Here is a 60,948-nt window from a genome sequence, read left to right on the forward strand (position 1 = left end):
CGGAGTATCGTGACATCATGGCTCTGCCCCGTGTGACATCACGCTCCGCCCCCTTAATGCAAGCCTATGGGAGGGGGTGTGACAGCTCCATTCATAGCGGGGTGCTGAATGAAAAATTGCGGAGGTCCCCGGCGGCGGGACCCCCTGCGATCAGGCATCTTATCCCCTATGCTTTGGATACTTTGTACACGGGGCCCATAGAAGTACATTTTTTAACATGAAACATGGTTAACATGGCAGGATATGCAGGAAATGTATAAATGTAACCAAATGCATACAAAACAATTATCAGAGGAATGGGAGTTTTGGTTGTCAGGGTCTTGCATTGTTCACAGTCAGGTGTTATTTTATGTACTTTTGGGGTAATACTGTTAGTTTCAGCATACCATAGCTTAGTGTCACACCCCACGGGTGTAGACCCACTGTGCCACAAGTGGCTGCTGGCCTAACTTGCAGAGTGGGGCAAACAGATGCAACAGAAGGCATCAGACGCAGCAGAGCAGAATTAGATGACTTTAGTAGGCAGGTGCTGTAACAACAGCAGAGCAGGAAAGCTCATGTGCAGCAGACTGGAACACAGCAGACGGCAGCCAGGCAGAAATTGGTTAGGAATCCAATAGGGAGTGCACACTGGCCCTATAAGTCTCAGCCAGTGCTCTCGCGCAGCTCCTAGAGGACAGAGGAGAAACTACAGCTATGGCAGAATCAGGACATGGTACATAGCAGGCCGCCTGATGCACCTAAGAGATAAGACACTCAGTATGCCGGTGGTTTTCAACCTGCGGCATTACACTTAGCTTTTGATAACGCGTCTAGAGACCAACAATATTACCCCTGAGACAGCTCCTATAGAACAATGAGACACTGGACAACAATATCTCCTACTACAATTATTCGGTGACACAAGAGATCCCAGCCAGCTAAGAAAGCCATCTCTGTGCAGTCACAGCCCTGGTAAGAGAAACCATTTCTTTTACCTTTTAGCTGAATAGCCAAGCGCCTGATATACAAACCGCCATAGGGATGATGCTACACTGGGAACTAAAGAATATAGGGGGACATTTATTATTGTATTTTTTGTTCATAATCATCTGTCGCATGTGCGTCAAGGCATTTTTGTTTTCAGCAAGCTAAATAACTATCAACAGTTTTCTACTTGCAGTAGTAACACAGATTTAAGTGTAAATGTCGCAAAAATGGTTTCAAACCCCTCCAAAACACTGTAAATCTACACCAGCCAAGAACTGGCTTACAAAACTGCCAATGGAGAGCACTTTAAAAAAAAAAAAAGTGGCAATTGTTTGTACAACTGCAACTTTTTACGCAGACCCCTCTATATTTATATTAATTTAGACTGAATTTTATTAAAAGATGTTTTCAAATTTTATTCAAATTAAAGACATAAACAATGAAGTATCTGTAAAGTTTTTTAATTGTTTTTATTTGTACCCTTTGTCTAGCATGGGTTAGAGGGACTGTCCAGTGGAAAAAGTTAATTGTTCCCAGGCTGCCTACAAAAATAATAAACACTTGCACTTACCTACCTTCCCTCACTCATAGCTCAGGGATCCGGGCACATCATCTCTGGCCGATCTCCGCTGACAGTCTTTTGGTGGCCCAGTACAGGAGGTGTTACCCCGTGCTCCTGATGTCCTGTCAGGCAGCCTCCTTCAGTGTCCCCAAGGTCCCCTGCACTTGTTTCCCCATTGTAAATATGTTTTACCATGTTATATAAGTGTTATAAAATGTAATGTTGCTTTAAGAGTTATACCATGCGATATGTCATGTGATTGTTACCCAGGAGGTACCAGTGACCAGGTGATCCCAAGAGTGACCTATGGACTTCCTGCTAGTCTCCTCCATAGAAGCCCTGGGTGGAGCTAGCTTCTTGCTCTTTGAGCTCTGCTCTTCTGCTAAGCTGAGGTCCAGTGTAGATGTGCCTAGTGTGTGTTTCCAGAGTGTTGGAGACCTCAAAGTCAAGTCATGCAGCCACCATCAAGTCAAGTAAGCTAAAGTCACAGCTTTATGAGTCAAGTCAGTCCCTGTCATCTGTCAAGTCAGCGTCGCCTGCATGAGGAGAGCACACTAATAGGTAGGGGAAGACAGACAACGTATGGCAGGTCCTAACTTGTAAGCCCTTCGGCGGCTCTGGAGTACCAGGGAGTTCAAAGTGAAGCCGATCTGCGGGGTGCAGAAAACTGGCGACAGAATCATAAGGTAAACAACAGAAGGAGAGAACATCTGCACTCACCGCTCAGTATCGGCCGTTGTGTCCGGGAGTCCGGGATCACAGGTGCTGCATGTAGCAGGAAGCGCTCAGAGACTATACCGGTATTTCACACAACACTGTTGTGCGAAATACCGGTATAGTCTCTGAGCGCTTCCTGCCACATGCAGCGCCTGTGATCCCGGACTCCCGGACGCAACAACCGATACTGAGCGGTGAGTGCCGATGTTCTCTCCTTCTGTTGTTTACCAGATTGTCCAGTCCTACTATAAGTCCAAGCAAGCCCTTAAGGTCTCTGTGTCACTGGCACCTCCTTGGGCCCTGGCTGAACTGTATAGACTTTACCAACTGTCTACCCTCAGTAAAGCTACCATTGTCCGTAACTTGGTGTTGGAGTCTTTATTGCCCCCGTGCCTAGCCCAGGAACCAGCAGTATACCTTCGGGTGGCTATAGGCTAAACCATGCCGCCCTGGCATCACGAATACAAGTGGTTAATGTCATCCGCTCCTAGGGAACAACACCACACACCCCGCCACCACAACTTTTGGCATTACGAAAAGGATACGGGTGTGCGCCTTATGCTACAAGTCCTTCCCCCCTAGTCTGAACTGTTTCCAATATTGTCTGCAAAAACCGCATGCCGATGCGATTTAAGCCTGCGCCAAAAAGTGTATGGGACATTGCAAGTGAAAAGTGTTTTACTCGTGGCGCTTGTGAAACAGAGGGGGAGGTGAAGAAAATACTTTTTTGCCATTGTGGATTGTAGAGAGTCGGTACCTGAAAGGGTTAATTGGGTTCGGTGCTTCCCGCGCGAGCGGTCAAGGCTCCTTCCCGTCAGTCCCCAGCGTTGACGCCTCTCCAGTACAGTGAGGAGGAACCAAAGAGCCGCCCTGTGTTACACAGGGGAAGACTTTGCCGAAGGGGCCAAAATAGGAAATTCCCTAGGTGTAGCAATATTGGAGGTTTCCGGCGGCTGCGTCCAGCTCCACTGTCTTCTATCAAGCAGCTGCTGCAGCGCAGACTTTGCAAACGCTAACGATTACCAGTATCAAGTCTCCGATGCCAGTAACAATCAGCATTAATCCACTAGTGTCCGCAAGTCTGGTCGCAAGACAAATTACTACCAGGTACCTGCAAAATAGAGAGGGAGCATTCATTATAGTACTTGCAGCTAATGTGACAGATGAGGGGTCTGCTGAATTTATGCTGGAGATGAACATTATGGAAAACTGTTTTGTTGAAATAGTAGATGCCTTGCATGTCTCTCTTCCCCATATGTCCCCTTCAGGCTAGCGGGCAGCACAGCACCACTTGAAAGTTCTACAAGCGGAGCGGAAGTTTGCCAACAAGCAAGGTGAAATCTGCAGAGTTCGAGTACAAGACATCCGGTTGGTGACCTTGCAACCCAACACAGAGACTATCATCTGGTGCATTATCGTGCATGTCCCGGTGTCAAGAATAGAGACTATCAAGCCGTGCTGGAGCTTCTGCAACTAGAAGACCACCCTCTTGTTCGAGCTGCGAGATAGCCTTGTCACCATTAACAACGGGAGAGTTCTAGTCCTGTTAGTCAACCTGTGTGATGCTGCTTCTGTGTTACCCAAATACAACCCAGTAGCCTAATTGTATCTCATAGAGTCAAAGGACATCTTAACAGAGCGTATGGTGGCCCGACAGCGTGCAGCCCAACTGGCTGAAGGTTCCTCCCGAGCCCTGGTTGGCACAACTCCAAGTTTGAGGTGACACTTCCCCAAGGGACAAACTCAAGGGAGTCATCAATGTCGCCAAAAGGTACCATGAAGCTTTTAGCAAACACCCCACAGATTTTGGGCATACGACCATGATCCAACACTGAATCCTCACAGGCGAGAGCCCACCTATCAAGGAAAAACACCGCTCGGTCATGCCAGGCACGTATCAGACTGTCAAGAAGCTGCTGGCCGACATGAAAGAGGAAGACGTCATTCAAGAAAGTCAGAAAGTGCAACTTCTCCTGGTCAAGAAAAAAGATGGAACCATCCACTTCTGTGTTGACTACAGGAAACTGAACAATGTCACACATATTGACGTTTATCCTGTGCCAAGGATCGAGGAGTCACTCACAGCCCTTGGGTCTGCTGCTTACTTTTCCACCCTGGACTTAACCAGTGGATATTGGCAAGTGCCCATGGCCGTGGAAGACCGGGAGAAGACCGCCTCTGTGACACCCATGGGACTGTTCGAGTGTGAAAGTATGCTGTTTGGGCTATGTAATGCCCCTGCTACGTTTCAGCGTTTGATGGAAAGGTGCCTGGGCCATCTATATTTTCAATGTGTCCTATTGTACCTGGGTGATGTCATTGTGTATTCCAAGTCCTACCAGGAAAACCTTAGCCACCTGTCAGACATCTTCCAAGTCCTGCTCAAGCATGGGCTGAAGATCAAACCGTTAAAGTGTCACTTGCTCAAACCTCAGGTACCCTACCTGGGTCATGTTGTCAGTGCCGAGGGAGTCCAGCCCATTCCTGAAAAGGTGGAAGTTGCCAAGAACTGGCTTACTCTGTGCACAGTGAAAGATGTCAGGAGCTTCCTGGGATTTGCTGGCTACTAAACGCCTCTTCATTCCCCACTTTGCCCAGATTTCAGAACCTCTCACAGCTCTCTTACAGGGTACGACAAAGGAGAACTACAATGGGAAACTACCTGTTGAATGGGCTGAAGAGACAGTGTTCCGAGCTCTTAAACATCTGCTGACAAAACCCCCCATCCTGGCGTACCTAGACTACAGTCAGCCATTCCGGTTATATACCGATGCCAGTTTCGAAGGTCTGGGAGCTGTCCTGTCCCAAGTCCAGGAAGGGCAAGAGCGAGTAGTTGCCTTTGCCAGTCATAACCTGCGAGGAGCAGAGAAGAACAATGTAAACCACAGCTCATTCAAGTTAGAACTTCTTGCCCTGGTATGGGCCGTGAGCAAAAATTTCAAAGACTACTTGGCTGCCATGCCATTTACTGTCTACACGCATAATAACCCGTTGGCCCACCTGAACACTGCCAAGTTGGTTGCCATCAAACAACGTTGGGCTTCAAGATTAGCCAATTCAATTACAGTTTCACCTTCAAGTACAGAAGCGGCATGTCGAATGTCAATGCCGATGTACTGTCTCAGATGTCCCCCCCCGCGAAGAACCACCTGTTGAAGACGTGTGGGAGGACGTGGAGATGCCTCCTTTTTATCAATGGTTTGTAAACCAGAATGTTGTGACTGCCCTGATGGACGGTGGACCCAGGTCCGAAAATGTTAAAGAAGACCTGTACACCTGGAAGACTCTTGAAGATAAAAATGTCAAGTAATGGGGGGATCTGTTGGACTACCTTCTGGCGAACAAGGTACTAATCCGTCTACACTGGGCCCAGTGTGATTATGAGCTGAAACGTCTGTGGTGACAGAGGAAGCGACTGTTTGTGCACAAAGGGCTGTTGTCCCAAAATTCTTTGGATCCGGTTTCTGGTGATCAACTTCATCAGATTCTGGTTCCCCAAAGAGATGCAGTGAGGGTCCTCAATGCATACCATGATCAGTCGGGACACTTTGGAGTCCACAAGACTGAAGTTACTGTCAGGCGAGGATTCTATTGGATTGGATTGCGGAGCAACATTGAGAAGTGGTGCAGTGAATGTGCTGTCTATAATGTCACCAAGAACGTGCGCAAGGACGCAAGAGCACCCCTCCATTCCATCCAGAGTGAAAGGCCTAACCAGTTGGTCCCGCTAGACCATGTCAAGTTGTCTCCTACCGGGTCAGAGTACAGTTATGCTCTCACCATGGTTGATCACTACTCTAAATGGGTTGTCGTTGTCTCCGTCAAAAATCTCACAGCCAAGACAGTGGCCCAGATGTTCTACTTCAATTGGGTGACAACCCTTGGGTTTCCGGAGTCTGTCCTAACAGACCAGGGAATGGTCTTCGAAGCCCAACTCTTCCAAGAGCTGAATCAATTCCATGCCTGCAAGAAACCTTGGACTACTGCTTATCACTCGCAGGGGAACGGGCTCTGTGAGCGCATCAACCAAGTCTATATCCACATGTTAGAAGCCGCCTCTGACAAGTGTCAAGACATGAAGAGTGGCTCCAACTGCTGCCCAAACTATTGGAGATCTATAATAACACAGTCCACTGTTCTACGGGGTACACCGCTTTCTACTTCATGATGAGGCGCCGTGGACAGCTGCCTAAAGACCGAACATTTGGGCTCCAAGCCCCGTTCAACAACTCTCCAGAAGCCTCCCTGGAGTGGGTCTCTGACCACCAGAGAAGAATCCAAGAGCCCAAAGAAATTCTCAGCAAGAAGATGGGCGAGGCCCAGCAAAGACAACAGGAGGATTAGAACTGTCATGCTTCTGCCAAACCACTTCAGTATGGTGATAAAGTCTGGCTGCAGAAGTTTCCAAAGACCCACAAGTTAGACTCTATCTGGGAGACAAAACCGTACATGGTGACGGCCATACCCTATCCGGACTCTGATGTATACGAAGTACAAAAGTCTGGGTATGAGCCACAAGTTGTTCACGAAACCGAATCAAGTTGTGTCTGAAAGAAGATCTGCCAGTGCTCCCAGCACCATCTCCTCCAGCTGTCAGACCTGTGAGAGAATATGTCTCAGGCGAGGGAATTCACCCATCCATGGATTTCCCAATGTTTTCTCCAACTCAGCCTGCAATGTTCTGTGTCTCACCAACCTCGGGGCGGGTTCAACCAACACTAGTCTCCACAACAGTCCCAGTATTGTCACCATTGGCTCCGACCTATACGCCAGTCTCTAGAGTACCAACTCAATTTCCAGCCTCCCCAGTGCAGATGCCAGCAACTCTGGGTTCTGCCAGCCCTGGACCAATACCCACTCTTGAATTCGTCAAGGAAGAGTTAGCTGCAGCTTCAGAGGCTCCAAGGGCTCCCGAAGACGCAAGAGTTCCCGATTCCCCCGAAGTGGTGTTGCATAGGTCCCAACGGTTGACACAATGACATATTCCCGCCAGGTACAAAGATTAACTCATAATGTAGAGTTATGTACCACACATAGTCAGTTCACATATGGTAAAAGTAGTCCACACATATGCAAATAGTTAAGTTAGGACTGTAACATTATTTGTCGTCCCAGTCCACAAGTTCTAAATATATACAGTTATGTGTCTAATTTTTTCTCTCCTGTCCATGTGTACAGGGTACTCTACTGGCCAGAGGGTTCACCTGATATCTAGATAATGCACATAGAGCTACAGAATTGATAAATGTAAAGGTAACACTGTTGTATAGTGTAACAACGTATATTGAGTTCTGGGAGAAGAGCTAGGAACCGAGGGGCCCCAGCAGCCAAGGCATTAGGTAGATAGCCTCCAGCAGCCCAATCCGTGAATCTATGTCTATTGATATGTATATTGTTGTCTTGAGTGTCTTCAGAAAGCAGTTAAAAAGTCAAATTAACCCCATATGTTTAAAGAGCATGTATGGACATTTACCATGCCACATGGACTCATCTTTATCTTGTTTCGTAATACAGACCCGAGAAGGACAATGTGCATAAATGCCCCAGGAACTGTCACTATGCCTCTGTGGCCACTTCAGTTTTCTGCATTCCAGGACTGGGCATTGAGGACGACTTTAATTAAGAGGGGGAGTTTGTGGAGGCCCAGTAGAGGAGGTGTTACCCCGTGCTCCTGCTGTCCGGTCAGGCAGCATCCTTCAGTGTCCCCAAGGCCCCCTGCATTTGTTTATGCATTGTAAATATGTTTTACCCTGTAAAGTGTTATGAAATGTAATGTTGCTTTAAGAGTTATACCATGTGATATCTCAAGTGATTGTTATCCAGGAGGTACCAGTGACCAAGTGATCCCAAGAGTAACCTATGGGCTCCCTCATAGTCTCCCCCATATAAGCCCTGGGTGGAGCTAGCTAATTGCTCTTTGAGCTCTGCTCTTCTGCTCTTCTTCAGTGCAGTCGTGCCTAATGTGTGTGTCTAGAATGTTGGAGACCTAAAAGTCAAGTCCTGCAGCCACTATCAATTCAAGTAAGCTAAAGTCACAGCTTTATGAGTCAAGTCAAGTCAGTCCCTGTCATCTGTCAAGTCAGCATGGTCTGCATTCAATTGTCCAGTCCTACTACAAGTCCCAACAAGCCCTTAAGGTCTCTGCACCACTGGTATCCTCCTTGGACCATGGCTGAACTGTATAGACTTTACCAACTGTCTATCCTCAGTAAAGCTACCCTTGTCCGTAACTTGGCATCAGAGTCTTTATTGCCCCCATGCCTAGCCCAGGATCCACCGGTATACCTTCGGGTGGCTATAGGCTAAACCTCACCCTGGCATCATGAATACAAGGGGTTAATGCCATCCTCCCCTAGGGTAACAACATCTGCCTTGCACCACACACCCCGCCAGTCTGCTTTAGTGTAGCCGGCCAGAGCTGTAGACGTGACGTCACAGTGTCGCTCCACCAATCACCTACAAAAGCAGTGTCCCACCTAAGCCAGTGATTGGCGAGCAGAACTTTCAGTTCCCCTGGCTGTAGGGGGAAAGCTGTGTCACCGGCCATGGACAGGGCGCCGCGACACCAGAGCTACGAGGGAGCAGCGGAAGGTGAGTTAAAGTGTTTATTATTTTTTTAGACAGCCTAGTAAATTAAAGGAAAACAGTCATCATGTTCACCCACATCAAACCCAATACACTGGGTTATAGTGTAGGTGAACAGCAGACCGATGAGGGGTCACTGACTCCTTTACATACCTGCACTCCAGAGATCTGTCCCTCTGAAGATCAGCCTCTATCTTGCATGAAATGCGCTCAGAGGTAGGCCCGCCAGCTCAATTTGAATATTCATTGTCGGGGGTCATGTGAGTGCTGCGTCAACTGAGTGCTCACGTGATCCGCAACAATGAATATTGAAATTGAGCTGGCAAGCCCGCCTCCAACGCGCAATTCACAGTATATGAAAGCCGATCTCCGGAGGGACAGATCTCCGGATGGCAAAGTACGTATAGGAGTCAATGACCCCTCATCGGTCTGCAGGATTATAGTTTTCCTTTAACTGTTTCAACTGGACAACCCCTTAAACCTATACTTTTCTTTTATGTTATTTTATTAATTATTATTATTATTAATTAATAAAATAACATAAAAGAAAAGTATTACCTTAATTACTATATACAAACTATCTCTACTATCTCTACAAATAAACTATATATTTTTATATGAATACGTTTATACTTAGTTTGTTCATCTATTACACTAACTGGGGGATGGTGTAGCTTTTTCTATTTCTTAAAAAAAAATTTGGTCAGTACATCGAAAAGAGCTATTATAAATCTGCAGAAATATAAATATTTTTTCTATAGCATTTCTGACATTATACATTTACAGTATGTTAGTGCTTGCCTTGTGCAGCTATAATATTTGTGTTGCGCTGGCATTTTAATAACAGGTTTTTTGGATGTGCTGACAAGTTTTTTGCATAAGAAAGACAAAAGACTGAGTGTAGCTATGGATAATGGCATCTCCTTGTTACTGATATGAATTCATGCCAAGTGCAAGTTAAAGAGAGGGAATTTCCCTTCTTTTTCCCCTCGCTAATCTCTTAATAAATGTAGACCTGCCCAGAGAGCCATTGACATCAAAGCGTTTTTGTGCCAGAAGTACTGTCTATGGAGATCAGTAAGAGGAAAAATAGGAGGAGGTGGTAAATGTTGAGAAACACCTTTAGGTAAACATTGCAGAAACCAAATCTGTCCAGTCAGCTCCCCTGTGCTTGTATAAAAAGGCGAAGATTCATCCTGACGTCTCTCCACAAACTGAGAGAAGGGGACACTGTGGTGACAATGGCATCTGCGTTCCTACTGACCTTGTGCCTTGGCATGCTGGGTAAGTGACACATAATTCCTGTGATTTATAAACAATTACAATACAATCATGCACAGACAGTGAATAGTATATAAAAGAGTCATATGTAGATCATTACCTTACACTAGAAAGCTGTCTGCTGCCGAAACCCTCCAATACATAATGGTCTTGACTAATTCACACGCTTGATAAAGACCCCTGCATGGTTTAAAATGTGGCGCGTATGTGCTCGGGGGGGGGGGGGGGGGACTCAAAAAATGTTTCACCTTTATGAATGCTGTCACCAACATTTTTCGTTGTTGTAGATCCTTTCTTGTTGTATAGAAAGAAATTCATTCTGTATAAAGTTATTAGTTAACAAATAGTAACAGTAACACTGATCATTATGATGACACTAGTTTTATCATTGTTGCAGCTAATAGTCATACATTATATTGGCTGCGTAATGCAGATGAGACCTTATGGAAGCACTTTTTGGATTCAGAAACTTATCTGCTGATTTGAACTAAAGGCAAAGTGCTGCAGTGATCTGACTATATCTATCTATCTATTTATCTATTTATTTATATCTATCTGTTTATATCTATCTATGTATCTATAATCTATTCTATCTATCTCGGTGTTTCCCAAACGCGGTCCTCAAGCACCCCCAACAGGTCATGTTTTCTGGATTTCCTTAGTCTTTCACAGGTAATAGAATTCTGGTCAGTGAATCAGGCATCACCAGAATCACCGTATTTTTTGCCCTATAGGACGCACCGGCATATAAGACGCACCCAATTTTAAAGGTGCAAAATCTTGAAAAAAAAGATTCATAACCCAACAGTGATCTTCAACCTGCGGACCTCCAGATGTTGCAAAACTACAACTCTCAGCATGCCCGGACAGCCGTTGGCTGTCCGGGCATGCTGGGAGTTGTAGTTTTGCAACATCTGGAGGTCCGCAGGTTGAAGACCACTGGTATAGGAGGTAATACTCACATGTCCCCGCCGCTCCGATCCCGTCACCACTCGTCACCGCTGCCCTGGATGTCGCTCCCTCGCTGTTGCCCCGTGGTGTCCCCGAGGCTCCGGACGTCTTCTTCCCCGGGATCCACGCTCTCTGTCGCCATCATCACGTCGCTACCCACGCCGCTCCTATTGGATGACGGGGCGGCGTGCACGACGACGTGATGACGTCGAAGGAGAGCGCCGGCCATGCAGGGGATCCCAGCACAGAGCAGATACTGAGGAGGCAGGTAAGGTCCCTCCCAGTGTCCTGTAAGCTGTTCGGGACGCCGCGATTTCACCGCGGCGGTCCCGAACAGCCTGACTGAACAGCCTGGTTAGTGTCACTTTCGCTTCAGACGCGGCGGTCAGCTTTGATCGCCGCGTCTGAAGGGTTAATACAGGGCATCACCGCGATCGTTGATGGCCGCAGGGACCACCGCAATGTGCCGACTTCCCCCCCAGTTTTGGGGAAGAAAAAGTGCATCTTATACGGCGAAAAATACGGTATAACACCTGTGAAAGACTAAGGAAATCCAGAAAACATGACCTGTTGGGGGTGGTTGAGGACCGCGTTTGGGAAACACTGATCTATCTCATATATATCCATCCATCTCATATCTCTCTATCTATTTACAGTATATCTATCTATCTTTTTATCTATTTACAGTATATCTATCTATCTATCTTTTTATCTATTTACAGTATATCTATCTTTTTTATCTGTTTACAGTATATCTATCTTTTTTATCTATTTACAGTATATCTATCTATCTTTTTATCTATTTACAGTATATCTATCTTTTTTATCTATTTACAGTATATCTATCTTTTTTTATCTATTTACAGTATATCTATCTAGCTAGCTAGCTATTACCTATCTCTCTATTCTATTATTATAACCTTTTTAGCTATTAATGACAAACCGATAGCAGCATCACATACAAACCTATTGGCACTGCCCAATGATGCTTCCAGGAACCTTGATTCAGGGGCTATCATCTATCTATGCTATCTGTTTTTAACTTTTTTGTGTCCTTGTTTTTGTAATATAAAAATTCGATTTATTAGCTGGGACTACAGAGTGCGCACCAAATACTAACAATATCATATAGTGATTGAAAGGTTATTACCTATAGCGCTGTACCTGTACCTATAGTACATTTACGTCCTAAGCATAACCGCGAGCATCGGAGCGATGCTCGCGTCATGTATGGCAGGTCCCGGCTGCTGTTAGCAGCCAGGGACCTGCCCGTAATGGCGAGCATCCGTGATCACGCCGATGTCCGCCATTAACCCCTCAGATGCCATGATCAATACAGATCACGGCATCTGCAGCATTGCGGACACTAAAATGGTTGATCGGATCGCCCGCAGCGCTGCCTCGGCGATCATCCAGAACGGCAGACGGAGGTCCCCTCACCTGGCTCCGCTGCCTTCTACGGGTCTACTGCTCTGGTCTGTGATCGAGCAGACCAAAGCAGAAGATGACCGATAATACTGATCAGTGCTATGTCCTATGCATAGCACTGAACAGTTTTAGCAATCGAATGATTGCTATAAATAGTCCCCTATGGGGACTATTAAAGTGTAAAAATAAAAGTAAAAATAAAGTGAAAAACCCCCTCCCCAATAAAAACTTAAATTGTCCCATTTTCCTATTTCACCCCCAAAAAAGTGTAAAAATAATATTTTATATACATATTTGGTATCACCATGTGCGTAAATATCCCAAATATTAAAATTAAATGTTAATGATACCATACAGTGAACGGTGTGAACGTAAAAAAAAAAGTCCAAAATAGCTGCTTTTTTTATAACATTTTATTCCAAAATAAATTAATAAAAAAAGTATTAAAAGTTTTATATAAGCAAATATGGTATGAATAAAAAGTACAGATCACGGCACAAAAAATCAGCCCTCATACCACCGCTTATATGGAAAAATGAAAAAGTTATAGGTCTTCAAAATAGGGGGATTTTAAACGTACTAATTTGGTTAAACAGTTTGCGATTTTTTTAAAGAACAACAGTAATAGAAAAGTATGTCATCATGGGTATCATTTTAATTGTATTGACCCAAAGAATAAAGAACAAACGTCATTTTTACCGTAAATTGTACGGCGTGAAAACGAAACCTTCCAAAATTAGCAAAATTGCGATTTTCTTTTTAATTTCCCCACACAAATAGTATTTTTTTTGTTGCGCCATACATTTTATGGTAAAGCAAGTGATGTCATTACAACGGACAATTGGTTGTGCAAAAAACAAGCCATACTAGTCTGTGGATGAAAATATAAAAGAGTTATTATTTTTTGAAGGCAAGGAGGAAAAAACGAAAACATAAAAATAAAATTGTCCTTAAGGACCAAATGGGCTGAGTCCTTAACTCCTTAACGACGAAGGACGTCATATCGCGGTGGCCATCAATGGGCGGGACCCGCGGCTAATACAGGATATCACAGATCGCGGTGATGCCCTGTATTAACCCTTCAGACGTGGCGATCAAAGCTGACCGCCGCGTCTGAAGCGAAAGTGAAATTATCCCGGCTGCTCAGTCAGGCGGTTCGGGACCGCCGCGGTGAAATCGCGGCGTCCCGAATAGCTTACAGGACACCAGGAGGGACCCTACCTGCCTCCTCGGTGTCCGATCGGCGATTGACTGCTCCGTGCCTGAGATCCAGGCAGGAGCAGTCAAGCGCCTATAACACTTATCACAGGCGTGTTAATACACGCCAGTGAGCTGTGTAAAAGATCAGTGTGTGCAGTGTTATAGGTCCCTATGGGGGCTATAACACTGCAAAAAAAAGTTTTAAAAAAGTGTAAATAAAGATCATTTAACCCCTTCCCTAATAAAAGTTTGAATCACCCCCCTTTTCCCATTAAAAAAATTAAACAGTGTAAATAAAAATAAACATATGTGGTATCGCAGCGTGTGTAAATGTCCGAACTATAAAAATATATCATTAATTAAACCGCATGGTCAATGGCGCTCACGTAAAAAAATTCAAAAGTCCAAAAAAGCGTATTTTTGGTCCCTTTTTAAACAATTAAATAATTAATAAAAAGTGATCAAACAGTCAAATCAAAACAAAAATAATACCAATAAAAACTTCAGATCACGGCGCAAAACATGAGCCCTCATACCACCCTGTACGTGGAAAAATAAAAAAGTTATAGGGGTCAGAACAGGACATTTTTAAACGTATAAATTTTCCTGCATGTAGTTATGATTTTTTCCAGAAGTACGACAAAATTAAACCTATATAAGTAGGGTACCATTTTAACCGTATAGACCTACAGAATAATTATAAGGTGTCATTTTTACCGAAATATGCACTGGGTAGAAACGGAAGCCCCCAAAACTTACAAAATGGCATTTTTTCTTCAATTTTGTCACACAATTATTATTTTTTTTCATTTTGTCGTGGATTTTTGGGTAAAATGACTAATTTCACTGCAAAGTAGAATTGGTGATGCAAAAAATAAGCCATAATATGGATTTTTAGGTGGAAAATTGAAAGGGTTATGATTTTTAAAAGGTAAGAAGGAAAAAACAAAAATGCTAAAACTGAAAAACCCTGTGTCCTTAAAGGGTTACTCCGCCCCTAGACATCTTATCCCCTATCCAAAGGATAGGGAATAAGATGTCAGATCGCTGGGGTCACACTGAAGGATCTCCGCTGCAGCACCCCGCTATCATTACTGCACAAAGGGAGTTCGCTATGTGCGTAATGACGGGCAATACAGGGGCCGGAGCATCGTGACATCATGACTCCGCCCCTTTTGACATCACGGCCCTCCCCTTAATGCAAGTCTATGGCAGGGGGCGTGATGGCCGCCACGCCCCCTCCCATAGACTTGTATTGAGGGGGTGGGGCCGTGACGTCACGAGGGGCGGGCCCGTGACATCACGATGCTCCAGCCCCTGTATTGCCCGTCATTACACACAGAGCGAACTCGCTCTGTCCAGTAATGATAGCGGGGTGCCGCAGCGGAGATCCAGGGGGTTCCCAGCAGCGGGACCCCTATGATCAGACATCTTATCCCCTATCTTTTGGATAGGGGATAAAATGTCTAGGGGCGGAGTACCCCTTTAAGGGTTTAAGTGTACTCTATTGGTACTCCGTTGCAGTAAAAGTGTTTGATCATAGAGGGTCCTACAGTGGGAACTCCCCAGCCCCCGCCCACCCCCGATCTCCTCTCCAGCACCCTGTCTCTGTATCTCCAGCTCTCCCATAGAGCTACGTGAAGGGACGTGTTGGCCACCTCTTCATGCAATCGTCAACAGTAATTCATGCACAGAGCAGAGATTGTTTTGTGCACAGAGAGAGACGGGGCAGGAAATCGCGGCAGGTTCCGGCAGTCGGACTCTCCGCGATTAGACAATAATCCCCTATCCTATGGATAAGGGATAAGATGTTCTGCAACAGAGTACCCCTTTAAACCCCAAACCCTAAACTAATTCAGAAGCTGAACTATAGCTCTAAATTCATTTAGAACACCAGTACCAGAAAATATGTATTTTTAGCCAAAACCAGAGAGGGTCCAAAACATAGAGGAGGAGCAAAACTTTCCATTATAACTTTTCCCGGTGTTGGTTCCTCTCCTGGTTTTAGCTAAAAATACTGACCCAAATACTATGTGTGAACCAAGCTTAAAGAGTAGCTCCCAACATCGTTTTTTTGTTTTCTTCTGTCCCTACCTATTGTAAATCTATCCGTAACCCCCACCCTGCCTTTAAAAAAAACTCAACTTACCAAGTCGTCATCTTCTTTCTTGCAGCGCTGTCCTCTCTCGGAAGCCGGCTTCCCCAGCAGGCACAACGTCATTGACGCCTGCTGGGTGCCGACTTCCGCCCTCACTTCATCTATACTGCGCTCCTGTCGGGAGCACGCATAGATCAGAGATCACTGCGCTCGCTCCCGTCTGTCTGATTGACAGGCAAGGAGCGAGCGTAGCCTGCATCAATTAGGACTGATTGCCTAGTGGCCGATTTTCAAATGTAAAATACACCATCATAATAAAAAAAAAAATAATGAAACTATATTAGAGATATGTTGTAGTACATAAGTACTACAACATATAAAAAAAAAAAGTTGGTGACAGTGCCCATTTAAAGCTGAAGGTAGCAAAATTATTTTCCAATGTATTTTTGCTGAAAAACAGAAACTGGATCAACTTTTTACACTTTGTTTCTCTATAGCTGTGAGCCTTGCTGCCCCGACAAATGACATCCGCTGGTGTGTGAAGTCTGAGCAAGAACTGAAAAAATGCAAAGATTTAAGCCAAACCTGTACTAGTGACAAGACTCTGACCTGTGTCCATAAAGCCACCACCGATGACTGCTTCAAGGCCATTGCTGTAAGATTACAGAAAGTAACTGTATCATTGGGACTTTTGCTCTTATATTAATATACAGCACTTACTGGATAACCATAGTAGAAAAAAAAAAGTTAAAGAGTACCTGTCATGAACTAATCTATCCCTAAATCACTCTTACATCTCTCCCGAATTTATTCTGAGCGACATTCTGCCCTTTTTTTTAGATGACCCCCCACCCCATGTACCTTTTTGCAGGCCAGTATGCCTGCTCACTCTCCGGGACATCTGTGAGCGAGGAAGGAGGTGCAACATCATCTGAAGCCTGCCGGGGCTCAATTCCGCCCTTCCTCATCTCATCTATGCTGTACATTAGTAATACATTTATAACATAATCACAACACTCAGATGAGATTCTTCACCGGTCCTGCGATGTGCTGCAATGCCTCCTCTCTCTATCCTGCATGCGCTGCACTGAGAATCACGCACGCTGCAAGCTCGGTGTGTTGGGATGCAGAGGCAGGGGGAGCAGGGATTTGCAAATTGGGCCGGCTGCGGGCGCCTGTGCATGGAGCTCGTTCTCTGCCTGTTTCGTATACAGGCAGAGAGCGAGCCATGGGGAGAATATGTCAAAACTGCATTTCCTGAGTTTGGGCTTCTTAGGAACCTTTGAGTGGAATTCTTGATCCGAATTCCGCGGTCCGAGATTCCGTAGTGTGAACATACCCTAAGGGAGTTCTATCTTCCCTAGTCATGTTTCAAGGTTGCGTGTTGACTTACTTAGAAGCTACAGTATTTCCATTAGGTAAGATTAGAAAACTGATTCTTTTCCTTCAGGAGGAGAAGTACTTTTTATGTTTATTTTATATTCCATGAAATATAATAGGTGTTTTGTTTCCTTGTCAGGACGGATTAGCAGATGCAATCACCTTGGATAGTGGAGATATTTACAGGGCTGCTCGGAATCCATATAACCTGAAGCCGATCCTGTCAGAAGACTATGGCACTGAGAAAGGTACTTGAATTAGTTATGTGTACAGTAATAATATAACTAAATTGTTTACTTTGACCTAAATAAATTGCCCACCAGAATATGCTTACAAAATAATCGGCCCAGTAAAAGAGATTCCCATTTAGAGCAGAATTTTGAGGAAATTCTGGTTGACTTGCAAAAATAACCTAATAGATCCTTAATGTTGTGTCCTGTGTTTCATAGATAGCAACAACATTTGTTAGTTATACAATTAAAAGTGAATACATGTCCCATGCAGATAAAAGTTTGGGCCCTAAAAATGTATTTATCTTGTAGGCCTAAGAAGCCATAGTCCAAGATGGACTGTAGTTGCTATGTAGAGTAGTGAAAGGTTTAACAGTTTGATGATTACTGACCAAAATTTGTCCTACAAATGGTCAAAGCTTTGTAAAACAATGTCTACACCTCCATGTCAGATGTCACCTGTGTAGTTAAAGGCAACTTGACACATTGAAATTGCAATCCAATCTACAGGAATCATATTATAGAGCTGCATGAGCTGAGCAGATTAACAGATGGGTTTGTGGGAAAAGTTTCAGGATATCTTGTCATTGACTTATGTAAATCTCTGCTCATTCAAGGCTCAGTAGTCACGTGGGCGGTCCTACTCTGGTAGTCCCTGAGTAGGTCCGTACCCATGGCTATTTTGCCTAGAAAGAGTAGAGATTTATATATATAAATATCAAGTTATCCTGAAACAGTTCCCAAAAAACGATATATCAATCTACTTAGCTCCATAACATCATAAAAAAGACATTTTGAACGTGATGGGTTTTAATAACGAGTGGAGCCTAATTTAACAAAATTCGAACAAATGTGTTAGAAAATACAAAGTGCCCAAAGCTTTTATAATGTAGAAAACACATATAATTATGGTGTTATTAACTAGCATTGTGATGTGCGGTATGATAATCCTGCGTACCTTTTACAGACCCGGATACATGCTATTATGCAGTGGCTCTTGTGAAGGAATCAAGTACTTTTATGTTTGATGATCTGAAGGGTAAGAAATCTTGCCACACTGGTGTTGGAAGAACAGCAGGCTGGTACATTCCAGTTGGAGTTCTGATTAAGAAAGGAAAAATTACGCGGGAAGAAGATCAACCTATCGAGAAAGGTAAAAATGATTTCATTGCCCACATCCACTGGTTTGAGAAAAGGAAACTCATAATAAACAGCACAACATTACGACTGGAAGCCAATGGTTGAAAACCCCTGCTATACAAGCAGAGTCCATCATATGTGATTTACAAGTTGGTTGCTATAAACTTAACTCACTACTGCAATTCTAAGCCCATGTTCTTTTTATGTTATTTGTTTTTTTAGTTTGTTTTTAAAGCTCTTAAAAGGAGGCCAACCCCACACATTTAGCAATGAAAGGTCTGCTTTGAATGAAACGTGGTGTTAAATGCCTGTTTACATGAATGGGATAACCCCATTAGTCATGTTCAATAGGTTTACAGAGAGTTTTATGCAAAACCACAGACAATACATCATGGAACTGCATTTGGGTCTGCCACCCTCCCCCCTTGTTTTATTGGACAGGTAGTCTGGTTCACACTAACTGCTCTTTTTGACTTCCCTGGGAAATAAGAGTTGCAGGTTCTTCAATGCACTTGTGGGGGCTCCCTATAATAATTGGCAGTCCATCGATTGGGCCTTCATGGCTTTACCATCTGTCTTTCTTTCCACCATAAGATGGGGACATGACTGAGTTCGTATGTGTTTAGTCGGGGAAAAAGCAGATTCCTCAGGATGGGATAGGGCTTGCTACCTGTTTCTTGTTCTTCTCTATTACTTCTGGGTCATGCTGGTCATTCTTAGTCAGTGGGTGTAGGCCTCTGTTGGTTATTCTATGTGCCCACCTGTTGCGGAGCACCCCACCATGGTTTTCTACACACTCGAAGTTACTCAGGAAAAGTTTTTACTTTTCCTGACCAGATTGTCAAAAGTCTATGACCTACTCCTGACAGAGGAGAGGGATTATGTTCTCAGCGTGTCCTTTTCTTATTTCCCCACTATTTGCATTTGTGATCTTTCTCTTTCTTCGCCAACCCCTACCCCCCACCCCCCATACACACATACACTCCTTTCCCTTCTTTAAAAAAAGAATAAAAAGAGAACATATCTTGATATCACAATGACTGGTCACTCAGCTTACATAATTGTATATGTTCTTTTTTCTTATCTTCTACACAGCTGTTGCAAACTTCTTCACAGCCAGTTGCGCCCCAGGTGCCAAAGAAGAAAAACTGTGCAAGCAGTGTGCAGGAAAGGGAAAGGATAAGAAGTGTAAGCAATCTGAAATTGAGTTATATTTTGGATATGATGGTGCCCGCAGGTGAGTAGTCTCTTCCTTTACAGATCATTTTGCTCTGAGTTGCTGTCACGATGCCGGCTGGCAGGTAGTGGACCCTCTGTGCCAGAGAGGGATTGGCGTGGACCGTGCTAGTGGACCGGTTCTAAGCCACTACTGGTTTTCACCAGAGCCCGCAGCAAAGCGGGATGGTCTTGCTGCGGCGGTAGTGACCAGGTCGTATCCACTAGCAACGGCTCACCTCTCTGGCTGCTGAAGATAGGCGCGGTACAAGGGAGTAGGCAGAAGCAAGGTCGGACGTAGCAGAAGGTCGGGGCAGGCAGCAAGGATCGTAGTCAGGGGCAACGGCAGAAGGTCTGGAAACACTGGCAAGGGACACACAAGGAACGCTTTCACTGGCACTAAGGCAACAAGATCCGGCAAGGGAGTGCAAGGGAAGTGAGGTAATATAGGGAGTGCACAGGTGATAACTCTAATTGGAACCACTGCGCCAATCAGCGGCGCAGTGGCCCTTTAAATCGCAGAGACCCGGCGCGCGCGCGCCCTAGGGAGCGGGGCCGCGCGCGCCGGGACAGAACAGACGGGGAGCGAGTCAGGTAGGAGAGCCGGGGTGCGCATCGCGAGCGGGCGCTACCCGCATCGCGAATCGCATCCCGGCTAGCAGCAGGATCGCAGCGCCCCGGGTCAGAGGACGTGACCGGGGCGCTGCAGCGGAGGAGGTGAAGCGAGCGCTCCGGGGAGGAGCGGGAACCCGGAGCGCTCGGCGTAACAGTACCCCCCCCCTTGGGTCTCCCCCTCTTCTTGGAGCCTGAGAACCTGAGGAGCAGACTTTTGTCAAGGATGTTGTCCTCAGGTTCCCAGGATCTCTCTTCAGGACCACAACCCTCCCAGTCTACTAAAAAAAAATTTTTTCCTCTGACCTTTTTGGCAGCCAAAATCTCCTTGACCGAGAAGACGTCCGAGGAGCCGGAAACAGGAGTGAGAGGAACAGATTTGGGAGAAAAACGGTTGAGGATGAGTGGTTTGAGAAGAGAGACGTGAAAGGCATTAGGGATACGAAGAGAAGGAGGAAGAAGAAGTTTATAAGAGACAGGATTAATTTGACACAGAATTTTGAAAGGACCAAGATAGCGTGGTCCCAACTTGTAGCTAGGGACACGGAAGCGGACATATTTAGCGGAGAGCCATACCTTGTCTCCAGGGGAAAAAACGGGGGGAGCTCTTCTTTTCTTATCCGCGAACCTCTTCATGCGTGAAGAAGCCTGTAAGAGAGAATTTTGGGTCTCTCTCCATATAATGGAAAGGTCACGAGAAATTTCATCCACAGCGGGCAGACCAGAGGGCAAGGGGGTAGGGAGGGGGGGAAGAGGGTGACGGCCGTACACCACGAAAAATGGGGATTTGGAGGAAGATTCAGAGACCCTGAAGTTATACGAGAATTCGGCCCATGGAAGGAGATCTGCCCAGTCATCCTGGCGGGAGGAAACAAAATGTCGCAAATAATCACCCAGGATCTGGTTAATTCTTTCTACTTGTCCATTGGACTGGGGATGATATGCAGAGGAAAAATTTAATTTAATCTTGAGTTGTTTACAGAGAGCTCTCCAGAATTTAGACACGAATTGGACCCCTCTATCCGAGACAATCTGCGTAGGCAACCCGTGAAGACGAAAAATGTGTACAAAAAATTGTTTAGCCAACTGAGGCGCAGAAGGAAGACCAGGAAGAGGAATGAAATGTGCCATTTTGGAGAATCGATCAACGACCACCCAAATAACGGTGTTGCCACGGGAAGGGGGTAAATCAGTAATAAAATCCATACCAATCAGAGACCAAGGCTGTTCGGGGACAGGCAGAGGATGAAGAAACCCAGCGGGCTTCTGGCGAGGAGTCTTATCCCGGGCACAGATAGTGCAGGCTCGCACAAAGTCCCCAACATCCGTCTCCAGAGTCGGCCACCAATAGAAGCGGGAGATGAGTTGCACAGATTTCTTGATGCCCGCATGACCTGCGAGATGGGAGGAGTGACCCCATTTGAGGATTCCGAGGCGTTGGCGTGGGGAAACAAAGGTCTTTCCTGGAGGAGTCTGTCTGATGGAGGCAGGAGAAGTGGAGATCAGGCAGTCGGGTGGAATGATGTGTTGCGGAGGGAGATCAACTTCTGAGGCATCCGAGGAACGAGAGAGAGCATCGGCTCTAATGTTCTTATCGGCAGGACGAAAGTGAATCTCAAAATTAAATCGGGCAAAGAACAGAGACCACCGGGCCTGGCGAGGATTCAGCCGTTGGGCCGACTGGAGGTAGGAGAGGTTCTTGTGGTCGGTGTAGATAATAACAGGAAATCTTGATCCCTCCAGCAGATGCCTCCATTCCTCAAGTGCTAATTTAATGGCTAGAAGCTCTCGATCCCCGATGGAGTAGTTCCTCTCCGCTGGAGAGAAGGTCCTAGAGAAAAAACCACAAGTGACAGCATGCCCGGAAGGATTTTTTTGTAGAAGAACAGCTCCAGCTCCTACTGAGGAGGCATCAACCTCCAATAGGAAGGGTTTGGAAGGGTCAGGTCTGGAGAGCACGGGAGCCGAAGAAAAGGCAGACTAGAGTTGTTTAAAGGAGTCTTCTGCTTGAGGAGGCCAGGACTTGGGATCAGCATTTTTCTTGGTTAAAGCCACGATAGGAGCCACAATGGTAGAAAAATGTGGAATAAATTGCCTGTAATAATTGGCGAACCCCAAAAAGCGTTGGATAGCACGGAGTCCGGAGGGGCGTGGCCAATTTAAGACGGCAGAGAGTTTGTCTGGATCCATCTGTAGTCCCTGGCCAGAGACCAAATATCCTAGAAAAGGAAGAGATTGGCATTCAAACAGACATTTCTCAATTTTGGCATAGAGTTGGTTGTCACGAAGTCTCTGAAGAACCATACGGACATGCCGGCGGTGTTCCTCTAGATTGGCAGAAAAAATTAGGATATCGTCCAGATATACCACAACACAGGAGTATAATAGATCACGAAAAATTTCATTGACAAAGTCTTGGAAGACGGCAGGGGCATTGCACAGTCCAAAGGGCATGACCAGATACTCAAAGTGTCCATCTCTGGTGTTAAATGCCGTTTTCCACTCGTCCCCCTCTCTGATGCGGATGAGGTTATAGGCGCCTCTTAAGTCCAATTTAGTGAAGATGTGGGCACCTTGGAGGCGATCAAAGAGTTCAGAGATGAGGGGTAAGGGGTAGCGGTTCTTAACCGTGATTTTATTAAGACCGCGGTAGTCAATGCAAGGACGTAGGGAGCCATCTTTTTTGGAGACAAAGAAAAATCCGGCTCCGGCAGGAGAGGAGGATTTACGGATAAAGCCCCTTTTTAGATTCTCCTGGACGTATTCGGACATGGCAAGAGTCTCTGGGGCAGAGAGAGGATAAATTCTGCCCCGGGGTGGAGTAGTACCCGGGAGGAGGTCGATAGGGCAATCATAAGGCCTGTGAGGAGGTAGAGTCTCAGCTTGTTTTTTGCAGAACACATCCGCGAAGTCCATATAGGCCTTGGGGAGACCGGTTACTGGAGGAACCACAGAGTTACGGCAAGGGTTACTGGGAACCGGTTTTAGACAGTTCTTAGAACAAGAGGACCCCCAACTCTTGATCTCCCCAGTGGACCAATCCAGGGTTGGGGAATGAAGTTGAAGCCAGGGAAGTCCAAGGAGAATCTCCGAGGTGCAATTGGGGAGGACCAAAAGTTCAATCCTCTCATGATGAGATCCGATGCTCATAAGAAGGGGCTCCGTGCGGAAACGTATGGTACAGTCCAATCTTTCATTATTTACACAATTGATGTAGAGGGGTCTGGCGAGACTGGTCACTGGGATGTTGAACCTGTTGACGAGAGAGGCCAAAATAAAATTTCCTGCAGAACCAGAGTCCAAGAAGGCCACTGTAGAGAAGGAGAAGGCAGAAGCAGACATCCGCACAGGCACAGTAAGACGTGGAGAAGCAGAGTAGACATCAAGGACTGTCTCACCTTTGTGCGGAGTCAGCGTACGTCTTTCCAGGCGGGGAGGACGGATAGGACAATCCCTCAGGAAGTGTTCGGTACTAGCACAGTACAGGCAGAGGTTCTCCATACGGCGTCGTGTCCTCTCTTGAGGTGTCAGGCGAGACCGGTCGACCTGCATAGCCTCCACGGCGGGAGGCACAGGAACAGATTGCAGGGGACCAGAGGAGAGAGGAGCCGAGGAGACGAAACGCCTCGTGCGAACAGAGTCCATATCTTGGCGGAGTTCCTGACGCCTTTCAGAAAAACGCATGTCAATGCGAGTGGCTAGGTGAATAAGTTCATGTAGATTAGCAGGAATTTCTCGTGCGGCCAGAACATCTTTAATGTTGCTGGATAGGCCTTTTTTGAAGGTCGCGCAGAGGGCCTCATTATTCCAGGACAATTCTGAAGCAAGTGTACGGAATTGTACGGCATACTCGCCAACGGAAGAATTACCCTGGACCAGGTTCAACAGGGCAGTCTCAGCAGAAGAGGCTCGGGCAGGTTCCTCAAAGACACTTCGGATTTCCGAGAAGAAGGAGTGTACTGAGGCAGTGACGGGGTCATTGCGGTCCCAGAGCGGTGTGGCCCATGACAGGGCTTTTCCGGACAGAAGACTGACTACGAAAGCCACCTTAGACCTTTCAGTGGGAAACAGGTCCGACATCATCTCCAGATGCAGGGAACATTGGGAAAGGAAGCCACGGCAAAACTTAGAGTCCCCATCAAACTTATCCGGCAAGGATAAGCGTATCCCAGGAGCGGCCACTCGCTGCGGAGGAGGTGCAGGAGCTGGCGGAGGAGATGACTGCTGAAGCTGTGGTAGCAACTGTTGTAGCATAACGGTCAGTTGAGACAGCTGTTGGCCTTGTTGCGCAATCTGTTGTGACTGCTGGGCGACCACCGTGGTGAGGTCAGCGACAACTGGCAGAGGAACTTCAGCGGGATCCATGGCCGGATCTACTGTCACGATGCCGGCTGGCAGGTAGTGGACCCTCTGTGCCAGAGAGGGATTGGCGTGGACCGTGCTAGTGGACCGGTTCTAAGCCACTACTGGTTTTCACCAGAGCCCGCCGCAAAGCGGGATGGTCTTGCTGCGGCGGTAGTGACCAGGTCGTATCCACTAGCAACGGCTCACCTCTCTGGCTGCTGAAGATAGGCGCGGTACAAGGGAGTAGGCAGAAGCAAGGTCGGACGTAGCAGAAGGTCGGGGCAGGCAGCAAGGATCGTAGTCAGGGGCAACGGCAGAAGGTCTGGAAACACTGGCAAGGGACACACAAGGAACGCTTTCACTGGCACTAAGGCAACAAGATCCGGCAAGGGAGTGCAAGGGAAGTGAGGTAATATAGGGAGTGCACAGGTGATAACTCTAATTGGAACCACTGCGCCAATCAGCGGCGCAGTGGCCCTTTAAATCGCAGAGACCCGGCGCGCGCGCGCCCTAGGGAGCGGGGCCGCGCGCGCCGGGACAGAACAGACGGGGAGCGAGTCAGGTAGGAGAGCCGGGGTGCGCATCGCGAGCGGGCGCTACCCGCATCGCGAATCGCATCCCGGCTAGCAGCAGGATCGCAGCGCCCCGGGTCAGAGGACGTGACCGGGGCGCTGCAGCGGAGGAGGTGAAGCGAGCGCTCCGGGGAGGAGCGGGAACCCGGAGCGCTCGGCGTAACAGTTGCTTTATAGCAGTGGTTTGTTTTTCCCTATATGATACTTTTATCAACTCTCATAACGTACTTTTTTAGTATGCTTGACCGTAAACTGTTATTTAAAAAAACCTTTGACATGTCAGGCAGATTGGTCACATTTGATCGGTCAGTAGCACTAGTCCTGAATCCTCCAACAATTGTTAGATTTAGCCTGGTGAAGCATGCAGTAGGGCACTTCACTCCCCAGCTTCACGCTCAGTCCGTCTTATCGCAGGTGACAGGCGCACTACAGTGCATTACGTGGCTGTATCTAAGAAAGGTGGGGGTCTCAGCACTAATACACTGACCGATCAAAACATGTGACATGTCTGCGTGGCATGTTTTTCATATTCATCCATAACAAATAAAACCATTTTTATTGCTTTCTACAAAGTCCATGTGATGGTCTTTTCTTCATGCACTGTATGCATGCTGCCTGATTTTGCTGAATCCTCGCCACTGGACAAAACTGTCTTATGCCCACTGAATATATATAAAAAAAATTAAAAAAAAGGATTACTTAATAATAGAGCAAAAATAGAACTCCCACTAATATCCATGTAGGTTAAATGGCAATTACTGTGACTGATTTAGTAACGGAATACCACTACACCCCTACGTGTGTTTGTGCAGACCACCAACTTATATTTGGGAGACCATAGTGGGGCCATAGGGGTAATGTTTCTCCTTAAGGAGAGCACTATAAAGATGTGTAGTGACCTATAGGCCCCTCATGCTCCACTGGGAATTCTAGCAAGATGGATATCCAAAGCAGCTCTTTGATGGGTAACTTCCCCTTCTGGTGAGTTTCTTTCTTGGCTTAGTCAAATTGTGTTCTAAGGATTCTTTAAGGAGATGGACGCTGACTTAAAGGGAAGATTATCTCCAAAAGGTGGCATGAGAGCACTGTTTTGCAAATTCTTCTTTTCATGTGACCAAACTGAAAGCATTGGTATGTTTAATGATCCTAGTAGGTTGTAAGGTTATTACTAAGATTTCACACCTGGGTTCACACATACAGTATGGTGGAGGCTCTGTTGGGTTCCCCGCTGCAGGTTCTGTAAAAAAAATATCAGTCAAAATAGATAGAACAGCATGATGCTATTTTATCCGGTTAAATGCCAGACACCAAATGGACCATATTAGAGTCATTGGGATCTGTCAAGCACTGTTAGTTTCCATCGTTTAACAGTTCCCCAAGAACCGTTTTTTGTTTTTTTTCTGTCATGCTCCAATGACAACTTACAGGGGTATTCTGGGCAAAAACATTTTATCCCCTATCCAAAGGATAGGGGATAAGATGTCTGATCACGGGGGCCCGTCGCTGGGACCCCCCGCGATCTCCCTGCAGCACCCGCATTCTCTGCGGGAGCTGCAACTCCAGTTTCGGAAACCTTCGGGACTGGGGAAGTGACATCACGCCCCCTCCCATAGACATGAATGGAGGGGGCGTGGCGTGACATCATGTTCCCAGTCCCGGAAACTCGGAGATTTCCGAAACTGGAGATGCATAGAATGTGGGTGCTCCAGGGTGATCGTGGGGGGGGTCCCAGCGGTGGGCCCCCGTGATCAGACATCTTATCCCCTATCCTTTGGATAGGGGATAAAATGTTTTTGCCCAGAATACCCCTTTAAAACAACAAGAAATATAACTGGTATGAATCCAACCAAAACAGATAATTATAGCTTCTACCCCTATTATGGTACATTACAAAACCAATCGACATAGAATTTATTATAATTTTTTTTAACCCTTGAACATTTAGTTCCAAATGCTGGTGTGGGCTTCGTGGGTCAACAAGCCCCCTCATGACATCACGCTCGGCCCCTCATGATGTCACGTCCCGCCCCCTCAATGTAAGTCTATGGGAGGGGACGTGACGGCCATCACACGCTCTCCCATAGACTTGCATTGAGGGGGTGGGGCGTGATGTCACGAGGGGCAGAGCGTGATGTCACGAGGGGGTGTGGCGACCCCCGAAGCCCACACTAGCGTTATGAATTAAATGTTCCGAATGCTGGGGAGTGTAGTACCCCTTTAAGGACGCAGCCTATTTTGCCCTAAGGACACAATTAGATTTTCATTTTCCCTCCCCGCCTTCCTTGTTTTTTTGCATGATGTATTGTGCTCTGTAATGACATCACTCATTTTACGGTAACTTAAAATGTCTGGCAAAGCCAATGAAATATTTGTGTGAGGTAATTGAAAATAAAAACACAATTTTGCAAGTTTTGAAGGGTTTTGTTTTCACGCTGGGCACTTTATGGTAAAATCACATGATTTCTTTATTCTGTGAGTCAATATGATTAAAATGATACCCATGTTTACATTCTTTCTCTATTATTGTACTATTTTTTAAAAAAACTCAAACTGATAAAAATTTTCCTAATTTGACCACCTGTAGTGTTTAGATTTTTCCATATATGGGGCTGTATGAGGGCTTTTTAGTTGCACCGCGATCTTTAGTTTTTTGGTACCAGGTATAGGTGATTTTTTTTTTATCACTTTTTATTATTTATTTTTTCCAAATGTGATGTGACCAAAAAGCAGGAATTTTTTATTTTCTTTATTTTTTTTACGTCTGTGCCATTCACCGTATGGGACCATTTACATTATATTTTTATTATCTATTTTTATAAACCAAATATGTTTATTAATTATTTTTTAACACTTTTTGGGGTAAAATATAAACTTTTTTATGACTTTTGAAACTATGCTATTTGATCTGCCATAAAAATTATTGACAGTAAAATCCATATTTCTTTATTATTCCTCATATAGATGTTTGAAAGATGACAAAGGAGATGTGGCTTTTGTGAAACACATCTTACCAGGTAACCAAACTCCTTTTTCAATAGAATCAAGTGGCCACATGCACGAAGATCGCAAGATGAGAAACAACAAGGGCTTACTTCAGGGAGATCGTGTCACTAATCTTCTAGATTTTTTTTGATTGGGTGACTAAAATAATAGATGGTGGAGGGGAAGAAAACATCGCTTATCTAGATTTTAGTAAGGCTTTGGACACTGTCCCACATAGAAGACTTATGCCCACTGAATATATATATATAAGACTCAATAAATTGCAGTCTTAACAATATAGTTTGGAAGAAAGAAGAGACAGATGGGATATGATAGAAACTTTTATATACCTAAAGGGAATCAACACGGTAAAGGAGAAGATTATATATTTAAAACAAGAAAACCTATCACAAAAGGACTTCGTTTTATATTAGAGGGGCAAAGGTTTAGGCACTAATATCAGGCAGTACTGTATTACTTTCCTGAGAGAGTAGTGGATGCATGGAATAGTTTTCCTGCAGAAGTGGTAGCTGCAAATACAGTGAAGGAGTTTAAAGGGGTACTCCCCCCGTAGACATCTTATCCCCTAACCAAAGAATAGGGGATAAGATGTCTAATCATGAGGGTCCCGCCGCTGGTGACCCCCACGATCATGACTGCAGCACCCCAGATATCCGGTGCACAAGCGAACTTCGCTCCTCGCCGGATGACTGGCGATGCAGGTCTGAGGCTCGTGATGTCACGGCCACGCCCCCTCAATGCAAGTCTATGGGAGGGGGCATGACATCTGTTGTACCCCCTCCCATAGACTTGCATTGAGGGGGCGTGGCCGTGACATCTCGAGCGGGGCGTGGCCATGAAGTCACGAGCCTCCGGCGCTGCACCCAATGCTCTAAACAAATGCTGGGTTCAGCAGGGAGATCTCGGGGGTCCCCAGCAATCAGACATCTTATCCCCTATCCTTTGGATAGGGAATTAGATGTCTAGGGGCAGAGTACCCCTTTAAGCATGCATGGGATAGGCATAAGGCTATCATTCATATAAGATAGGGCCAGGGACTATTTATTGTATTCAGATTATTGGGCAGACTAGATGAGCCAAATGGTTCTTATCTGCCGACACATTCTATGTTTCTATCAAAGTACCCGATCACAGTAGACCCCCCATTGAAGGCAAGTCATCACACCACAGCGCTCCCAGCTGGCATTCTAGACGTCCTTTTGATTAAGAATTATAAAAGTAGTAAAACTAAAAAGCAATGAATTTAAATGTTCTCCTGACATCTTATCATTGTCCTTCAGAGGAATTTCACAAGGGTTACGAGCTGCTGTGTCTGGACAATACAAGGAAACCAATCAGTGAATATGAGAAATGTCATTGGGGAAGAGTTCCATCTCATGCGGTGGTGTCTGTTCAAGATGAAGAAAAGATTAAATCTATCACTGAATTTCTTCTGCAGGCTAAGGTAATAGTAAACTTGTAGCCTATACATTTATTGTTATATGTCTCCTTTTTGCAGTGGTGAACATACAAAGCCTGTAAACAAAATCAGACTGAGGACTCCGGTGCTGCATAATCCCATACAGACATATTTAGGGTGGGTTCACACTACGTTTTCTCCCATACGGGAGCGCATACGGCAGGGGGGAGCTAAAACCTCACGCTCCCGTATGTCACCGTATGCGCTCCCGTATGTCATTCATTTCAATGAGCCGGCCGGAGTGAAACGTTCGGTCCGGTCGGCTCATTTTTGCGCCGTATGCGCTTTTACAACCGGACCTAAAACCGTGGTTGACCACAGTTTTAGGTCCGGTTGTAAAAGCGCATACGGCGCAAAAATGAGCCGACCGGACCGAACGTTTCACTCCGGCCGGCTCATTGAAATGAATGACATACGGGAGCGCATACGGTGACATACGGGAGCGCAAGGTTTTAGCTCCCCCCTGCCGTATGCGCTCCCGTATGGAAGAAAACTTAGTGTGAACCCACCCTTATTGAGCACATTGTGAACATTAGATGGACTTAAAACAGTACAACATTTAAAAAACAATACTTTAAAGAGGTACTTGCTGTTTTCATGATGTGGGGGTCAGCCACACCCCTCGTTACATCACGGCCCCCTCAATGCAAGACTATGGGAGGGGGCGTGATGGCCATCACGCCCCCTCCCATAGACTTGCATTGAGGGGGCGTGGCCGTGATGTCACAGGGGCGTGGCGTGGCATTTGGAGCATTTACTTCTGAATGCTGGCTAGTGGAGTACCCTTTTAAATGTGACCCCCCCCCCCTAAAACTTTGTCATCAAAATTATCTTATAAAGAAATATTTTTAGAGTCTTGGTACCTGTAAGGTGGTGCAGACATTCAGATTTCACAGCCAAGATAAGCCAAACGAATGTCAAGGTTGCATTGCATTTCTATGACATGCATGCGAGCTCCTACCTTATGTCTGGTTTTATACGTAGGGTATTTTTAGATATATAATATGGAACTACTACTCTATTTTAGAGTAACACACATTTTATTTTCTGTCACATTTAGAGCAAACCAGGCTGCAAATTGTTTGGTTCCCCTCATGGGAAAGATCTAATGTTCAAAGATTCTGCAAAGGACCTCATCCCGCTCCCAAATAAACTTGATGCCTTCTTGTACTTGGGAAAAGAATTCACTGATGACTTTAAAGCACAGGACACAGGTATGTATTAAAGGTATAAAGCAATTTTTACAAACTTTTTTCAGCTCAGACCTTGCGGTAAAGTTTTTACTGCAAGCCACACTGACTCCACCCAACCCCCACCCCAGCCCCATCCCATAGGTAGGACCCCCTGTAGGGAGTTTGGCCCTATAAACATGACCACCCAGTAGGTGGTTTGCCCAATTTGGATAGCTTTCCCCCTGTGTATAGGGCCCCCTGTAGTTAACTTTCCCCTTGTATATAGGCCAATTTGTAAGTATATTTCCCCCTGTATATAGGGCAGCCCTGTAGTTAGCTTGCCCACCTGTGAATAAGGCCCCTCTGTAGTGAGCTTGTCCACCTGTAAACAATGCCCCTCTGTAGTTAGCTTGCCTCCTGTAGGTAGCTTTTCCCCTGTAAATATGCCCCTCCACCTTTGCAGGTAGCTTTTCCCCAGTATATAGGGTCCCCCTGTAAGTAGTTCCCCCCCCCTGTATATTGGGCCCCTGTAGTTAGCATGCACCCTGTAGATAGCTTCCCCCTTGATTGAGAATTGAGAGTTTTTAATAGAAGTCATTTACAAATCTTTTTAACTTTCTGGAATCAGTTGATTTGAAAAAAAAAAATATGTTTTCCACTGGAGTACCCCTTTAAATGGCAGGAATTAGTTGAGATTTGACTGATTCAAATAATTCTACTTCACATCTGTGTGTCCTAGTTGTGGGCCGTGTTTCACAAGTTTTTATGAAGTTGTACATTTCTCTTCCTAGATATTGGAGAGTTGGAATTACTATCCGATGAAAAGATCCGATGGTGCACACAAGGCAAAGAGGAGAAGTCAAAATGTGACACCTGGACTATTGCAAGTAAAGGGGCCATCGAGTGTGTGGAGGCTTCCAGTGCAGAAGAATGTATTGTAAAGATTCTGGTTAGTGAGCTATTATTGCTTGGATTGACATAATTGACATAAATTTTGACCTAATCAAAAAAATTACATATTTTCTTAAGAATATTGAAAAGGATTTCCAAAGAAGCAAATTCTTGCACCTGTAGGTTAATGAGTCACATATATTTAGATTTAGCTTTAGCTTGTCTACCTTTGTCAGTTTTAGGTCCTTATTCCCTGCTAATTAATTTTAAACGGGTACGCCGCCCCAGACATCTTATCCCCTATCCAAAGGGCTAGTATGAGGAGGCATGACGGCTCGTATGTAGCTAGTATGTAGCCGTCACACCTTCTCCCATAGACATGAATGGATGGGGCGTGGCGGCTGTTGTCGCCAGTCATCCAGCATGGGTACTGCACCAGAGATCATGGGGGTCTCCAGTGGCGGGACCCCCGCGATCAAAAATCTTATCTGAAAGGAGTACAGCAGAGTACTAAGAACTGACTAAGAACTCCTAGCAAGTTCGAAACGTTCATTTTTAGCATACCCATGGGGTTTTTGTTGTTTTCTTTATGTTCCATGTTTTTAACTATGTGAAGTAAAAGTTAAGTTTTACATATTTTTTTGTGAGCTGGACCCTTCTCCTTCACTCCCTTTGATCTACAGCAGAGTACCCCTTTAATGCTTCCAGTCTTTCAGACCTTGTTGCTTTATGCACCTGTGTCTGTCTGAGCACTTTTCCTGAGTTTAACCATGGTTATCTGTCCTGTCTGTTATTGATATCTGGATTTTATCCTGCTTTGTTTAGTAACTTGTGGGGTTTTAGTATTCTTGCATTGCATATATTTAGTGTTCCTTGTTTAGACCTGTGTTCAGATTGTATTCTGTTTTGCCTGAGTTTTGTGAATCTATGTCCGTGTTCACATTATGCCTTTGTATCAGTCCTGTTTGACCCTGTTGGATCCTTGATCTCCTAGGATAGAATCCTGTTCTGAGCTTTGTGCTAATCCATCTATCTAGGAGTATGTTTGAGTTTATGCCCGTGTTTCATGTGTTTTTGGATTTTTTTTCCTCCTCGACTTGTATCCTGTTCACACTGTGGAGTGTGCCCGCCAGTTTGGAGCCCATTTGGAGTTATTATTTATGTCCCTCCATATTTGAAGTGGGGTGTAATTTTGTCTTATGTGAATAGTGCTCTTGTTATCCCAAGGTGTTTAGTTTGCTCTACCGTGCCTTGGATTGTCTGTTTGTTGCTTGGTAGCATTCCTGTTATGTTCCTGTCTTCTTCCCCGACACATACTTATTTGTCTGTTTTGTTTGTATTGACTCCAGGCACTTTAGCGCAGTATAGGGACTGTCATCGTGGTTGTCGATCCGTCTTTTAGGGCAATAGGAAGGGACAATGGCCTTTTGGAAGTTAGGGCTTATTAACTCCCTGCCGCCCCTTTTCATGACAGATTTATTTCTATTTTTAGTTTTTTGGCTGGGGAACAAACTTGGAGATAATTGTAATGTTATTGGTTGCAAACGGTTAAAGGAATGTGAGTATCAGGATTGGTTAATAGAAAATACCAGAAGAAAGGTGGAAGAAATAGATAGGAAAGAGTTTATCTGTAGTACAGCCTCTTTTTACCTCATATTGTGTGGAATTTAACAAAATGTTATAAATTTTTTTTTTTTTTTTTTTTTTATCTTTCACTATTAAATCAGAGTTAATGGGACATGCAGGGTTGTCCTGAAAAAAAGAGTAAAACACTAGGACAACATTTGTGTTCACATTTGTCCAGTTGCCATAAAAATAAGAATGCAAATAAAACATGGAAAAATATAGTAGGTTGTCATAAATGTGGAGACAAAAAGAGAGAGATTATCAAAACCTGTCCAGAGAAAAATATGCTGAGTTGCCCATAGCAACCAATCAGATCGCTTCTTTCATTTTTGAAAAGGCCTCTGAAAAATGAAAGAAGCGATCTGATTGGTTGCCATGGGCAACTCAGCAACTTTTCCTCTGGACAGGTTTTGATAAATCTCACCCATTATATCTGCATTGTGTACCCATATGACAACAGGTAATTTTTTTTTCATCCTCTCAGTAAAGGAGGCTCCAACAGGATTTCCCATTATATTAATTGTAAAACATTGTTTGTAATATACATCATTTTGTGCAAGATATGTAATATAAAGTATATAGCACTAGAGGTCCCTTGAAGGTTCTCATCAGGAGACTACATATCTGAACCCTAATGCTGTAAATGTGTCTCAAAGCATTTTCCCCCTGTCATCAGGGGGATGTTACGGCCTAGTGTATATGGACATTGACAACGTCTTTTCCTGAATAGAGGTGGAGACTGGAGAAGTTTTTTGCTAGCCAGAGAAACATACTGGCTCTTTAAACTAGTCACTAAATATCCAGTAGGATTGAACCAAAGATACAATGTACCAATATTAGCTTTGATTTATCTGGTTATAAAGTATTTGTGGCATTATCCATTATGATACAGTTATACTTTTTATACAATAGTGGTTTTTTTATATGTTTGTATGTTAGGTGTTTCCTCCTTCCAATAAAGTTAATGGATTATATTTGCTTGGAGGAGAAACTAACCATAGGAAGTGTATTTATTGTTTCCTGCAAAGAAATTGCAAATGTAGACATTTCAAATGCGTTTTAAATTTTTACAGGTTCTCTTTGAATTTTTAATTTTTTTATGCCATGAATAAAAGCATTTGGATCTTTTCCATTTGATATGCCATTTTTTTTCTATTTAGACAAAAACAACATTGTTTTAAAAGAATTTCAATAAATTTTTTTACAGTTTCTCAAATGTCTTAGGGATAGACAGATAAAGGGGTAGATGTTGTTGTTAAACTTTAATGGCACTATAATGAACACACTTCAGTCCTGCAATGGGTAGATGACCCCCAGCTTACTCCCACCAATAAAACAAAATTGTTTCGAATGCCGTTTTTATGAAGCATTGCAAATCATTTATTAACAACCTGGTGCTGTTCTTAGCCCATGCCAAAGCCATTAACAGGGCGCGCGCAATATGTGGGATAGGCCAAACACCAGGAGAGACCATCATTTTTAGATTGGTGGAGGCCCAACTCCTGCCATAGCAGGGCTTAGGAAAACATTAGTGGTGTTTGCATTGAAAGGGGTAAGGCTTAAATATGGCAAAAATGCACAAACAAATGCTACAAAAACTAAAATTGTGCAAACTAAGAATAGACAGTCTAAAGATGGACCAGATTTTTAAACACCCTGCACCACTTTTAGTTATGTGGTGCATTTATAGAATGTCTAGTCTAGGCTAAGAGTTAAAGGGGTACTCCGGTGCTTAGACATCTTATCCCCTATCCAAAGGATAAGATGCCTGATCGCGGGAGTCCCGCTGCTGGGGACCCCTGTGCTCTTGCACGCGGCACCCCGTTTGTAATCAGTCCCCGGAGCGTGTTCGCTCCGGGTCTGATTCCCGGCGACCACATGGCCGATGGCGTGTGACGTCACGCCTCCGCCCCCGTGTTACACATTTTATTTAATTGTTTCCCCCCCAAAATGTAATTTAATCTATTCTTTCCAGAAAGGTGAAGCTGATGCAGCCACATTTGATGGGGGATACTTGCATACAGCAGGGGCATGTGGACTTGTTCCAGCAATGACAGAGATCTATGACGGTAAGAAATGATGGCAAAACAAAACATTTCTTTATATAAACTGCTGCTATGGGACCCTTGGAAAAAGGAGTGCACGAGGGTGGGGGACGGGAGCATGTGTCCAAGTGGTGTAGAGGTTATCCCTTTCAAGACATAAGGATGTTTTTCTGCAGTTGGTAATGTGGCAAAGGCTGATGTTAGAGGGCAGCAATAACTTGACAGACACAATTCTTTAGACTGCAAATGTTGGAATACAATGCTTGGCTTGGCTCTCACTTAGAGGCTTTAACTTAAATAGCAGTAGCAGTAAACAACAGAAGTCTTGTGGTTTCTTGGCAGCAAAGTCTCCAACTACAGTCTTAGTCTCTCTCCCCTGAAGCACAATACCAACTTTAACCTTCAAGCCAAGGGTGTAATGTTTTACTCCCCTTCTAGGCCCAAGCACATGGGCCCACTTTATCCTGTCTCTTGCTTGCCACTGTAGGCCTTACTCCAGGCTCAATAATTCCCAACAGTACTCAATGTCACACTTGTTACAACCAAGGCTCATTGAAAAGTTTGCAAACTGGTACCATAAGGGAACTGTACGAAAACTGGTGTAAATGTAAAAAGTTAAAACATTTTATAGTGTTTACTAGTTTTTCTTTCATACTCAAACGCTTTAAACTCTTTTGTCTGAATATTGGTCAATTTTTGACCTGCCAGTAGACCGCAAAAAGTATTTTCATACCCACAAAGTGTTCTATCAGTGAATATAATATTTTCCTCAACACTAGTTAAAGGAAAATTGACCTCAGTGTCCCTCATACTAACCAAAAGCTGAGTACAAGGATCTTTACATTTTTTCTACCCTGTGCCATTCTCAAGATATCCCCAAAAACCCTTATTTGTACACTTGTTCCTTTGGTGCACTGGGGTGTTCGCAGCCCCTTGGTGCACTTGTACGTCTGCCTGCCTGGTCCCTGGACAGTATCCCCTTAGTAAATATTCATAACTCTGCTCTGAAGCTTGTGTGCTGAGATCCCACACATGTGCATCTTAGTATGTAGTGACTATAGAGGAGAATCATCAAGACCTTTGTCAAGGAAAAGTTGACCAGTTGCCCATAGCAACCAATCAGAAGGCTTCTTTTATTTTTCAGAGGCCATTTAAAAAAAAAAAATGAAAGAAGTGATCTGACTGGTTGCCATGGGCAACTGGACGACTTTTCCTTTTCACAAGTTTTGATGAATCTCCCCCTATGTGCTTTAAGGCAGAGTTATGAATATTTACTAAGGGGGTGTTATTCAGAGACCAGACAGGTAGCCACACCAGTGTACCAAGGGAATTTGGACACCTGAGTGCACCAAAGAAACAAATTTACATATGAGAATTAGCCTGTACCAGTAGATTAGTGTGGGTGACACTGTTGTCAGTTTCCCTTTAAGAAATGCATCCAAATGGAAATTAAAAAAACTGTGGCACTCACCAATAATGTGCAGAACGACTTTTTTTTATTTCAGGACAGACAAGTATAGACCCTGGTGCAGGCTTAAAGGGGTACTGCGGCGCTAAGACCCCTTATCCCCTATCCAAAGTATAGGGGATAAGATGCCTGATCGCGGGGGTCCCGCCGCTGGGGACCCCCGTGATCTTCCACGCCGCACCCCATTAGAATCAGCCCCTGGAGCGTGCTCGCTCCGGGTCTGATTACTAGCGATCACGGGGATGGAACATAGTGATGTCACGGCTCTGCCCCCTCAATGCAAGCCTATAGAGGGGGCGTGACAGCTCCAGGGGCTGATTCTAATGGGGTGCAGCGTGGAAGATCACGGGGGTCCCCAGCGGCAGGACCCCCGTGATCAGGCATCTTATCCCCTTTCCTTTGGATAGGGGATAAGATGTCTTAGCGCCGGAGTACCCCTTTAATGACTGTTGTTTAATCTGCGCAAATGCACTTCTCTAGACCACTTTCTTTTCATTTAGAAGCATTGCTACTGTATGTCTTAAAGGGTTTATCCAGGAAAAAAACTTTTTTTTATATATCAACTGGCTCCAGAAAGTTAAACAGATTTGTAAATTACTTCTATTAATTTTTTTAAATCCTTTCAGTACTTTTTAGCTGCTGAAGTTGAGTTGTTCTTTTCTGTCTAAGTGCTCTTTGATGACACGTGTCTCGGGAACTGTCCAAGCAGAAGCAAATCCCCATAGCAAACCTATTCTACTCTGTGCAGTTCCTGAGACAAGCAGAGATGGCAGCAGAGAGCACTATGGCCAGACAGAAAAGAACAAGTCAACTTCAGCAGCTGATAATTATTGGAAGGATTAAGATTTTTTAATAAAAGTAATTTACAAATCTGTTTAACTTTCTGGAGCCAGTTGATATATATATATATATATATATATATATATATATATATATTTATATATATATATATATATATATATATATATATATATATATATATATATAAGTTTTTTTCCTGGAATACCCCTTTAAAATTCTTCCAGTAAAGCATGTCGAGCAAGACCAGATGGCTATAATGATTGATGTTGAATCTTTTTTTTAATTATTTGTAATGTGGGTTCATGTCGCAGTCAAAAAGAGATTTCTGCTGCAATTTTGTGCAAATTTTTATCATGATGTGTAATGTTACAGAGCATATATCATATTATTTACTGATATCTTGGTTTCTATTGTAATTTCTTACAGCTAGTGAATGCAAAGGAACAGGAACAACAACAGGTATGGAAAAATATAAAAGATCATTTATATTTATCTAGAATTTATATATATTTTTTCCTAAAATATGATGTTTATAGTCTGTCAAGATGTGTTTTTTTTCTCAATATGCAATATGCTCCTTAGCTCCCTCTATTGGGGGCTGCTCTACATCTATACATGGAAGCTGAAGTGTTAAACTTAAAGGGGTACTCCCGTGGAAACCATTTTTTTTTTTTTTTAATCAACTGGCGCCAGAAAGTTAAACAGATTTGTAAATCACTTCTATTAAAAAAAATCTTAATCCTTCCTGTACTTTTTAGGGGCTATATACTAAAGTGAAATCCAAAAAAGAAATGCATTTTCTCTTATGTCACGAGCACAGTGCTGTCTGCTGACCTCTGCTGTCCATTTTAGGAACTGTCCAGAGCTGGAGAAAATCCCCAAAGCAAATATATGCTGCTCTGGACAGTTCCTACAATGGACAGCAGAGGTCAGCAGAGAGCACTGTGGTCATGACATCAGAGGAAATGCATTTATTTTTTGGATTTCTCTTTAGTATACAACCCCTAAAAAGTACTGGAAGGATTAAGAATTTTTAATAGAAGTGATTTACAAATCTGTTTAACTTTCTGGCACCAGTTGATTTAAAAAAAAAGTTTTCCATTGGAGTACCCCTTTAAAAAAGAGCCATGAGTAATATATATTAAGAAATTGTTCAGCAAAATATAAGTCTATCTTGAATAAAAACGGCGTCCAAAGAAGAACACTTACTCTTTTTAGGATCTAAATGACTTGTAGCTAGATTCTGCTTTAAAGTTACTTTGAAGCTACTTAAAAAATCCATCTCATTCTCTCTACAAAGGCTCATATTATGCTGTTGCCATTGTAAAGGCAGAGAACCAGGACATCTCATGGAATAATCTTAGAGGCAAAAAATCATGCCACACAGCCGTTGGACGCACTGCTGGATGGAATATCCCTATTGGTCTCATTCATAAGGAAACTGGCGTTTGTGATATGTGTAAGTGTCCTGTCTTAACTCCAACAGTGGGCATTGATTTAAAATAAGGATAGACAAATAGGGAAACAAAAAATAAATTTTGCATTAAAATTCTGGTTTTCATGTCTACATCCAGAAAAATGAATATTGTAGCATAATCTCTGACAAACCTCGCAGGATCAATACATCATATCATTAATATATTTATTTCTGGGTCCAGTTTTGTTACCAATCTGATGTGTTTTTCTTATATTCAAGAATAGGGTCTGGAGATATTTATTGTGTCTATGTCTATGGGGCTTGCTGTAAAGCACATCACTAAATGCTGTTAACAACAGCCCAGGCAAGAATATAAAAAAAAATTACATTGAAAAAAAAAACTGATTAGGAAATAAGAACATGTTTTAGGAACTGGCTCTTAAGTAAATTTAAATAAATCTATGCAAATGTAGCAGAAAAAAAGACAGAGAATGGGGCTTTATAGTGCTGTGATCTTTGTGGTGGATGATTCCCAAGGTAAAAAGTATAGAAGGTGCTTACCTTGTTGTGTTGCGCTAGCAGGCACAACACTGTTTATAGCTTTTATTATAGACTTGGGTTCTTATGTCCGGGACCTGGGAGCTGCTTGGCTGTCAGTACCGGGTCTATTATGGAGAGGTGGGACTAGATTGAGTAAGAAGATTAGAATAAAACTGATGAAGGGAGGAGTAGTCCTCCTGAAATGTGTTGCCCCTATCTTTATCTCCTAATAAACACTTTTATTTCTTCACCGTCTTTGATGCACATCGTCATCTGTACTTGGTTAGCGCTCTGAGCCAAAAGTCAGATCTCAAGGGGGAAATTTTTTCAAAATCCATTCCTGACTTTGTCTTTATTTATTGCAATTGAAAACCTGTATGTGTGAACACAGCCTAACTATAGAACTGGGCTCATATGTTAAATAATCTGTCGTTAAATCTGTGATGTGCCCATCACCAGCAGATATCATACCATCTGTAGTGACATAGTAGAACATACATTTACTTAGATTTTTATTTTCTTCATTTTATAGCAACTTACTTTTCTGCGAGCTGTGCCCCTGGTTCTGATCCTAAATCTAATCTCTGCAAACTGTGCGCTGGCGACCCATCAAAATCACTGGATGACTCAAAGTGTTCAGCAAATACTAGGGAACTGTTGTATGGCTATCATGGAGCAATAAGGTATGAGTAATAATATCCGTGCTCGAAAGCTGTGGGAAGGGATGTAGCTAAAGGGGGGACAAAGTAGCAGCTTTTCCCAGGGCTTGGTGTCTGAGAGGCCCCAAAGAACAGCAGAAAAATAGCATATTACGCACATGGCTAGATAGGGCTTGTCTTCATGATTTCAGATATACCTTATGTATTTGAATAGTCCTTTCCATCAGCAAAAGAAAAACCATTTTGTTAATATGCAAATTAGGCTCAAAAGCCCAGTGGGCATTCCCTAGCATGGCAAAAGCACAGGTAAGTCCAGCCCATGTCTTCCTTATCTATTCGTTATAAGTCAAACAGGGTGGTTGCAAACTGGCCAGGCAGAGGGGATTTAGAGGGCTTTTTAAAAATAAAGAAGCAAGCTGATTGGTTGCTAGGGGCAACTGCGCCACTCTGAAAGTAAAGCAGCTATCCATGTAAAGCAAGACTGTACCAGCCAAGAAGAGCAGATGGCTCTGTAAGGGTATAATCACATGGGGAATAAAGGCTCTGTTTTAAAGGGGTACTCCCGTGGAAAACTTTTTTTTTTTTTTTTTTTTTAAATCAACTGGTGCCAGAAAGTTAAACAGATTTTGTAAATCACTTCTATTAAAAAATCTTAATCCTTCCAGTACTTTTTAGGGGCTGTATACTAAAGAGAAATCCAAAAAGAAATGCATTTCCTGTGATGTCCTGACCACAGTGTTCTCTGCTGACCTCTGCTGTCCATTTTAGGAACTGTCCAGAGAAGCATATGTTTGCTATGGGGATTTTCTTCTTCTCTAGATAATTCCTAAAATGCACAGCAGAGGTCAGCAGAGAGCACTGTGGTCAGGACAACACAGGAGATGCATCTCTTTTTTGGATTTCTCTTTAGTATACAGCCCCGAAAAAGTGCTGGAAGGATTAAGATTTTTTTAACAGAAGTGATTTACAAATCTGTTTACCTTTCTGGCACAAGTTGATTTATAAAAAAAAAAGTTTTCCATGGGAGTACCCCTTTAATGTGTCCAAAACCTTCCTGTCATTGACTTCAATTGGAGCCAGGTAAACACTAGTGATGAGCTGCATTGCCCATATTCCAATTTGCGATATTTCGCGAATATATAGACGAATATTCATCCTATATTCGCAAATTTCATGTATTCATTATATTCGCATATGTGAATATTCGCATATTCACGCATTCGATGAAGATATCAGTGAGAGGGTGGGCAACTTTACTATTGGTTGCTAGGGATGTTGTTGATAACCTCTGTCAAGTGTATTTGCATAATTGTAGTTTTCCCACAAGTGAAAAGAAGGAATATGTGAAAATTCACGTATACGAATATTCCCATATGCAAATATGCCCATATGCAAATATTCACATATGCGAATATTCACATATGCGCATATGTGGGAAAAAATGCGAATATTCGCAATTTCGAATATATAGCGAATATATTTGCAATATTTGCGAATTCGCAAATATCCGATATTCACGATAAAAATACCAAATTCGAATATTCACGCCCAACACTAGTAAACACAAATAAAAGAAGGGACATTTCATCTTTTATGCTCGATTCAGTGCAGAAGCTCACATTGAAGTCAATAGGAGCTTCAGGACTGTTCCCCATTACTCCTTCCTGGGATGCCCATGACATAGAGACAGCTATAGTGCAGCACTTTATACTGGAACATGTTTTTCCCATGTGAACATACCCTTACAATGTGGCTCTTGATTCTTGCTCATGACAGGGGTTCCCAGTACTGGACCTTATCTATCAGATCCATATGCCCTTATGTGGCAGCAAATTAACCTTTTCGTGATGCCAGGGCACGGTTAGCCTATACACCGTCCGAGGTTGAGCCAGCTTCTCCTGGGCCTGGGCCAGGCACGGGGCAATGAATACTCCAATGCAAGGATACGGATAAACTGACTTTACTGAGGCAGGATAAATGGTAAAATCCGTTACAGCTCAGATTAGTGCAAAGGGAGGTGCAGGGTAAACCTTGGAAGTTTATCCGCTTGCTGGGACTTTTAGTTGATTGTGCTGTATATGATTGACTTGTTGTATGGCAACCCACGCTGACTTTAGAGACTTGAATGACTGGTTTAAAAGACTGACTTGACTGACTTGGATCCCCGGGACTTTAGTGCTTACCGCTAGGATTGACATTCACCTGGGTGCAGGGGATTTGCTTTAGAAGATGCCTGGTTGCAGGATTAGACTTGAGGCCTCCTCAGAACACCTCACACTCTCTCTTCAGACTTTCTCAAAACTGTACCTCAGCTAAACATTGAACTCTGAACTCCTACCACACTATATAAGGGGCAGATTTTTAGGATTCCCATTGGGCTGACAAGACACATGGTTTACCCCATGCACACTCCCCTAACAACAGGTTTAAGAGGCTTAAAGCTACAGGTACGCAGAAAATGCCAGAACATTAATCATAACATAACATTGCATTATTTTGAGTCCTGAGTAATGTGGGCCCAAAACGGACACTGAAGGCAACATCTGCCACACAGGATGGGCAGACTGCTATATTCTGTACTGGGTCACCACATAGACAAGGGTTGTCATCATGAGACTGATGTCTAGAAAGATATCTATTCATTGTGTGCCTAGTTTTGAGGTGAAATCCATGCTAAATGATCTATTGAGTCACTATGACGTGTCAGGAGAAATTAGGTGGGAAAGACTTTACAGATTGCCTGACTTTAAACTCAGCCAATTCTTCAGGTCAGAGGGTGAATTTGTGGTGGATTTCATAAAGTATTTTCCATCTTTCTCATATTATAAAACTGTTTTATGGTCTATTCACATGTACAGTTTCCTGCATATTTGATGTGCAGGATTTGAAGCTTTAGATTGTGTGCTGTAGAATAAACTAAATTACTAAACACAGCTTCAAATCTGCAGCATCAAATCCTGCAAATCAAATATGCGCAGGACACTGTACGTGTGAATACACCCTTCATTAATCAAAGAGGGAACGATTTCCTGAAAAAAACGTGACATATTTCTCTTACTCCCTTAAGGTGCCTACTTGAGGCAGATGCAGATGTTGCTTTTGTGAAGCAATCGACAATCTTTGAGATCATTAATGGTAAGAATTTCCCTTCACACTTTGTACACAGATTAGGGAGGGGGGGGGGGGGTTACCTAAACTATCTGATTGTAAATCTAATGGAAAAAACTTAGATGGACAGCCTTCAAAATATCACATTGGCTCAGGCTGAAGGGTAAATATTGTGCACATGTAGACTGTGAAATCTAAATTTGCACTGTGTATTCTAAATATAGACCAAATGTATTTGATTTACCAGCTCTCTACCCACACCACGCCCCTTTCTGGTGAGCCATGCCCTTGAGGAACAGTTTCTGTTGTTTTTTGTTCACATTGCTTAGTAATGGTGTCCTATTTTTTGTGCACCACAATTTTGGCTCATTTGAATCCAATAGTCTTACTATATATAGGCTATTTTCTTTCATCTCAGCAGTACCTGTTGTGAGCAGTGTGGTGATTGGATTGAGCGGTCACATTTTTTCTGTGGCACGTCACCACTTCAGTCAATGTAAATAAAGACCTGCAGGGACCAATCACTGGCCACCTTAATTAACCTTTTAATAATCAAGCAATGTCCTTCATTTTATCATCTTCCATGAACCATAACTTTTTTATTTTTCTGTTGAATTACTAATATGGGGCTTATTTTTAGCAGGACTAATGGTATCATTTTTTCAATGACACTATTTTGGGGGTACATATGTAATTTTGATTTATTTTTTGGGAGGCAGATAATCAAAGTACAGCAGTCACTCACATAATGCTGACAGGCAACATAAAGCTGACAGGCAACCCATGTGGCCCTGCTGGGAGTAGGTGCAAATACTTGGCATACATGGGGGCCTTCTTGGGCCTCCTGCTACCATGGAAACCCATCTAAAATTAAGTGATCGTGAGAACTGGGTGCCAAAGGGGTGACAGATGCCCAGAAACCACTAAGAAAAGGTCAAATCACAATGGGGGACATTTATCAATGTTTGCTTATGTATTCCTTTTTTAGTTATTTTTTTCTTACAATTTTTTTTGCTTATGTGCAAATTATTTATCAACTGCTTTCAGCCTGTTGATAAATTTCTTTCATGTAAGCAATTTTTCTTTTTTTGCTTTGGTAGTGGCTTTTTCTGCTCCATGTCTGAACTGGAGTAAATTTAGTAGGTTTTTTCATGCAATGCGACTTTTTTGCGACTTTCGCACTTGAAAAATCTCTGACCACTGCAAGTCAAAAATCACTTTTTGCTTTGGACACTGAACATGCAAAAAGTGTGACTTTTTTGAGACAATTTTAAGCAAAAAAACCTACTAAATGCTTTGATAAATGTCCCCCAATATGACCCTGGCATCTAAGGGGATAAACTACAGGGTTCAGAGATTTCTCTGCTCCTGGTAGTTAGAGCAGGATGCCTATTGTCATGCAACAGCCAAAAATGAGGGCCGAGACCACTCAATGTTGCATAATACTACAAAATGTTTGCTTCGTGCCTAGGGGTCAGAGGGAGGGGTTAGTCCTATTGGTTGTCAGCTGATACTGCTTCAAGCCAGGAAACACAAGCTCCAATAAGGAGCATTACATCCGTAGCAGGGATACATAAGGTCAGGCCACTCTATGTTCTAGAAGAGAAAAGGTGGGTGGTTGCCCAATAAGATAATAAATGTCCCAACTGTACCGAGGTTCTGAATGGACCGCACCTGTAGTGCCAATAATATGTAAACAGAATAAAAATGGGTATTCAGACCTCAAGGAACGGTTAGTGAGATGGTTGTATGATTTAGGGGTAATTTGCAATAAAATGGGAAATGATATATATTATAAGACTGGAGATGCCGCTGGTTATACAGTATCATTTAATTCATACAATAACACAATAAAACGCTGTACCCTGAGCAGGGGCCTTGCTACAGGGTCAGAGACTTACAGATTAAATGAAATAGATTAAAATAAGTTATAAAATGCTATAAATATACATTTTGATAAGATGCATGAGAATTCTGCAATTTAGCTGATAATGTATTTTTTTTTTGCAATATTCAAAGTTTGACAGCGGTGCTGCAGGGTTAGGATGTGTCTGAAATGTCAGATCCTAGTATTGCAGAAAATGAGATGCAGGAGAATTGATATTTGCAGTCAATACACAAAGTGGCACGGGTATGCGCCCGGCCTGCTGGATGGAAAGTACCTGCGATCCTGGAGCGGTACGCAAGTTAATGCGATAGGAGGTGATGGAACTTGCCTGTCTGCCGTGGTAAGACGTGGTCTGATTTCTGGATGACACGGAGTGGTGGAGACCACTGTGTAGTGGTCTCCAAACTGTAGTCCTCTAGATATTGCAAAACTACAACTTTCAGCATGCCCGGCTGCAAACGGCTGTCTGAGCATGCTGGGAGTTGTAGTTGTGTGCCTCAAGCTGTTGCAAAACTACAACTCCCAGCATACCCAGACAGCCATTTGCACACAGTCCCCCTTTTGGGGGGGGCAATCAAGACCTCTGCAGCACAATCACAAGGTCCTGATCATCCTAATGATGGCTGGAGGTCCTTAATTCCAATTAATAGACTCCTATGGGTGGGGAATAATAAATAGTGAAAAAAAAAGTGTTAGCAAGCCCCACCCCTAATAAAAGTTTAAATCACTCCCCTTTGCCAATTTTTCCAATAAAATAATGAAAACAAAAATAAAACCTGAACATATTTGGTATTGTCACGTGCAGAATAGTCTAAACTATGAAAATAAAATGTTAATAAAACCAAATGGTAAATAACATACCGGTAAATGTTTTATAAAAAATAAATAAAAAAAGCCCAGCATTGCTGTTTTTTAGTCACTTGAGAAAAAAGTTATAAGATACTAAAAGTTAAAACTAAATATTACCAATAAAAACTAAAGATTACAGCATAAATAAAATAGTCCTCATACAGCCCCACATAGAGAAAAAAAATGGTATAGGAGTCAGGAGAGGACAAACAGTTATATTTTTTTAACCCCTTAAGGATGCGTTTTTTCAGTTTAAGCATTTTCGTTTTTTCCTCTTTACCTTTTAAAAATTATAACTCTTTCAATTTTCCACCTAAAAATCCATATTATGGCTTATTTTATGCGCCACCAATTCTACTTTGCAGTGACATTAGTCATTTTACCCAAAAATCCACAGCAAATCAGAAAAAAAATCATTGTGCGACAAAATTGAAGAAAAAAAAGCAATTTTGTAACTTTTGGGGGCTTTCGTTTCTACACAGTGCATTTTTCGGTAAAAATAATACCTTATCATTATTCTGTAGGTCCATACGGTTAAAATGATACCCTAATTATGAAGGTTTGATTTTGTCGTACTTCTGGAAAAAATCATAACTACATGCAGGAAAATGTATTCGTTTAAAAATAACCTCTTTATTTTTCTGCATATGGGGATGCATGATTTTTTGCGCGTGACCTGTAGTTTTTATCGGTACCATATTTGTTTTGATCTGACTTTTCAATTGCTTTTTATTCATTTTTTGATATAATGATATAAAAAGGTACCAAAAATATGCTATTTTGGAGTTTTGAATTTTTTTACGTGTACACCATTGAACGTGCGGTTTAATTAACAATATATTTTTATAGTTTGGACATTTACACACTCGGCGATACCACATATGTTTATTTTTGTTTAAAATTTTATTTTATTTTTTATGGGAAAAGGGGAGTATTTATGACTCTTTGCAATGTTATAGCCCCCATAGGCCCAGAACCCAGTGTTCGGAATGAAAATTTCAGAATTCTGGGGTGGCGTGCAGGAGATTGCGGGGGTTCCGCGATCAGATATCTTATCCCCTATCCTTTGGACAGGGGTTAAGATGTCTAGGGGCAGAGTACCCCTTTAAAGCGTACTTGTCATAGCCCACAAAAAAAAGTTAGAGGTTACTTATTACCTACATTTTTATGTGTCTAGCACATATAATTCACTCATTCTTCTTTCTGTTGCTCTCTTGCTTTGTCATTTTGTGGTTTGGAGGGGGGTGTCCTCACTCTGCATGACTCATCATCCTCCCTGAGTGCTGGGTCTCTCCACCCAATCACCACAGGCTGCTCTGCAACCCCCTCCTCCCTTTTTTTGCATGCTGCAGTCTGATAGGACATGAGTGAGCACAGAAAAGTGCTAGTCCCACCCTCACTAACTGGACTTTGTCCACGCCTGTGCTTCAGCCTGGACAAAGATGATGCTGCAGGATTATGTGCTGGAATGTATGGGGACCCCCAGTGGCGTTCTATAAAAAAGGAAATAAAAAATTTCTTATGAATTATATTAGAAAGGTTTTGCCAAGATGTACAGCATATAAAAAGTTTTGTATCTGACAGTACCCATTTAAATGATCCTTACTAAGCTGCATTGTCATGGTACCTTCTTTCTAGATAATCCTTCATGGCTGAAGAATAAGAAACTGGATGATTTCCGTCTTCTGTGCAGAGATGGCACTAAGAAACCCGTGTCTGAATATAAAACTTGTCATCTTGCTGAGGTACCAGCTCATGCTGTTGCTACTTTATCAGAAAGAAAGGAGGCGGTTGTAAGCATTCTTGAAGCTCAGCAGGTAAGATAAAGAGGCATTATGGGTCTTTGTTTTTTTCTGTGGGAAAAAAAAAATCTTTCAAAAAATTTTACCCCTACTTTGCACCATCCAAATGTGATGTATAGTGTTGGGCAAAGTTTTCAAAATTTTGCTTCCGCAGTGTGGTGGCCCAGTACGGTAGGTGTTACCCCGTGCTCCTGCTGTCCTGTCAGGCAGCCTCCTTCATTGTCCCCAAGGCCCATTGTAAATATGTTTTACCATGTAAAGTGTTATAAAATGTAATGTAATGTTATACCATGTGATCTGTCATGTGATTGTTACCCAGAAGGTACCAGTGACCAGGTGATCTCAAGAGTGACCTATGGGCTCCCTGCTAGTCTCCCCCATATAAGCCCTGGTTGGAGATAGCTTCTTTCTCTCTTTGAGCTCTGCTCTTCTGCTAAGGTCCAGTGCAGTCGTGCCTAGTGTGTGTGTCCAGAGTATTGGAGGCCTCAAGTCAAGTCCTGCAGCCACAGTCAAGTGCAAGTAAACTAAACCTGCAGCTTTGTCCATCATCACTCAAGTCAGTCTCTGTCAAATTGTCAAGCACCGTGGCCTGCACTAAATTGCCTAGTCCTAGTACAAGTCCGAGCAAGCCCTTAAGGTCTCTAAGTCACTGGTCACCTCCTTGGGCCCTTTTTTCAAAAAGTGTGCTTCTGATCAAATAAATTCGGACCTAAAATGTGAAAGTTGCGGCAACATGTGGTACTTGTGGTAAGTAACAGCTTGTTGAAGTACACACTGCAGAAACAGAATTTGTTTGCTACCAAGAAAAAATGGCTTTTTCCAAGTGTTCCAAAAATCCCTTTTTGGGAGTAGCAATAGGTTTTGCACCTGACAAGTAAGGAGGCCGTGGCTTTAAAAAAAAAAAATGTTATGTGTCACTGCCATTGGCAGCAATGGTTCAATCAGCGACAATTAGTGTTTCTGAACTCACAAGAAAATGTTTTGGGTTTTTGTTGGAAGGATTTTCTTATTAACTAATATTCAGTGAAGGAAAAATGTATTTGATGCCCTGACCATTTTGTATGTTTTCCCACTGACAAAGTAATGCTCTGTCTATAACTTTAATTGAATGTTTTTTTTGAACTGTGAAAACAGAATAACAATAAAATAATCCAGTAAAGTGAATTTCAAATAAGATATGAATTGATTTGCATTTTAGTATTTGATCCCCTATGAATCAACAAGATTTCTGGCTCCCAGATGTCTTTTATACAGGTAGCAAGTTGAGATTAGGAGCACACGCTTAAAGAGAGTGCTCCTAATCTCAACTTGTTCCATGTGGCACCTGTCTACAGAAGCAGTCAATTAATTAAATTCCACTATGGCCAAGACCAAAGAGCTGTCCAAGGATCTCAGGGACAAGATTGTCGACCTAAAATTAGTATGATTATTAGCAAATGAATATAACACAGAATAATTGTCAATCTCCCTCAGTCGGGGGCTCTATGCAAGATCTCACGTCATTCGAGAAATCATGAAAACATTGAGAACTCAGCCCAGAGCTGAACAGGAAGATCTTGTAAATGATCTTAAGTAGCTAAGACCATAGTATCCAATAGAGATGAGCGAGCCGATCCCTGCCAAGCTGGATTTAATCCGGATTTCGGGGTGACGGCGGCTCACTGAACTTTCGAACATCGCCAGGTTTTTGCGAGCCACCTTTGCACAATAAAAGCAAAAAAACAATGAGATGGCATCAGGGAACACCAAGCATATCTTGTAGCTGTCACATGACCCCACTGCCAAGGAGGGTTACCTAAGCCCTATATGCCTTTGCAGCCAGCTTGTTGCCAGGTATTTTTGCACACGTATAAAGTACACACAAAGCAGAACAAAATACAGCTATATAGTAGCATAAGGATAAATATTATGGCATATATGTGCATTCTTAGGCTAAGTTAGAACAGTTAACACTGCAGAAACGTTCCCGATTTGTTTTTTTCCGTGTGCATTTTTGTTCATAATCAACAAAATTACAGACGACTATGAATGAAAATGCGCAAGTAAAATAAAATATATCCAGGAAATTATATGCAGTGTGAACTGAGGTATTAAAAGTAATTTGATTCGGCTACTAGAAAAAAACTACTAATATATTAATATATGCATCCATATTTCAGCTTCAATTTGGAAAGAAAACAGACGGCTCCTCACAGATGTTTAAAATGTTTTCCTCTGACGGACGCAGAGATCAGCTCTTCAAGGATTCCACAGAATGTCTACGTGAAATTAAAGGAAGTATGCCTGAATTCCTTGGAAAGGACTACGCAGACGCTGTGGATTCTCTAAACAATTGTTCCAAATCAGGTACTTTATCTTCTTTTTATTTCTTGATTATTTTCTTCAGTTTCTCTCTGTGAGTCTTAGGTACCTGTATTTTAATATTAACCAGTCCCATTGAATTCTTGGAAATTTCTTTTTTTTTTTTGTGGTAGTGTTGTGGCTCCTAGAAACATGGAGGGTTATGATGATGAGGGTAGTAGTCCCTGATAAATAGATAAATACATTCCCTGGGGGCTTTATTAGGAACACCTGATCAACTGTCTGTTTATACAAGTAGTTAATCATCCAAATCACATGGCAGCAACTGGTCTGAAAAAAAAAATATCCAGTGAGCCACAATTTGTTTGAACGAAAATGTCTTGATGTCAGAGCAGAATGGGCAGACTAGACAAATAACCACTCAATACAATTTGCACAGGCTCACCAAAGTTGGACAATGGAGAACTGAAAGATCCTGTTCTGCTCTGATGAGATGACAGGGTCCGATTTTGGCGTAAATAACATGAAAGCATGGATCCATCCTGCCTTGTATCAATGGTTTAGGCTGGTGGTGTAATGATGTGGGAGCTTTTTTTTGGCACACTTTGGGCCCCTTAATACCAATAACGCATTGTGTAAATACAACAGCCTACCTGAGTATTATTGCTGATGATGTCCATACATTTATGACTACCATCTTCTCATGGCTACTTTCAGCAGGATAATGCACCATGTCACATCACATCATCTCATACATGACAATGAGTTTCCATTACTCCAATGGCCTCCACAGTCACCAGATCTCAATCCAATAGATCACCTGTGGGATGTGTTGGATCAGGAGATTGTCATCATGGATGTGCCGCCGACAAATCTGCAGTAACTGTGTGATGCCATCATGTCAATATGGACCAAAATCTCTGAGAAATGTTTCCAGCACCTTGTAGAAAGTATGCCACAAAGAATAAAGGCTAAAGGGGGTTCTTAGCAAATTTAGGTGCAACAACTAGTGCAGGGGGGGAGGTGGTCAACTTTGGTGTAAAATACAGTAGGACTCCACTTTTCTCTTTAGGTGGTAATCTGTGACAGGACACTCTGTAAGGCATATCCCGGAAGCTGACTTGGCAGAGAGCCTGGTTCTGCTACGACTGTAGACCAATAAAGAAATCAGTGAAAAACAGAGAGGTGTTCTTGTTCAGCACTTGGAGGCTAAGACAATGTAGAAATGAATCCTTGCTGTGGGGCTTGAAATCAGGGTAAAAAAAGCAACTTGTTGGCAGGTTAAAAGGTATTCCCTCTATAAAGGATCGCTGACATTTGCATACCCTAGGTTTACTACATTTTGTCTCTTTAGGAATAACAGGGCTAAGGGACAGACATGTGGGTCTGGCAAAGGCCAGGCCTCATCTCGCAAGACCAGACTTAGGTCCACCCTTTTTCTCAGAAAAGGAGGGTTGGACTTGAGATTGGCTCCTGCATTCATTGACTAGAAGACTTCATGTGACCAAATTGACCATCCAGCTCTACAGAGAAATGTGATGCATAAAAAAATTAACCCTTTGCGCTGTGCTTAGTGTATGCATAAAATAGCAATGAAAATACCTTTACACACTGCAAATAGTCATACTTGCAGCACTTGATTTACATATTATGTATCTAGCAAACCTTTATCTTAGCCAACCGACAACTGTAATGAGTAGTAGCTGAAACAGCCGTGCTGGGACACCATAGTGGTCAACTCAATATATTATAGAGACCTCACGCCATGGAATCCATCAGAAAGTGTACAATACATTCAGGCAGGGAATAGGCAAACCCATATTAATTACATAGCTATATTCATGGTAACAGTGTTTTCTCCACATATATTGTATAGCCAAAACAGGTTTGGATTATAATGATGAGGATTATTATTACTATTATTTTTTAGTTTGGAACGCCATTAGTTACAGGGCACTGTACATATACAAGAGATTAAAATACATAATATGGCACAAAAGCAAGAACACTAAGCTTGAACAAAGGACAGACTGGTACAGAAAAAGAGGGGACAGTTGGGCTTCACCGTCTACTGACAAATGTTTAGAAGCGGAATTACTGTAGTATTTTTGTTGCTACCCCAATGTTTTCATCAGCTGAAATCTAATTTCAGGGGGGACTTAGTAATGTACCTGGGGGAGGAGCGGAGGGAGGGGTTAAAATAGTTAATAGGGATAGGCTTCATAGGAAGAAACATACACCAATTAATTGCATGTTGACTAATGCCAGAAGTCTGTCCAATAAAACAGAGGAACTGGAGTCGTTAATGTCTGAAGAAAATTATGACATAGTGGGTACAACAGAGACTTGGTTGGACGATAGCTGTGACTGGGCGATCAACATACAGGGATATAGTCTATTCAGGAAGGATCGGACAAAACGGAAAGAGGGAGGAGTTTGTCTTTATGTGAAATCAAGTCTGAAGGCCGCACTGCAGGAGGATATACGGGAGGGAAACGATAATGTGGAGACATTATGGGTAGAACTATATGGAGATTATAATAAAAAAAATTCGGATAGGGGTTTACTATAAGCCACCAAACATAATGGAAGAGGCAGAAGATCAACTACTGAAGCAAATAAACAAGGCAGCAAATCATAATGAGGTGATAATAATGGGGGATTTTAACTATCCTGATATAAACTGGGAGACTGAGACCTGTGAATCTCATAAAGGAAACAGGTTTCTGACTATAACTAAAGACAATTATCTGTCCCAAATGGTGCAGGGCCCGACCAGAGGGGGCACCCTACTAGACTTAATATTAACCAACAGATCTGATAGAGTAATTGATGTGCAAGTAGAAGGACACCTAGGAAATAGTGATCATAATATAATACATTATAACTTGTTCTTCAATAAGGGAATCTCTCGAGGGGCCACAAAAACAATGAACTTTAGGAAGGCAAAGTTCGATCAACTCAGAGAAGCCCTTAACAATATAAAATGGGATAATGTCCTCAAAAATATGAATACTTACACTAAATGGGAGACTTTTAGGAATATCTTAAATTCTCACTGTAAGATGTATATACCTTATGAGAATAGAAGGGTCAGAAATAAAAGAAAACCAATATGGATGAATAAAAACATTAAAGGGGCAATAAAGGACAAAAATAAAGCATTTAAACTACTAAAACAGGACGGCAGTGCAGAAGCATTAAAAAGCTATAGAGAAGTTAAAATATGTAAAATACAGATAAAAGCTGCAAAAATAGAGACAGAAAGACTCATTGCCAAAGAGAGTAAAACTAACCCCAAAATGTTCTTTAACTATATAAATAGCAAAAAGGTCAAAAATGAAAGTGTTGGCCCTTTAAAAAATGACGAGGAAGAAATTATAAACGGGGATCAGGAAAAACCAAATATATTAAACAAATTCTTCTCCACTGTATTCAGCGTGGAAAATGAAATGCCAGGTGAAATACAGCGAGATAAGGTAAACTCCCCAGTACAGGTCACCTGTCTAACCCAGGAAGAAGTACAGTGCCGCCTACAAAAAATCAAAATAGACAAATCACAAGGTCCAGATGGCCTTCACCCCCGAGTTCTAAAGGAATTAAGTATTGTAATAGACAGACCCCTATTTTTAATATTCAGGGACTCTATAGTAACAGGGACTGTTACCCAGGACTAGCCCATAGCAAATGTGGTGCCAATATTTAAAAATGGGACAAAAGGTGACCCTGGGAATTACAGACCTGTTAGTTTAACCTCCGTTGTATGTAAATTGTTTGAGGGTTTTCTAAGAGATGGTATTTTGGAGAACATTGATACAAATAAATGTATGACTCCATATCAGCATGGCTTTATGAGGGATCGGTCCTGTCAAACTAACCTGATCAGCTTTTATGAGGAGGTGAGCTCGAGACTGGACCAGGGGGAATCGCTGGATGTCGTATATCTGGATTTTTCCAAAGCATTTGATACGGTGCCACATAAAAGATTGGTGTATAAAATGAGAAGGATTGGGCTGGGGGAGAATGTGTGTAAGTGGGTAAGTAACTGGCTCAGCGATAGGAAACAGAGGGTGGTTAGTAATTGTACTTATTCTGATTGGGTGACTGTTACTAGTGTGGTAACACAGGGTTCAGTATTGGGTCCTGTCCTGTTTAATATATTTATTAATGACCTTGTAGAGGGGTTGAATAGTAAAGTAGCAATCTTTGCAGATGATACTAAACTCTGTAAAGCGGTAAACACTATAGAGGACAGTGCACTGTTACAAATGGATCTGGATAGGTTGGTGGTTTGGGCTGAGAAGTGGCAGATGTGGTTCAACACTGACAAATGTAAGGTAATGTACATAGGGAGGAAAAATCTGAGACGGAGTTATATATTAAATGTGAGCACACTTGAGACGACTGACATGGTAAGTAACTGGCTCAGCGATAGGAAACAGAGGGTGGTTATTAATGGTACTTATTCTGATTGGGTGACTGTTACTAATGGGGTACCACAGGGGTCAGTATTGGGTCCTGTCCTGTTTAATATATTTATTAATGACCTTGTAGAGGGGTTGAATAGTAAAGTAGCAATCTTTGCAGATGATACTAAACTCTGTAAAGCGGTAAACACTATAGAGGACAGAGCACTGTTACAAATGTATCTGGATAGGTTGGGGGTTTGGGCTGAGAAGTGGCAGATGAGGTTCAACACTGATAAATGTAAGGTATTGCACATAGGGAGGAAAAATCTGAGACGGGGTTATATATTAAATGGGAGCATACTTGGGACGACTGACGTGGAAAAGGACTTAGAGGTCTTAGTCAATAGTAAACTTAGCTGTAGTGACCAGTGTTGGGCAGCTGCTGCCAAGGCAAATAAAATCATGGGGTGCATCAATAGGGGCATAGATGCCCACGACAAGGAAATAATTCTACCGCTGTACAAATCCCTAGTCAGACCACACATAGAATACTGCGTACAGTACTGGGCACCAGTGTACAAGAAAGATATAGTGGAGCTGGAGAGGGTTCAAAGACGGGCAACCAGAGTAATATGGGGAATGGGAGGACTACAGCACCCAGAACGATTATCAGAATTGGGGTTATTTAGTTTAGAAAAAAGAAGGTTTAGGGGAGACCAAATAACTATGTATAAATATATCAGGGGACAGTACAGAGATCTCTCCCATGATCTATTTATACCCAGGACTGTATCTATAACAAGGGGGCATCCTCTACGTCTTGAGGAAAGAAGGTTTCTACACCAGTACAGGTGGGGTTCTTTACTGTAAGAGCAGTGAGACTATGGAATTCTCTCCCAGAGGAGGTGGTCATGGTGAACTCTGTAAAAGAGTTCAAAAGGGGTCTGGATGCTTTTTTGGAGAATAATAACATCGCTGGTTATGTATACTACCGTAGATATTTAGGGACAGCATGTTGATCCAGAGATTTATTCTGACTGCCATATTGGAGTCAGGAAGAAATTTTTACCTCTAGTATGTGGGTTTTTTGCCTTCCCCTGGATCATCTCAGTAGGGACTCATTAGGGATATAGGTTGAACTAGATGGACTCTGGTCTTTTTTCAACCTTACGAACTATGTTACTAATTGTTGTCTTTGTTCTTTTGTCATTTTTATGCACAGAACTGTTGAAAGCCTGCACCTTCCACACCTGCAAGATTTTGAAGGTCTAGTCTTTGTGAAGGATTGTCACCTATATATCTCCCCAGTTATCTCCTTGTTCTTCTCCATGAAAACGATTGTTCTACAGTCACACACTTGTCTCATGCCCTTCTATTTTAATAAATAGATTGAGATTTTCTTTTACAGAATGTATTTTTTTTTCTTCTCGAATCACCATCATTTTGATACGGTGTAAATACTTTAATGTACTAATCTCAGGACAACAGAAACTAAGTGTTTGGTATAAAATCTATAAATGGAGTTCTGCTTATAGTCTAAAAGCATATATTCAGCTACTGTGCTTTCTAGATTCATAAAGCTGTACTGTGTAAACCTCAAATTATAACTTATGGACAGGCAGTTGGAGAGAGGGCAACCTGAGAAAACCTATAGCAGACTGATACTGAAGCAGTGTGTCATGACCAGGGGTGGACAGGGAGAGTGAGCCCTAAGCTGTCCCTAGAAACACTCTCCCTGCCTACTTGCCCATCCACCCTTAATGATGTCTCGACTACTGGGTGCCAGTCCCTTCCAAGCAGACTAAAATCTATATCATAACAGGAAACAACCATGGTAAAAACTCAGAATATAAACAGACAGACATAGCACAGGTGAATAAAACAGTCAGAGTAATGCACTAATCACCAGCAGAGAGTACCAGCAGAGCTCGGGTTTACATAACTCTGCCCGAGTTCCAATAAGGCTAAGAGCATTAACTATTCCCTAGCCAGGAAGCACAGAAAACTGTTCAAACACAACCTAGTGTCTGAACAGACACCAAAACAGAAAAATACAAAAACACAAAAAAACGGACATTACACAGTGAGTCTTGGTAAACAGATAAGTGGCCTCTTTAAAGGGTGGGACTTATATAAAAGGACCACAGGACAGACTCCACAATTACTTCAAATGCTCCACTTCCATCTCAGTGTAATTTTGAGAGTATAATTTCCAAGAGGAGGGGGCAGGTACTCTCTTGCAATCACTGCATTCGAACGAACCACGATCAACATTATCCCAGATAATCCCTTTAACCTCTTCAGGACACACGTCATACCGGTACGTCATGGGACCCTGGTACTTAAGGACCCATTACGTACATGTACAGTCGTGGGAATTTCGGTCCCTGCCGCGCAGCAGGCAGGGATCGAACTGGGGTGACTGCTGATATCGATCAGCAGGCACCCCACGCAAATGCCCAGGGGGTCATCAGACCCCCCATGTTGGTGATCGTGGCAAATCGCAAGTGAATTCACACTTGCGATTTGCACAATTCCGGGTCATTACGGGTCTATGGTGACCCGGAATATAAGGGGGATTGCGGTTGTCCAAGACACATACAATCCCCCTGAAGGGATAGGAGTGAGGTGGCAGGGGTGCCACCCATCCTATCCCTGCTATTGGTCACATAGAAGCGATGACCAATAGCAGACCAGGGGCGGGGAGGGGGGGTTACTTTCGGTTTCCCCATTCTTCCGGCTGGCTCCCTGGATCCTACGGAAGCCGGTGAGTTGCCTAGCAACATCTGGAGGGCTACAGTCTGAGACCACTATACAGTGGTCTATATACTGTAGCCCTCCAGATGTTGCAAAACTACAACTACCAGCATGCCCAGACAGCTGTTTGGGCATGCTGGGAGTTGTAGTTTTGCAACAGCTGGAGGTCTACAATTTAGAGACCACTGCACAGTGATCTCCAAACTGTAGCCCTCTAAATCTTGCAAAACTACAACTCCTAGCATGCCCACACAGCAGCTTGCTGTCTGTGCATGCTGGGATTTGTAGTTTTGCAACATCTGGAGGGCCATGGTTTGGAGATCACTGTGCACTGGTCTCTAAATTGTAGACCTCCAGATGTTGCAAAACTGCAAAACCCAGCAAACCCAAACAGCAAACAGCTGTCTCGGCATGCTGGGAGTTGTAGTTGTGTACCTCCAGCTGTTGCATAAATACATCTCCCAGCATGCCCTTCGACGATCAGTACATGCTGGGAGTTGTAGTTTTGCAACAGCTGGAGACACACTGGTTGGAAAATACTGAGTTAGGTAACAGAACCTAACTTAAGGTTTTCCAATCAGTGTGCCTCCAACTGTTGCAAAAGTACAACTCCCAGCATGCACGGTCTGTCAGTACATGCTGGGAGTTGTAATTTTAAAACAGCTGGAGGTTTGCCCCCCCCCCATATGAATGTACAGGGTACATTCATACGGGCAATGTTTACAGTAAGTTTCCTGCTTGAACTGCGGCAAATTTTTCACCGCAGTGCAAACTCCTAGCGGGAAACTCACCGTAACCCGCCAGTGCGAATGTACCCTAAAAACACTACACTACACAACACTAACACATAATAAAGGGTAAAACACTACATATACACCCCCTTACACTGTCCCCCCCCAATAAAAATTAAAAACGTATTGTATGGCAGTGTTTCCAAAACGGAGCCTCCAGCTGTTGCAAAACAACAACTCCCAGCATTTCCTGACAGCCACTGACTGTCCAGGCATGCTGGGAGTTTAGCAACAGCTGGAGGCACCCTGTTTGGGAATCACCTGCGAAGAATACCCCTATGTTCACCCCTATGCAATCCCTATGTAGCTCTCTCACTTCAGAGCCCTGTCGTATTTCAAGGAAACAGTTTAGGGCCACATATGGGGTATCTCCGTACTCGGGAGAAATTGCACTACAACTTTTGGGGGTCTTTTTCTCCTTTTACCCCTTATGAAAAGGAAAAGTTGGGGGCTACACCAGCCTGTTAGCGTATAAAAAATAAAAAAAATTTACACTAACATGCTGGTGTTGCCCCATACTTTTTGTTTTCACAAGCGGTAAAAGCAAAAAAAGACCTCCAAAATTTGTAACACAATTTCTCCTGAATACAGAAATATCCATATGTGGGCGTAAAATGCTCTGCGGGTGCACAACAAGGCTCAGGAGTGAGAGTGCACTATTTACATTTGAGGCCTAAATTGGTGATTTGAACAGGAGTGGCTGATTTTACAGTGGTTCTGACATAAACGCAAAAAAATAAATACCCACATGTGACCCCATTTTGAAAACTACACCCCTAACGGAACATAACAAGGGGTAGAGTGAGCCTTAACACCCCACAGGTGTTTGACGAATTTTCATTAAAGTTGGATGGGAAAATGAAAAAAAAAAGTTTTCACTAAAATGCTGGTGTTAACCAAAATTTTTCATTTTCACAAGGGAAAATAGGAAAAAAGCTCCGCAAAATGTGTTACCCCATTTCTTCTTCTGTCTGACAGATTTTTGGAACAGTGATCCGTGAAAATGAAAAATTTTATTTTTTATTTGCACAGCCCACTGTTCCAAAGATCTGTCAAACGCCAGTGGGGTGTAAATACTCACTGCATCCCTTGTTAAATTCTGTGAGGGGTGTAGTTTCCAAAATGGGGTCACATGTGGGGGGGGGGTCCACTGTTCTGGCACCACGGGGGGCTTTGTAAATGCGCATGGCCCCCGATTTCCATTCAAAACAAATTCTCTTTCAAAAAGCTCAATGGCACTCCTTCTCTTCTGAGCATTGTAGTTCGCCAGCAGAGCACTTGGCGTCCACACATGGGGTATTTCCATACTCAGAAGAAATGGGGTTACAAATTTTTGGGGGCATTTTGTCCTATTATCCCTTGTAAAAAAAATATTTGAGGGAAAACTAGCATTTTAGTGAAAAAAAAATGTTTTTACACATCCAACTTTAACGAAAAGTCATCAAACACCTGTGGGGTGTTTAGGCTCACTGGACCCCTTGTTACGTCCCTTGAGGGGTTTTGTTTCCAAAATAGTATGCCATGTGTTTTTTTTTTTTTTTGTTCTGGCACCATAGGGACTTCCTAAATGTGACATGCCCCCCAAAAACCAATTCAGAAAAACACTCTCCAAAATTCCACTGTCGCTTCTTCCCTTCTGAGCCCTCTATTGCGCCCGCCGAACACTTGACATACAAATATGAGGTATTTTCTTACTCAAGAGAAATTGGGTTATACATTTTAGGAAGATTTCTCTCCTTTTACCCCTTGTAAAAATTCAATAACTGGGTCTACAAGAACATGCCAGTGTAAAAAATGAAGTTTTTGAATTTTCTCCTTCAATTTGCTGCCATTCCTGTGAAACACCTAAAGGGTTAACAAACCTTTTGAATGTCATTTTGAATACTTTGAGGGGTGCAGTTTTTATAATGGGGTCATTGTGGGGTATTTCTAATATGAAGGCCCTTCAAATCCACTTCAAAACAGAACTGGTCCCTGAAAAATTTTGATTTTGAAAATTTTGTGAAAAATTGGAAAATTGCTGCAATACTTTGAAGCCCTCTGATGTCTTCCAAAAGTAAAAACATGTCAACTTTATGATGCAATCATAAAGTAGACATGTTGTATATGTGAATAAATATATAATTTATTTGGAACAAAATTTTCTATTTTTTCATTACATTTTGGAATTTTTCACCAAGAAATGATGCAAGTATCGACAAAATTTTACCACTAACATAAAGTAGAATATGTTACGAAAAAACAATCTCGGAATCAGAATGAAAGGTAAAAGCACCCCAGAGTTATTAATGCTTAAAGTGAAAGTGGTCAGATGTGCAACCCCTTAATCAGACCACAGATAAGGCACTGTCACTGACAGTAGTAAACAATACTAGCACATACCTATGTTGCACCCAATAGATAAGGTTACAGATGTTGTGGTAGTGGGGCAGGGGCAGGAAGAGATTTTAGTGTCACAGCAGCTCGAGGGAAATGGCTGGACCCTCGGTGCCTTCCTCATCACCACAGCAACTTTTGAGAACAGTTTACTTACCACAACACCAAACCCTCAGCAATAATCAGATCGCTTCTTTCATTTTGCAGAGGCCTTTTCCTCTGGACAGGTTTTGATAAATCTCCCCATATATCAGTAATGTGCATACTCTGGAGGCTCAGAATCGGCCTACCGAGTGCGAAGA

General features: G+C 42.9%; 1 protein-coding gene across 1 annotated transcript; it reads left to right on the plus strand.

Moving 5' to 3' along the window:
- Nucleotides 1-9,964: 9,964 nt before the first annotated feature.
- On the plus strand, nt 9,965-56,132 carry LOC130361435 (serotransferrin-A-like). Its single transcript, XM_056564409.1, has 17 exons — nt 9,965-10,117; nt 16,289-16,446; nt 17,311-17,419; nt 18,369-18,554; nt 19,637-19,778; nt 28,246-28,298; nt 29,568-29,731; nt 30,807-30,960; nt 31,710-31,867; nt 35,411-35,504; nt 38,176-38,208; nt 39,050-39,208; nt 40,239-40,389; nt 43,433-43,500; nt 47,849-48,027; nt 50,172-50,358; nt 55,945-56,132. The coding sequence occupies exons 1-17, from the start codon at nt 10,075-10,077 to the stop codon at nt 55,992-55,994; spliced, it is 2,088 nt and encodes a 695-aa protein (XP_056420384.1). The 5' UTR covers nt 9,965-10,074; the 3' UTR covers nt 55,995-56,132.
- Nucleotides 56,133-60,948: the final 4,816 nt, after the last annotated feature.

This window comes from Hyla sarda, chromosome 3 (assembly GCF_029499605.1).
Source record: "Hyla sarda isolate aHylSar1 chromosome 3, aHylSar1.hap1, whole genome shotgun sequence".
Taxonomy (NCBI): Eukaryota; Metazoa; Chordata; class Amphibia; order Anura; family Hylidae; genus Hyla; species Hyla sarda.

Bases quoted from the DNA above. Each gene is read 5' to 3' on its own strand.
- LOC130361435 (XM_056564409.1), top strand. From the start codon at position 10,075: ATGGCATCTGCGTTCCTACTGACCTTGTGCCTTGGCATGCTGG. The intron at 31,868-35,410 runs GTTAGTGAGCTA...TATTCTTTCCAG, and splicing joins AATGTATTGTAAAGATTCTG to AAAGGTGAAGCTGATGCAGC. The intron at 38,209-39,049 runs GTATGGAAAAAT...CTCTCTACAAAG, and splicing joins AGGAACAGGAACAACAACAG to GCTCATATTATGCTGTTGCC.